Genomic DNA, 65,001 nt, shown 5'->3' on the forward strand with positions numbered 1-65,001 from the left:
AAGCTGAACCACCCACTCACATGCAGCCATAATATTCAGGAATCAGTGCCATGAATACAGCTGGACTACACAGACCCACAGTGGGAGATCTTTGTGCAAGTTCTTAAAAATCAGAAAGCTAGCACATATCTCAGTGCTGACACAGTCAGGCAGAAGAAAGCTAAATATTGTCCTATACACATCAAAGTTTGAGCTTGCTTTTCATTTTAGTATATATTCCTTAAGCAACTCTCCACCTGATTTTAATTATTTTTTTACCTTAATTATTTTTTTAGTTAGTAATATTCAAAAAATTGAAGCTGACAGTGCAAATCTAATAAATGTAGAAATAGGTTCTGGTTTCCTAAATATTAAAACAAGCTCATTGTAAACACAACTATTATTTTCCTACTTGCTATTTTTACACGTACACAAATATGACAAATTTTGTTAAAATTAAAAAACAAACAAATGTACCCATTGTACTTTTTATGAATCCAGCCAATTGTTCAAGGAAAAGAAATCATTCTTTACACAAAGATTTGCTCTGAAATTGCTGCCAAAGCAAATAACCTTGAGTTATTTGCTGCATAACTGCCACATGAGCACATTAAAGGTTTCTGGAGAGAGTTTTGTCTTGAGCACGTGATTTTTAAGAAAAAACTTTTAAGTTCAATAGTTAAAAATTGCTGCTACATCCCTTTTCTTTTCCTGATTTTTAAATGAACTCCAATTATCACATATAGGAAGAAATCAGATGTTTGTTCCTATGCTTTCAGTCATCTAAAAATGAAGGCGCATATTACTTGGCTGCAGTGAATTCACAGTATTACTGGGATGTTAAGGAAATGGCATATATATATCAAAAGTGCTGTTTCCCACAAATGAGTAATGCAGCACTGGTATGAAACCTTATGAAGTTTCCAGACCGTTGGGACTAGCTAATCAAGACTGCCTAAATATGAAAGCCTAAAAGCTTCAGGATCTGGACCTGGGATCTGCTCTTCAGGAGAGTTATATTTTTCACATAACAAAGCAGATCCTTAGATGTGAAGTCCATCTAAAGAGGCTTGTGTCTTCCTAACAGAGACTTGGTTTCACAACTGTCAAACTTCTGGGTGTTTGGTTTTTGTTTTTGTTTTTTTGGTAAAAAATTAATGTATTTTCAGTGAGACAAAATGATTGTTCTGTCACTCCAGGTTTGGGTTGACCTATTGAAAAGAAATGCAATGAACACAAATAGAGCTCTCTGGCAGGGTTTGTGGATCCAAAATACATCTCTGAAAATGAATATTTTCCCCAGATTGTACCATAAGCATCCCCAGCCCCAAAGATATGATCCTTATATCAGGATCTTGACAGAAAAAGCCCTCTGAATAATTACAGGACGAGTCCAAAGTCCATTAGAGCTAATTGAGAGACTTGACACTATATCCCAGAACAACAATAGCAGGATTATGGGAAAAAATAACTGTTAATCAATCCAAGTCAAATATTCATCAGGCTCTGGCTTGAATCAGAAACAGCTGCAGAGTCCAAAAGCAGGAATAAGTTCAAGAGACCACACTTCAATACGAAGAAAAGTGGCAGCAGAACTTGGTCCAGGGAACAATATTATTTTCTTTTTCTTTTAGATCTATGCAGAAAGAAGTATTTGAAGTGGATTCTATGATCATTTCATTCAACACTAGAAAATTGAAGGACAGGAGCGTCCCAGGCCCTATCACATCAGATGCATTTTCTCTAAAAACCATATTCACAGGCCTATGTTATGAAAACTGTATTGTCCAGAGAAACAAGATCAACAAATATATGGAATAAACATGGGGCAGCAGCTAGTTGAAAATACAGAACCCTAAAGTATTAGTGGAACCACAGTTTTGAAGCAGGGTCCTTTAGATTTACTGAAACAACAGTGGGAGCCTCTAAAATAGAAATTTTTTTTTTTCTGATTAAATCAATTTTTTAGGCTATTGGCTTTAATATATGGCATTCTGCTTGTCTGAGGGAGAGAGTAGGAAGAAGAGGGCACAGATACATCTAAGCAAACTAGAAAGACTGTTAGCATTTATTTCACCTACCAGCTTATCTGCCTCCTGTGTACTAAAAATTAAAGAGAATCAGAGACCCTCAGGTGTTTTTGCTACAGGGAATTTCCTGGATGGTGATTTGGAGAATCCAGGTATTCCATTGGTGACCCAGAAATCTGGTTTACTGTTTGCTTTGGGTTTCTGCCATTTCTCAGCTATTATCACCACTGTCAACAGTGCACATCTATGGAGTGGTCAAATGAAACAGTGAGGTTCCCAGTATGAGGAAAGAAAGTATTGTTCTTGCTCAGTTGATCAGGATATACTCAAAGGAGAGCTGAGTACATTTAGATTCAAATTTCTTGGGCTGCCTGTGCCTTCCTAACCAAATAGGATACACACTAAACAAACAGAGTCAGCCTGATCTAAGTTGCTCTCTTGGACAATATTCTTTTAAGGCATAATGATTACAGGAAATACTACTTTCTTATGTTAATAAATGTGCAGACAGAAGGGTAGATTTGCTGGTACTTATACCTGCTTTATGTTTTCCTTGAGGTTTAACTGTATCAGTGCAAAACTACCAGCACAGAAATGAATTTGACTTACGATTTTAACTACACTTTCAAAAGAAAATCATTTTATTCCTTCCTTAAATGTATTATTAAAATTAATGAACTTGAACTTCAGGAAAAAAACCACACTTTCAGTTGTTTTAAGATTTACCCATAGTAAGAAATCCGGAGATATTTATTTACTCTCAATTTCCATTGGCTTCTTCAACAGAATGTTTCAGTTAGTTTGTGTTAGAGGTGTGATAAATGTTACAATTCAACTGTGTTATTTCTGATATTCTGTTGTTTCCTATACAGGTGACTCGGTAGCATTTGAGAAGCTTCAGAAGTTCTTCTGATAAAATTTCATCATTTTAGAGCTTTAAAACTCCCAAAATAAAAATTTGTGATCGCTTTTATTATTCAGTACTTACGAAATGTAGTAACACTTTTATAGATTTATTACCTTTCAGATTGCAATGCCAAATACAAGGTTTATTGTCAAATAAAGCATCATTTTGGCTTTTTTGATTGCCTGCTTTAGAACAGTATTGCTTCTGTCCTGTAATTGCCTGTACCAAATTATTTAATTGGTTTTGTTGATTTCTAATTCTGGAAAGAATCTCAACCAGAAAATAAACAGAAAGCATGGCCAAGCGATATGAACTCACAGAAATTATTTTGGAATTTGCTCATAATGAAAAAAAAAAAAAAAGTCCAAATAAAAAAGCAACAAAGTACCATCCTAAATTGCTTAATTTTCTTTCAGATCCATTCTCAGTAAACGTTCCAACTGTATTTGATGATTGAATTTCATAGACACCACAGAAGGTCATTCAAAATTATAAGACACTAAACATTCTTTGAAAATAGAGTATGGAGATTCACTTTCTTGTTGGTTTAATGCAGCTTGTAGATGATATCCATGCATGTTATCAGCATCAATTCACAGGCATTGTCACCACTCAGTCTCTTTCAACGTTTCCATCATATTGGTTAAAAACCACAGTTTCACAAAGATGCTAGCAAAGATATGAAGGAAACACTCCACATGCTCCTTCCTCATCATGCCTGGGCTGGTTTTTTTCCTGCAAGCTCTATTACAGGCAAATCTTGGGCTCTATCCCTTTCTCACACCTCTGCTCTGAGAGAGCAAGCTCAGCTACAGCTCCTGCCTGTGCAAACTAGAAGAGGAATGTCTGAAGTATCCTTCATGTCTGAAGTATCATATACACTCTCAAGATTAATACCTGTCCATTGCTCTGACACCAGGATCTTCTTGGGAGATCATCTCTTGGGACTTGTCTTGGGAGTCCATATGATTGAAGATGACAGAGTGATCCTGTTTCCCAATGCTTAAAAACGTTAATTAAGGTTCACATTCTTCTGAGGTAAGCAAGTAATATTCTCTCATGCAGCTGTGCAAACTACAATCCTAAAAGTTTAAGTGTGTTTTTTCTGAAGTTCCCAGTGAATCAAGTGCAGCACTGAATCAAGCCTCTCCTGGCTTTCTGGCTTCCATTCCAAGTTTCCATTTCACTATATCATTTTACATCAAAACCATGCTAAGGGGAGAGGAAGCAAATCAAAGTACCCCTGATAAAATGTTTCCCTGTTTACTGCCTCAAGTCGCACAGGATGTGGAGATGTGCCATGGTAGCATCCTATTTTAAACAACTGCATTCTTCTACTCTGTGGTAAAAAAAAAAACCAACAAAACAGTCTTATTCACAAATACCTGCTGGAATTGAGCAAAAGCATGAAACAGGGTGAGAACTGTTTCATCCAAATGCAGGAGTTCACTAGTCACCTGGTTATCAGAAGGTTTTTTTTCCGGAGAAAGGAAAGGATTCACAGCTTCCAGCAGTCTGATCTCAGCAGGAGTGGGACTCTACTTTTTAGTTCAGAAGCCAACAATTTCAAGTCACCTGTAAAAGGGAGGAGGCCTGGCCCCAGCAGGTTATATTTACATAAACATTTCATCCTCTTCATCTGGTAAGCTGAATCTTTCCAAAAGGTTTTATGTATATCCTACATCAGCCAAAGAAGATGAAATGGTCAAACGACAGACTGTCCTAACACCTCTTATAAGCAGAGTAAGGAAATCCTCTCCTCTGTTTACCATACCTTCCTCTGAAAACAGCCAGTGTGATTCTCACTATCTATTCAGTTCAGCTTTCAGAATGGAATGAAGAGGCACCAGCATCTCCATTCAAACTCCTCAGCCCTGCCATGATTCTGAGGCCAAGAAAGTCCACCCCAAATGTGACTGCAGGCAAGCTGATTTAATCTGGGACAAATTCTGAAGCTATTCTATTATATACGCATATAGAAAGGCTGAAGGATGCAACTTGCATAAAGATGATAAACGGGCAAATTAGCCTGCTGCATTCAGCCACTGTCACTCAGAACATCAAAAAAAGCCCATCATTTACTACTATTATAACTACTATCAAAGAAAAAAAAAAAAAGCTGTTATTTTAGGGTCCTTTGCCCTAAAACAGGTGATATCAAGAATTTTCCTTAGTGCAGGTATGCCCAACTCATGACTCATGGGCAAGATGCGTCGCTCCTCAGCCTGTCCTGTAACCACCTGGTACAATTGTTTTATAAAAACTTGTGATTCTATTTCCAACTGACATAAATAAATTACCTGCAAATTTTCAAATGGAATGTACAGAGTTGCAATCAGATATTCAACTCAAAATTCTGATCATGTCTCCTTACCAGACTTTCATAAGACCTCCCTTACCGGAGAAAAAATATCACTTGTTTTTCCATCAGGCCTTATTGAATGTCATTGCTCTCTAGCACTATGTACGTTTGTGAATAACTATTTTCAAGAATGAAGCACAGAAAGAATAAAATTTCTTAAAAATTCTCATACGAGCACCTTGAGGACTCACTAAGAATTGCAACCAATGCTATCGAACCAGACTGATGCAATAGTTTCACAAAAGCAAGGCCACATGTCACACCAGTTTGACAGTTTTGTTGCCCTCTTTTTTGGGTTTTAATAAAAAGTACTAAAAAATAAAATAATTTTTCTTACATATACACATAAACTATACTGTACATTTCAAAAAAGCTGCTGCAGAATGCCTCCTATTTTATGATGTTGGTCCAGGACATCACAGACAAATGTTGGTTGTATGGCAGTAGAGGTTGAACCTTCCTGCCCTTACATTTTGTTGCCATGAGACAGATGGCAGCAGAGAGGCAGTCTGACAAAATGGTGTCTGACATGGAAGTGTCGATGAAGCAAAGATGTGTCATTAAATTCTTCCATGCAGAAAAAAAGACACATGCTGTCATTCAACAATGCCTGCTGAATGTTTATGGAGACCAACAGTGACTGTGAGCACAGTGAGGCAGTGAGTGATAATAGATCATCTCCACTGATGCAGATTTTGACGAGTGGCATGCACTCTTATTCATCAGTGGTGAAAATACATAGCTAATGATGATGATTATGTTGAAAAATACCGTTTTGTAGTTGAGAATGTGCTCTATCAAATAGTGTTATTGTGCTGTTTGTATCTGTTGTAATTTCCATGGAAATAAATAGAAGGCATTGATTTTGGAGCAACGTAATATGTATATGTGGAACAAGGCAATTCCTCTTCACTCAGTGCAGCCCAGGCAAACCAAAAGGTTGGACATCCAGACCTTAGTGCATGTCTATGAATCTGTCCTGCACAGCTACAGTCAAAAAGTCTGCAGCACTAGATAATGTTTTTCACACTCATTGCCATCTACAAAGTACATTCGATTTCAATAAACAAGAAGCTAACACTGACACACCTGACACAAATGCAAGCACTGGAAAACTGCTAACATATAATACAAAATGCTGTTTTATAGCTATTTTGATCACACAGTATTACCTTTCCTGGTACAGCAGGAAATGTTACGATAACACTCCTTAAGAAATGAATATTTTGCATTTAGTGTTGTTCTAAGGCAATTTCCTCCTCACATGGCACTAGTAAGCTTCAAAACTCTTTTAGGCAAGGCAATGAATTTCAGATACAATTCATATTTTTTAAACAGTATGCTGAGGATGATCTCCCTTCAATGACTAAGCCTAGAGATGATACAATACAAAGATGAAGGTAGGTATACACTTCATAAGTATCAATGCATTTCATAATACAAATGAATTCTTTGTGATTACATATATTGAGGCTTTACTTTTTTTTCCTTTTCACTTCAAAAATTGCGAGAAATCAAGATTTAGGGCATTGGAAGAAAGAGTTTACATGGGAAAAACTAATAACTAAAACTTTAAGCAACTGCAACTCTCTTTACCAAGTCTGTTAAAAATTTTAGCAAGCTGGACTTCAGAGTAAGTGTAAACACTGAAAACTGACAATAAAAATAATATCAAAGGGCTCAGTGCTTACTTTGTCCTATGTTGAATTTTCTCAGCCCACAACTATAAAGCCTTGTTTAAAAATATCACTCTTTGTAACTGCTGTTTCTGCAAATACAGCCAGGGAATGGAAAGTCAGGCTGTGGCTGTGTTCCTTCTGGCCCACATAATGGCAGCAATCATCAAGATTCTGCCACTGCTCCTTTCTCATTCATTCGAACACAGCTGCCTGAGACAGAATTAAAGCTAGCTCAGTTGCATTTGTTCTGCAGTGCTACCAGGAGTAAGGAGGAAGAAAGTCCTTGGAGGAAATCCTGATCATAGTGAAGTCAGGATTTCAACAGAGCCAAGATTTTATGCCTCAGTTTAATTGAAACAGTTGAGATTCTAAGTTCAGTACTCCCACTACTAAGCATCTAAACAGAGTGAATAGGCCTATTTGTGGCACTAGCTATCTGCTGATGTAAGCAAAGGCTGCCCAAAGGTGGGAAGCTATGAATAAGCCAGATGTTACTGCTCCTAGGCAACTCTGCCTGGTGAAAAAGGATGAAAGAGGAGAAAGCTTTTTATCTTTCTGAAGACACAAAGAATGAAAAAAGCAGCTTTTATTCATAAAAAAGTCATTTCCTTGCAGTGATAGATAGAAGACGAGGGAAAGTCAAATAAAAAAGGAGTAGACTTCCTCAGAGTAGGCTACAATATCTTGTCTTGCTGTGATTGGCAAAATATTTTCACCACAACTCCGAGTTTCTCATGGAGAAAAAGTACAGCAGTCTTGATTCATTTCTCCCTGTAAACAGACTTAATTAAAATGTTTTCTTTAATGGATGAAACAAAGGTTTGGACTCTGTGGTTCCTGGCATTGGTGGTGTATTCTTCTGCCAGTTTGACAGGAATGCTTGTCCTTACAGGTTAGATAAGCTAAGAACCAAGTAGTTTATGCAATCCATATCTTTCAGCAGAGAAAGGCAATGTTCCTGTTTGTTCTCCAGAGAATTAGTGATATCGCAGCACTTTTAGCAACCACAAGGCTTTGCCACAGTGTCTTTGGCATCATGTTCTCTGTTGTCACTGACACATGCCAGCTGGCTGCTGCTCCCCACCCCAGCAGTGACTGTATTTCAGTGGCGTTTATGCATATGAAGCACTCAGGGATCCCTTGGGAAGAAAGAATACAATTAATATTTAAAATATTTTCTTATACTTCAGGAGAAATATTTTCTTAGACTTCAGGAGCACAAAAGATATCCATTGAAAATCCATCCTCTGCAGACATTGTAGCAGAAAGAAGTTTAAAACATATCTTTATGCAGATTTTCTGTCACAAATTACAAAGTTCATTTTGCTTGTAATGCAAGTATTGCCAACCACTGTATATCAAAGCATTTTCCTCAGCAACCACATGTCCCATGGATCTGGGCTTAGAAGGCGTCACCTGCATCACATGCTGCGTCACTCACACAGCCTTAAGGAAACAATTTGGTGTCTTAGGGTATTTTTCAAGGGCAGGAAGGAGATCTGGAAAGGAGCTTTCCTGAATTCCCATTACCTCAAGATCTTGAATTCTGCCTACAGTAACACATACAAACATTCTTTTGGGTGCTGATGGGTCTGAGACAAGCAGGCCCCTAACATTAAAGTTAGGAGAAGAATTGCACTTTGCAGAGAAGGCAGAAGGCTGAATGGGAGGACAGAGAAGATCTGCACAGATGTGCTTCAATCCTTGTCTCTTTAGGGGGACATGCATGGAGGAGCCTGGGGCAGACCCAGCATTTCCTCTGCAGGAGACAAAAGCTGCTTGCCCTTAATACAAGGATCAAAATCAAAAATCTGTGTTCAAACTTGTGACTGCTGCTCCTCATAGGAGCTGCACAGTCACCCTAATAAACAACATATGGGAAATCTGGGGTTATTAGTTGCCAAAAAAGCAAAAATAGCAAAAATTTAATGGCAGCAATGGCATATTCTACAGAAACATGCTGCAAGGAATAATTTGGGGACAGAGCAGTAAAACATGCTGCTTTCTTCCTTTTTTTTTTTTTTTGTGAAAATGTGTCAAAAATGCATAAATTAGTAAAGTAAAACCCATAGTATAACACCTGGCGCTCTCTCTGGCAAAGGCACTAGAGCTCAGATGTGCTTTCAAGGCAAACCCTGCAATGTAAAACAGCTTGGAAGCTTACCACCCTTCCAACCACTCCTGAAGGGACTGTGCATGAGATCCAATCTCCAAAATGCCTTTTTAAAGACCAGAAGACGTGCAATCCTCTGTGTTAGGGAAAATGGACAGAGCAGGAAAAGGAAGGGCCTCAGTCATGCTGCTTGCAGCCTTCTACCTCAGGATAATCTGACAGTTGTTTGTAGCAGCCTTTGTCTGTCCCCTTCCATTCAGCCCACACAGAGATCTAAACTTGGATTTCTAGCCCTTCATGTCATCTTGCTGTAACAGGAACAAGAGGAAGAAAAGGGATGAGGGAGAAGCTTTTAGAGTTATGGTTGTGTGCCTTATTGCCAAATGAAAGATTTCAATGTGCAAAGATCTATCAATCTTACATATTATGCGCAGAGGGAGGCATCAGATTTTGTGTGTTTAAAAGAAAAAAAAAAGGAAAGAAAATAAATGCCTGAAAAATATTCTTCTCTTGCTACAAACACATCAGTGCTCATTTTCCCTATATTCTACTTTGGGCCATTTTGTGTAAAATCTTTAATTAAAGTTTTTCTTTGAAATTGTCATCATCAAACCAGAAGAAAGAAAGTGAAAAACGGAAGGACACAGCTGTGCATATATGAAGTGCTATTCAGTACCAAATGAATTGGAACAAAATAAGTATCGTGACTGTTATGCTCTTAGTTTTGGCTCTGTATTCTCAGTAGCACAGTCTAACTTGTCACTTTATATTGATTCCATCTGTTTACACTCTGCGGAGTATTGGCTTCCTACAGTGAACATTTCCTATTTACCAGCTGGTAAAGATAGGCCCAAACCAGATAGAAAAGAATTAGACTATTTTCAGACCCTCATAAACATAAAATCAAAAATTAGTGGGTGAGGGGAGAGAAGGGTAGAGGGAGTGAGGAAAATATATAGGCCTGATGCTTGTTCATATGGATAGCTTTTTATAAGCCATTGGCAATTTTTAGAGACCTTGAATTTGTGCAAAGAATATACAAAATAAATCAATTCCCAGCCCTCATTTACACTGCAATTTGCATGCAGTGCTCTGTTGTAAATGTGCATCAATCCCAATATTTTACTAATCTTTAAAGAGAAATACTCAGGGTCTGAACTTAGCTAACATAAGATTCCCATTCACTCAAGCCAACCATGGGCGAAAGATTTCAACATAAAATGGATACGCAAGTACAGCAGAGAGCCAACTTCACACTCTAACAATTTGAGTTTTCATATTTCTTCTTCCAACTTGCTGGATTCTTTCTTAAGGAAACACTATGATCTGGGGAGACTGACTCCCTTCAGGAGACCCCCTTTGCTGTCATTAAGCAAGCAAACAAGCAAACAAATAAACAAACAAAAAAAGAGAAAAAAACCCTAGAACAACAACAACAAACAACAGAACAAAACAACAACACAATGGGTGCCGGTTGCAAAGCCTTTCCTGAACAGCTTTATTTTTTAACATTCAGAAACACCATCTCCTTGAAGACCAGGCTTCTTTTTGTGCTGACATGTTCTTTTTCAAGTATTACTGGGAAAGAGTAATACTTGGCCCCTATATCTGATGTCCCAGCAGTCAAATCAGCACTCTATAAAGAAAAAGAAGGTAAACTTGGATGCTTAGAAGATAAGCTGTCCTTTATTGAAAAGGTTTCAGACAGGCCACCAGCCATCCAGAAGCATGGAAAATAAGGGTCTGGACTTCTGGTATTATATGTATATTCTGTTTCTTGTTATCCATAGCACATAAAGAAACACATAACTACCCAACTACAGTGCTGCCCTATCTTCTTGAACACTCACTGAGTCACTGGGAAAAGAGCTCATTCATGCATCATCATTTACTGTCTCAGGCTCATATCTGTTCAGCATTTGGCCCTCCTTTCCAGGCTTAGTTCTTAGCTTAGTAGGCAGCATGGGGGATCCTAAACATTGTGGTCATTTTTCTACAGTTTGCTATTACCTCTCTTTCCTGATCATTTTTTTCCACTCCTTTCTCTATTTAAATCTGCCCTTCCCAAGACTGTGATCTTCAGCAGCTGCGTGTGACTAGAGAACTCCTATAGTCAAAACTGAACTTAGAGCTTTGCTCTGGCATTTGAAATATTTGAAGTCTTCCTGGCTTATCATTGCTTTACTGAGCAGGTAAGAATAACTACAGAGGCAGTAAGGCTTGCTTCCCGCAGATACAATGAATAGCTTTGATGCCATAAAAACATGCAAGGACAGGCTTGGATCATTTGATTAAATGAACTGTCGTCATGGCTTGAATTTCTGAGTTTAGGACAGTGATGAGAAACCCAAGGTTGTCTGTCAGGTCTTGGCTCCCCCATCTCTTTTCACTAGCTAGAAGATGCTCTCTATCACTGCTGCTTTCTTGATCTCTTCATCATCATTAGTTACAATGTCTAAATACAAGTAACATACATGATAAGTGGCCCTAACGTAGCTTTCTGCCTGTACAAGGAGATCATTACTAATCCTTATTTTACTGAGGACATTAGTTACTTTAAAATTAAACAAATGAACAAACAAACAAACAAACCATGAATGCAGATACAAATTCAGAACCAACCACAATCACCGGTATGCACGTACCCTTGGCTAATGACAGGGATCAATAGAAGCAGAGAAAGGTTTAGCTTAGAAAGAAGATGTGTAATGTGTTAAGGACGAATATCTAAAGGATTGTATGAACTCTTAGTGTCTGAATAATTACATGTATGCAGTTCCTTTACACATCTTGCAGTACTTAGTTAACTGAATTGTTCCTAGAAAACAACAGTAGCAGTAACCTTGCCTTAAGTTAATGATGTTTTCTGTTAATGTAGTAAAATATACATAACTGCTGTATTTCACAAAGCTGTTAATATATATATATATAAACCCTGTAAATTTAATGTAGCAGACCTCTAATTAGGACTTTGGAGGATATTTTCAATACATAAATTCTGTAATAAGAATATATTTCAGCTGTTTCTTTTCTGATATGAAATACTTAACATGAAAACGTAAATGTTAATCTTCAGTTAGCTGCATATAGCCAAATGAATAAAAGCTATGACATTAATAACAACTATACCCAGTCATGATTGATAGGCCTTTCTACAGTGAGAAAAGATTGTCTTGGATACAATCTGTCCTAACAGCCTTGCGATATGTTAATATTTTATTCAGGCTAGAGTGAGGATATATTCAGATGTCCTACCCAGTGGAAGGGAAGCAAATGGGTTGCAAATACTACTGCAGCCCTGAGGTGCAATAACAGCTGTGAAATCAGAAAGATTTTATTTCCCCCTCCCAAATTACAGGCCAAGTCCATGCCAAGCTCAGCAGGAGGTTGAATTTTCCTTGAATTTTACATCAGGTTATGTTTAATGTATTTCTTCTTCTACAAAGTGTCTTACAGTAGAGGCAGTAAGACTGCCGCACAGTTCTCTAGAAGGAACAGAATACTTCTCGGTGTGTTTGCAAATAGCAACTCTTACCATGATATGTGACAGCAAGTTAATCTGTAAATGTCCAAATGCAGTAGGTTGTGACGCTAATGGACAGGTTTGCATGGCTCAGTTTCTTACATAAATTAGTAAATTTATGTTTCTCATAGCCATATCACCACCTCTTCTCCAATTCAAAACAGTGTTTTCATGCTGTTCAGCAGTGCATCTGAGATGTAAGAAGCCTGAGCTCTTAGGCAGCTGAATGCTTTAAAGAATACAAAATGGTTAAAATGCAATTCTTCCAATGCGACTGAATGCTTTACTTCAGTCTTGCACAGCACTAAACAATTACAGAAGTTGTACTGGTATGAAGAATCTCGTTTCATAGCTAAGTCAAGCATTGTAATTCAAGCCATAAGCATCTAGTAACTAAGAAATAAAATCACAGTGGGAATATGCTAGTCCTATGCCAGAGGTTCATTGCAAGACTTGAAGAGTGCTTCAGCCTTTGATGCTAAAAAGGGATTCATAGCATAGATTAGAAACAAGAAGCTTTTAAAAAAAACCCAGTATAACCAAACCTTAAGCATACCTATATGATAAGATCTTCATAATGCAACAAGTCAAAATCCTCTTAGGTACGTTGCTAAATTGATAGCAATACGTCGAGAACATTACCTACTTATTATCTGAAATGAACAACTATTGCAGTAGCATGAGGTTTCTGTTGTTACCCTGGTCAACATACTTTCTTGGTGAGCAGGAATTCCAGCTGACTTAATGTCATTCTTTGGTAACCTTGGTTTAATAAACCAAAAATGATAAACAAAAAAATGAACATGAACCACAAGTGCATCACAGCACTGTTGAAGACCAGTGATGCAGGGACATCACTGTGAGAGTTTTGTCTTACCATGCAAACACATAAAAAAGCAAGAAAGCAGCTTGATCCTGCCTTCGTTCTGGCTGCTCTTCACCATTCTGCGCCTCTTATGGACAAAATCACAAAATCTGTACCCCTGAGCAGGACAGATGTGGCAACTGTCTCTCATCCACAAACTTGATGACTGTTAGAGTGGAATTTTTTTTGTTCAGGGATGCTTATTTTTATTTTTAGCTGCTGTATAGGACACAAATGGCTGGATCTCACCCTTGGGATGATACAGGAATCACATGGACAAGAAGTAGCAGTGACAGTTCTCTCCTCTTTCTCTCATCAAGTGTTCCTTAGAAAACTTTAAGGAAGCCTCCTCCCCCCTCCCCTGCACAACTCTGAGATCTACCATCACCAGAAACATTTTAAATTAAAAATCTTTTTCAAAATAAAAGATGTATTGCCTTCCCTTTACCTTTCTTTCCATAATCCATTGACTTGCACCAAGCAACAGGCCAGGTCATTTTCTGAGTCAAATACTACCCAAGTGTACTTTTCTAGTTGTTTTAGCAGGTGCCAAATCCTTCTCTTTCCATGCTTGTCTCGTGTCTCAGCCTTAAGTAACTGCTTCTGAAAAGCTTTGCACAATTTTATTCATATTGGTATCTGTGCGATGAAGTCCTCAAAGCAAACTTCGGCCATAATTTTAGCCTGTGATTTCAGTGGAATTGGCAGATTTTTTAACAAGGGGACAGACTCCTTCTCATAATCCCTCTTAGAAAAACTTTCGGAAAACAGCACCTGTACTGCCCTCCAGTGGTGGATGTGCAGATATCTATTTCTAACAGCGCTCAATTTCCACCATCACCTTTACTTCCCCACGCTGCACTGTTTCAGAAAAGATCCCTAATCAACGAACTGGTCAAAAGACAAGAGCTTCAAAGGACGGTCCCTATTTTCCACGTTTTAGCGAGTTTAAAAGGAAATTGAGAGTAACATTCCCCTTGAACGTTGGAGGAAAATCCAACCCCGAGTGTATAAAAAGCTTTACCATTTTACTATATTCCATGTAATAAAGAAAAGATTAACCTTTTATTCCAGGAAAGATCCTTCATTTGTTATTTAATTAGTTTTCACTAATTAATTAGAATTTTTAAGCTCTCCTGTCTCTCTGGGAGAGAGTCCCTCTCTTTTTCTGCTTTTCTTTTGCTGCTCCTCTTCTTCCTCCTGCCTCCTTTCAAAGTCCTAATCCCATTTTTGTATCCCCAGTATTACACTCCTTCATTCTCTCTTTGTCTGAGAGTTTTCTTAGCTTTGCACTTGCTGGGAACAAAGTTGGACTGGAATGTACAGCATATTTTTTGAGGCCCAGATCATACAAACCCACAGTACAAAATGAAGGAAAAAGAACTTCCCAGCAGATCCCCTTTCAAAATTACAACCTTTATATTTCACTGGGAGGAACAGGGAGGGGTAGAAATTGTGGTGGTGAAAAAAATATTTAGTGCTTCACTAAGAATGCTGCTGTGAGAACACAACTTTGTTTTTTATAATTATTATTTCTATGTAAAGTGCAGATCTATTTTCCATTTTACTTCTCAAGCATCATCTTCCATTAAAAGGGAAGAACCCAGACTTAAGTCTGGTTCACAGAGAGTTGGCATCTTAATTTTACTGTTGAAAAATTAATTGCACTGAAAACAAAGAAAAACGTGAGCTATTTAATCCTAAAGAACTGAATTCTGAAACATTTCAACATTCTGACTCCCTTATCTTGGCTTCTGTGTTTCCCTTAAAGACATCAACTTTAGCAGCGTGCTTTTGAATCCTTATGAAACTGCATTGGTTGTAATTTCTTTCATATAGAGTAATCTGCAGCGTTAATTCAGTGAAGAGATAGTCTTAAAGATTCGTATTTTTTCCAATAGCAGATCTGTAGCTTAAGGGACTTGTCCCTTCCCTTTGGCAATTAGTATTCCTACAGCAATTACATCAATTAAATATATAGGAGAAGCATTTTTGGAAAAGAATTTATTGTATGACTATCTTACTAGAAGCTCCTATCAGCAGCTAGATTCTGCTTTGAGAGTTAGATTCACGACTACAATTTAGTAGTAATTTGGCTGCATAATATAGAAAGTTTAGTTTTTTTAGCATGCTGCTACCTCCAACAACTTCAGTGAACTCTGACAGGAAATCAAGATATTAGCTCTGCCTATATTTGAGATCTGTATTTCAATGTACGTAGATAAATGCATGCATAAGTACATAAATGTGTCCTTCATGTGCATAAACACGTACATAACATGCACATAACATGCATTTACATGAATATATCCTACAATGCTCAAGTATTGGAACAGGCTGCCCAGGGAAACAGTGGAATCCTCATCCTTGGAGGTGCTGAAGAATATGATAATAATACAGTATAATAATACTGGTACCAATTGTGCAATAGAATCCACCCTGTTTATGACCAATGTCTCAGTTACAATACCATATTAATGCCCAACATTCCTTCAAGTTCAGTCCAACTTTGGTTCACAAGTTAACAAATTGTAAAGTGCGCTGACAAACTCCCCATCCAGACAGAAAGCATCTGGTCTCCATCTCAGAGTTCACAACCTAATCCATGTACATTTGTAACATGGCATGTATATGAATTTAAGCTTTGAGTGGTGTCTCAAAGTCTGGTAGTAAATTGCAAATCTTTCAAAGGCCACAGTCAAATCTTTCACAAATCTTTCAACATGCCACAAACAAAATCTTCTTATACATAGGTCACTTTGAAAGCAATGTCTGCTATTTATTTCAGAGGAAAATACAACAGATACAAAAAGCACAATAGCTCTATTTGATAGAGCAAATTCTCAGCTACAAAACACTATTTTTCAACATAATCACCACTACTACCCAATTTGCATGGATTAGCTATTTATTCACAATGCTTTTGCAGGTTCTCTATTACTTTCACTTGAACTACTCATGTAAGTAGTTTCAACCATGTCTATTTGTCTTGAACCTGCTCCCCTTGGAACTTGGAAATTTTGCTTCTGACAGATAGGAATAGCCTTTAAATGGTTATAAACAGCAATGACTTAGCAAGCCTCTGCCAGTACAGCATCTGATTCAGATTCTGTTAGATGGATAACAAGGGTTTCAGTCACTCTCCTGAATTCATCCTTTATGTCTGAGCAACATCAAGCATCTGAAATGCTTTTTTTCAGTTCATCTTCTTTTTCAGCTGTCTTTTGAAGATCTGTCCAATGTCCTGGGAGAGGAACACAAGATCCAGGACAGAGCTCACAGATGTAGTTGTAAAATATATTAGAGTCATCAGATACTCATAGCTGAAGTCATATACTTTTTCTGAGAATTCAACAGAAACTAGTTAATTTGCAGACACTACTTGCTACTGCTTGTCCAATGATTCAGATAACTTACGGATCTTTCATTCCTGAAAAGAATAGTTACTATTTTCTCCATTTTATGCACAATTAAAAAAAAAAAAAAAAAAAGGCTTCTGCACATCATTACTATAAAATCATCATATTCTAATAAAATATTCCAATGCCTGCCTTTCTGAAACTACAGTCAAAACACTGAAGTTTTAGAACTTGAAAACAACGAAGTACAGTGCATAAGTGTGTTCTATGACAGTATCACATTACAAATCTCTTTGCCCTGTTTTATTTTAGTTACCGAGTTTTCTGTAGAGGCATCACATAGTAGAGGGTTCAGCATTCATTGTTTGTATGTTGAGCTTACAGGTAGCAGTATTTTAGTCCATGTCAGCCTCTTTCCCTGAAAAAACTTGCCCAGCAATGGAAAAAGAGCAGATGTCCCTGACAGTGCAGTGTAGTCTGCAGAGATGCCTTGTGTTACTTTAGACACTTCCAGCTCTCACTGGACCTGAAAAAGAACTAGAAAAGGACCAGAAATTTTTGACTGATGTTTCTTTTGGATTCATAGTGAGTGAAATTCAACCACAGCAAAAGCACTTAATTACCTGCAGAAATCTGGAAACAGAGATGAGCTCATCTGCATGTTTGCTCCAAATTTAATCTAGGATCTGCTCTCAAAGAAAAGATAACTGCCTTCAGAAGAAATTTCGTTTACAAAAAGGAAAACGGCAAAATACTTGTTATTTTGGTGCTTGTTATTGACATCCTTGCTGCAGTCATATGGGAATCCTCTAGTAGCATTCTTATGATCATCTCTTTCTTGCCCAGAAAAGATACAGTCATGGATGCCGTGTATATCTAATTTCAACTCCTACCCTTTCTGACAAAGGAAGGAATTCAGAAAGCATGGCTGGATACAGCTTCAGTGAAATCAGAAATGCTATCACTGCTTACTCCTACTTGTACTCCCTATATCTGAATCTACACGGCAGGAGAGCAGGACATGACATGTGCCATGATGGAGGAAGCCTTGCATGATAATAATTACAAATTACTTGCAAAAGGAATGTCCATGTGGGGACTAACAGCAAATTCATACTTGATTGGAACAAACTATTAATCTTACTGCTTCAGAAAATGAACTGTAAAGGGAGCAGTCATTTCAAGTGAGTACCAAGGGACAAGAGGTGTATCATATCTGGTAATGTGTTATGACTGGCAACAGTGATCTTGTAAGTGATTTAAGAATATAAATGAGACAGTAGTCCAAAGAAGAAATGGACTTCAGAGTAGGGAATAAAATACATTTTATATTGCTTACCTACAAATACAGAAGCAAATCTAACAAGAATTAGATCAGAAGGGCCATGGTTCCCTCTTCCTCCCTCTTTCCACCAGTAGATCTAGATTGATGTTGTTAGGTCTACAGCAGGAACGTACAACCTACAGCCTGGCCCAGACCGTCCTGAGACCTCCTCCGACCCCACACCATCATGGTGGTGGTTCTGTCTTGCCATGCAGCCCAGTCCAGCCCCAGACACACACCCATCGCTCAGCAACAACCAAACATCAGTGGGCTATTAACACCATCTTGGATGAATCCAGGACATCCAGTGTTCAGTGCAGTGCCAACTCAAGTCATGGCAAATAAGTGCACACGTTTTGATACACTGTTCTGTGGGCAGAGAAAAATACACAGCCGTGCTTTCCATTTTGATAAAGGAATTTGAGAACAGGTTCCAAGATTCCAGAAAAAAATCATCAATTTTTTTTCACATATTTGAAACTTCATTTTCATTCATCATAAATACAATTTTCAAACTTAATGTATAGAGAATATAGAGAAGCTGTGATATTCAACTCAAAATTTTGAACGTGCCTCTTTACCAGACTTTTGTAAGACCTCTCTTACCACATAATATCCCTTGCTTCACAATCACACCTTATTCATGTCAACACTTTTGGCAGTATTTGGCATTTGTGAACAACTATTGTCATGGATGGAGCACAGGAAGAGCAACATTTAATTAAAAAGACTCTCTGATGAGAGCCTTGAGAGCTCACTAAGAATTACAACCACTGCCATTGAACTGATGCATTTGTTTCACAAAAATCAAAGACAAATGTCAGACCAGTTCTTTGTTTTTGTTGTTCTTGTTTGTTTTTTTTACTGTTTTAATAGAAATATTAAAAAATAAAATGTGCTTTCTTATTTATGTACATTAATTATATTACATATTTCAAAAGGGGTGCTCCAAAAGTAGTGCCTCCTATTTTATTATTTTGGCTCACAATGTCAGAGGTTGATGTTGGTGGTATGGCAGCAGAAGCTGAACCTTCCCACCAATATTCCATTATGTTTTATTGCTGTGTGACAGATGGCAGCAGAGGGACAGTCTGACAAAACAGTGTCTGACATAGAAGTGTGGATGAAGCAAAGGCATTCATTGATGCTTGCTGAACATTTATGGAGATCACACAGTGGATGTCAGCATTGTGAGATGGTGGGTGGTGTGTTTCAGCAGTGGCAACTGTGGATCACCTTCACTGGTGCGGGTTTTGACAAGCACAGCACACAGGCTCTTGTTCATTACTAGCGAAAATGGTGGTGGCTATGCTGAAAAATAGTGCTTTATAGCTGAGAATTTGCTCCATCAAGAAGAGTTGCTGTGCTCTTTGTATCTGCTGTAGTTTCCATGGAAATAAAGAGAGGGCATTACTTTTGGAGCAACTTCAGTCTGGGCAAGTAAAAAGGTTGGAAACCCATGGTCTACAGGATCCTATAACCATAGTTTATCTACATGAGAGGACTTCTCTCAAGGTGCTGAAGGAAATGTGCCCCAAACTCCAAATGACAGAAGGGTTCTTTGTCCATCACAATTTGCTACACTGAAAGATAGCACTGAACAAATCGTGCAGAAAGGACTGAAAGGACAAGGCTATTTGAAAGTTACAATTTGTCCTCTAAATAAAAACTCTTCAATCACTCAGTGTCCCAGTGCTATGAAAGCTTAGATTTGAGTACAAACACGTGGCTGATTTGAGTGCTGCCTTTTGCATTGAGTGCTTAAAGTGAGGTCCTGGAGAAAATATGACTCCTTCAGACAACGAGTGTAAGGCACTTCAGTCTTCCATGTTTGTCACTCTGGCCATGGTCTCCTCTGTGTTTCTACCAGGATTATCAGAATATACAAGAATATAGGACATGAAAGGAAGTGGTGTGTCTGGAAACAGCAATGAGAGAAAAAAAACCATTTCTTGTAATGAGCAAATCTTGTAATTTGCTGATTTTGATGGTCGCAGCATCCAGTACAAGCACTGATACTTTGAACTCCATCTGGTTGCTTCTAGTCATCAAGAGCTATCTCCTACATGAGCACTTTTGTACAGTTTAGAGCAGGAAACTAGCAGTAAACTAACATCTTTACCAAACAACAAAGAATTATCAGTAAAAATGCTTTTAGCCACTACCTTTAAGGATATGCACATTAATGCACTCAAAATCATTAAAAAAGCAACATTTTTCATTAGAAAAAAAAAACCAAAACACCTGCTGTTTTATTGAACAGTGAAATTGCTTAAATGTTTAGACTTCTAAGATTTTGCAGGAGAAAAACACATGTACAAGACATCAGGTTATTACACTAATTTTGAGTTTTATAATGTGTTTTATGAAGAGCTGTTATTAATTTTTCTCACCAGGAAATCTAAAGCAAACTATATTGTAAGTATAAACAGAAAAGCCAGCTGGGAAAATAACAATCAGACAGGGACAGTATTGCACGGTATATACAACAGTTTCGTAACCATGGCTCACTGTTGACCTGTGGGGCAATGTTAAGCAATGTTAAAGGGTCTGCATCTGTTCCATGCAACCATACAGCTTCAACAGGCATTACAATTGCAAGCACTGTTATGTGAGCTTCTGGCAGAAATTCTGAGAGATGACAATGTTCTATAGCTCAGAGCTTTGGGAGCTGTTGCTCTTTGGCATATTCAGATACGATGAGGCATAGTTTACACACTACTGTGCCCAGTTCTGAGCTCCACCATATGAGAGAGGTAGGGGGTCACTGGAAAGAATACATCATAATGCAACCAAGTGATTAGGTGATTAGGCTGGAGGGCAACTTTGTGGAAAGGGATCTAGGGGCTCTGTGCCTTAGCAGACAAAAGAGTCATTCATACTCTGGGGAGCATCAGGCACATCACTGCTAGCCAATTTATGCTGGTAGTGGGACAGTTTCTGCACAGCGCTTCTCCAGAAGAGAAAAAAAGGGGCAGGCACTGATCTCTGCTCTCTGGTGACAGCAGTGGTGCTCGAGGGAATGGCATGGAGCTGTGTCGAGAGGGTCAGGCTGGGTGTTAGGAAAAAGTTCTTCACCATGAGGCGGTTGAGCACCAGAGCAGGCTCCCCAGGGTAGCGGGCACGGTTACAAGTACCAGAGTTCAAGGAGCATTTGGACAGTGCTCTCAGACACAGGATTTTATTTTGGAGTGGTTCTGTATGGAGACAGGCATTGGATTCAATTATCATTGCAGGTCATTTCCAACTCAGGATGTTCTGTGATTCTGAGGGACAGGAGCATATCTCCTGTGAGTAAAGGCTTAGACAGCCGAGCCTGTTTAGTCTAGAAAAAAGGAGGCAGTATGTACAGATACTTGAAGGGAGGGTACAAAGAGGACAGAGCCAGCTGCTTTACAGTGACTCACAGTAACAAGAGCTGAGGCAATCATAAAACAAATCATAGAAAGGCTGGGTTGGAAGGGACCTTCGAGACCTAGAAAGAATTCCCCTGATATGTGCATGGTTGCCATGCAGTAGATCAGGCTGCCCAGGGCCCCATCCAATCTGGCCTGGAAACCTGCAGGGATGGAGCTTCCCAGCTTCTTAGGCAGCCAGTGCCAGTCACTAAACACTGTCCAATAAAATTTTCCTCCCAACATCTAATCTAGATCTCCCCTCTTTCAGTTCAAAACCATTCTCCCTTGTCCTATCACTATTAGACCAGGTAAAAAGTCAGTCTTCATCTTGTCTAAAAACTTCCTTTAGTACTGAAACACTGCAGTGAGACCTCCCTGGAACCTTCTGTTTTTCAGGCTCAACAAGCCCAGTTCCCTCAGCCTTTCTTTGTAGGAGAGGTACTCCAGTCCTAAGAGCTTCTTCATGGTCCTCCTCTGGACCTGCTGCAACAACTCCATGTCTTTCTTGCGCTTGGAGCCTCAGGCCCCCTCAGGCCTCAGGCCATCTGCTGCAGACGGTGCTTCAGACAGAGCAGAGAGGGACAATCACATCCCTCATTCTGCTGGCCACCATTCTTTTGGTGCAGCCCACGACACAGTTGGCTTCCTAGGCTGCAGCTGCCTACTGCCAGCTCATATCAGGTTTTCATCCACAAGAATCCGTATGTACTTCTCTGCAGGCTGCTCTCAATATGTTGCGAGATACTCATGCCTGGGATTGCCCTGATGCAGGTGCAGCACCTTGCACCTGTTGAACCTCATTATATCTATGTGACTTCACTTCTCAAGCTTGTCCAGGTCCCTTTGGATGACATCCCTTCCTTCTGTTGTATCAACTCCACCACTCAGCTTAGTGTCATCTGCAAACTTGCTGAGACTTCGCTCAATCCCACTGTCTTGGTCATTGATAAAAGATGTTGATCACTGGTTTCAAGACAGATTTAAGGAAGAGACAACCTGTCACCACATCCTCTGTTTACAACCATCTAACCAATTCTTTATCCGCTGAGTAGTCCACCCTTCAAATCCAACTTAGAGATAAGGATGTGGTGTGGGACCATGTCACAGACTTTGCAGATGTCCAGGTAGGCAAGATTAATTGCTCTTCCTTCGCCCACTGATGATGTTACTCCATTGCTGAAGGCCTCCAGACCGGTCAGGCACAGTCTGCCTTTGGTGAAGTCATGCTGACTGTCTCGTCTTACCTAAGTCTTAACATAGCTCCCAAGAGGATCTGCTCCATGATCTTCCCAGGCACTGAGGTGAGACTCACCGATCTGTAATTCCCAGGTCTTCCTTTCTACCCTTCTTAAAAATGGGAGTGATGCTTCCTTTTTTCCAGTTACCAGTCAGCCATGACTTTTTAAATATGATGGAGAGTGACTTGGCAACTACATCATTCAGCTCCTTTAGGACCCTGAGATAGGTTATCAAGCCCCATAGCCTTGCACTTTTTCAGTTTTTTCAGGTGGTCTCAGACTTGCTCTTTGCTTACAGCGGGAGGAATTTTGCTCCCTAAACCTCTGCTTAGATGTTCAGGGATGTGAGAGACGTGGGAAGCCCAACTGCCCAGTGAAGACTGAAGAAAAGAACTCATTGAGTACCTCAGCCTTCTCCGTGTTTGTTGATACCACTTCTCCTTTTATCAGAGGGGATACACTCACCTTGGCCTTTCTCTCCTGACCAATGCACCTACAGAATCTCTTTTTGTTATTTTTCAAATCCCTTGCCAGGTTCAGTTCCATCTGCACCTCGGCCTTCTGATTACATCTCTACACCTCCAGAGGCCATCCCTGTACTCTTTCCAGGCCACGCAGCCTTGCTTACACCGCCTGTGCATTTAATTCTTAGCCGGTCACCTTCTAAGATAACCTTTTTATTCGCCTTCCCATCGGACGACACGGGGCCTTTCTGTCACTCCACTCCGAGCGGATCCTGCTGCTTCCAGACGAATCTCCTTGCCGGCTCTGGGTCCGGCACGTGCAGATGTTACATGCCGCCCAGCGGAGGCGGGAAGCAGAGTCACCGGTGATGGCAACACCCCGCTCTACTTCCGCCTTGTGCAGTTGCCGGGACGCTGTTGCCATAGTAACGACGCTCCTCGCTCCTGATTGGGCAGAGGGGCCCGCCGTTGGCATGGCTGCAGTAAGGCGGGCCCCTTTTGGATGCGGGGCTCAGCTTGGGCTCACATTGCTTTTGTAAAGTGAGGGATGGAGATTCGTAGTATCTTAGAAACATAGAACGGCTTGAGTTGAAAAGGACAGCAATGATCATTTAGTTTCAACCCCCTGCTATGTGCAGGGTCACCAACCACTAGACCAGACTGCCCAAAGCCACATCCAGCCTGGCCTTGAATGCCTCCAGGGATGGGGCATCCACAGCCTTTCTGTTTTCCACAAGCAGGTTCAGTATGTCCTGACAGATAACCTGCAGGATGAACACTTCAAGAATTTGAGTAATAGAATCATTGAATGATTCTTGATTTGGAAGAGACTTTAAAATTTTATCTAGATCCAATGGAGTGGCCAGAGGAGGGATGAGTGTGCCCTAGGGGGCCTGCCATGCACGGAAACCCCGATTTCTGGGCTCTGGAAGCCTACTATGGGCCCTCCTTTGTGGGTATGGGTCCTACCTCCTTGGCAGGGAGTAGTCAGCATCATCCTTCCTTTCTCTGATACATTTTTCTGTATTCACTAAGCCCTGTTCTTTTGATGAGGCATAAATAAAATACCATGGGGCTTGAAATCCAGATGTTTTCCTTGGTTCTGTTGTTGTTCTGACCAGAGTGCTCATGCCTAGTGCTTTGTGCTCATGTGTCTACAGCAGCCTTCTGTAGGAGACTACTACTGTGTGAGGTGCAGGACTGCAGGACATGCTCTGTCTCCTTGCAACTGCAGCCAACAGATCAGCCTACACTGAAACCACCGCCCTTATCAGTTTCAGTTAATATGTCAGACTGCATTACAGCAGCTGAGGAGGCAGCTCACATTTGCATCTGCTGTCTCCCCTCCACAGTGGCTATTTCTGACAGTGAGGCAGAGAGGACAGCTGCAAGTGATGGCTTTTAAAACTGTTCTAGCATGTATTCCCAGAGCTTGTCATCTGTGCACAGGGAGAACTCCAACAAAAGTTGTTTTGTGGCATTATGATTTACTAGCAGATGAAGTTGCAAAATCCAGAAAAATTATAGTAGTGATTTGTTGCAGGAACCTCAATTAGGTCCCTGCATTAACAGGAAGTACAAAGGCTTCTTCTTGTCTCTTGGTATTAACAGCTTCACTGTTTATAAAATTAGCTCATGGTAAGGAATCCTACCGGGCTAACAGAGAATGACTCTCACATAAAGTCATAAAGAACAGAAAATTACCCTGCATTTTTGTAAACTTTTCTTGTATTCGTGCATTCTTGCAAGTCCACGCAGCTCAGGTGTTTCCAAGATGCTGGGTGTTATATGCAGCTGTATATGAGTTAAACATGAGGTCTGAAAAGAGGTTTTGTTTGGTTTACTTGCAGAATCTGCTGTAGCTCTGCCATATTTGTGAGAGGTTATCTATATAGAGAGAACCCAAGATGGACTGGAATTGCTGCTGATTTCTTTGCTGCTCCCTGAAGACAGAACAGCAATTTCATTAAAGTGTGACTCAGCACTTGAGGTCTAAACCTCATTATGCTGAGATCTGTTTTATTTTTAAAAGAAGGTGTTTGTTTTGCAGACCCCCTTTCCATTTCATAATAAAGTAGATGGCTGGTTACAATTATTTCTGACTTCTCTTTGTGAAATACAGCATTACAAGCAGCAGAAAATACACATCTGCATACGTTTTGTGATTCAGACACTAGAGGACAGCAGTCTGCAGATCCTGTGGCTAAAGGAAATCAGTGAGTGAACACACTAATAGCTGAGAAGGATGCAGTGAGATTACACACAGTTGTTTTTGTACTATGTCCTTTCTGTGGGTCACTGAGTCTGTGGTAGTTTTGTTAATATTATTTGATTCAGCTGTTGAATCTATTTTGCCTCTGTATTTTGATGGGAGAGGCAAATGATGTGACTCCCTCTAAACCTTTAACTACTAAGTGGCATTACTTAGAATCCAAGCAAGTCTGAATGGCTTATGATAATGGTAATTTAGGCCTATGAATCTTTATTATTATTGTCAGAACTGTTTATGCGATGTTGTATATACGAATTTATATAAAAACACTGAGAATCTTTAATGATCACTAATATACTTTGTCTTTACTACCCAACTTCACTGCAAAGAATACTTAAATCTCTTATATTCCAAACTGCACAAACATTTTTTATCTAGATCAGTTCCAATTTGGGTTCTTCATGCCAGCACTTAGGCAAGCCACTTAATGCTGCCAATATTTTAGGCACCCCTGGCTGAAGCTTCAAGTGTAGATAGCCAGTGCTGACAAAGAACAGGTTAGAGGTTTTGGCCCTATTTCTCTGCTTCCATTTCTTTAAGAAGTAGCAGCTAGAGAATTTTGGCTAGCACTTTTGAGTGCTGCTTAATGTGCACCTGCTAAGGACTGAGCCTGGGAGGTGTTGTCTTGGGTGTGTCCATGAAGGCACATGACAAATGAAGGCCAATTTGTACCAATTAATAGTAAGAGTACTCAGTGCTTTACAGGTCAACTGCTGGCCATTTGAAGTACCACTGCAATGAAACCATCCAAACCTTCCCCCTGTATCTTGCTGATTTGTACCACTAAATGTGTTACCACCTACATAACAATGATAAATCGCACTAACAGTGACTTCTGATTTTGTAGCAGCTAGCAGAAGAGAATTAGCAAATTTGAATGTTGTGGGGGAAAAATAACGGTTAATTTTATGGTGTTTTTCATTTACACTCAGTTTATATCAGTAAGGCATTCTCTACAGGTAGATCTTGGGGCACTTGATCAAGGGACTTGTATAGGGAGTCATGCTGACATTGGTTGAGCCCTGAAGGTTCACATTGTCAAAACATGGAGTTTACCACCTATTGCTTTTAATAGATTGAAATGCTTGGAAAGACCTGATATCCAAAGGTAAAATTTCAGCATGGCTTCTATGGGAACGGGCTTTGGGCAGGCTTCTGGTTTGAATGAATTTCACCTAATGGATCAGGGCAATGAGGTCAAGGGACTGGAGAGATGAACTCTGGCGGAGGAGAGCCTTTCTGGAAAGCAGATTCTTAGCACACAGTAACTTTGTTGTCTAATACATGGAGTTCCAGAATAGTTGTAGATACACAGTGGATTATCATAGAAGCTCTTGCTGTCTGTAATATGTAGTTTTTTTGGAGCGAACTAGCCGTTCCTCCTCTAGCTTGTTAGCTGGTGACTGCATATACTAAATTTGGCATTAGCAGACATAGACATAAGTGTTAAAATGTGCGTTTAGAAGCCACCAGCTTTTGATTGAGGGCTGAGGGTGGTTGTCTTCTGCAGCAAAGGAGATGGGCTGTGCTTGAGAATGGGGATATGATCTACTAGTGTCTTCAGAAACACAAGAAGCCTTTTAAGTGACTGGTAAGGATAAATTACTTGTATGTCCTTACGTTAAAGCAACTTCAGTGGATTTTTTTGTGCTAACAAAATCTTTCTTCTGACTCAAACTCACATTAAGTGTGGGGAAATTTTGTCCTCTCAGTAGCAAGACACAGGAGACAACTATTCCTTCTGCTCCTGCCTTCTTGAAGACTTACCAGTTTGTGGGTTTTGGCCTTCTGTATGACAGACTAGGACTCCAGAATAGGGCTGCCTGGGAGATAGAAGTAAGATAAGATAGAAGTGTAAAATCCTGAGTGGATGGCACAGTGACTGTATCAGCCACCACAATTCAAGAACAAAGGAACATCAAATTATACTGCGTGATGGCAGCCCCTAAGCAAACAAAGGGAGTCCTTTTCCTGCACTATGTGTGGAGTCTATTACCACAGAATGCTGTCAATTCCAGCACAGAGGAAGAAAAACTCCACAAAGAGCTACTAAACACAAAGATGCTCAGAGAATGCTATGCTCTCTACTACATTCTTGCATAAGCATTTGTTACTAGCAGTGTCAGAAACAGCTCACAGGGTCAGGCAGTGGTCTGATTTGATACTGTGTTTCTGCAGTTGTTCTGTCTTAAGTCTGGAGGTGTTGGTAGTGAAGAGGATCCATCTCCCAAGATGAATAGGAGGGCTACAAAATGAGCAAACCACAACGCATGGAACACATCTTTTATTCAATAAGCGAGCAAGCACAGAAGTATAATGTGTAGTGCTTAATATTCATACAGTACTAAAAATATAAAAATAGAAATAAAATTTCACAGAAAGCATTTTCACTCACAAATATACAAGGAAAAGTGCTGTCAAGCCACATCATGCTACACCACTTGCCAGCTGAACTGACAGTTTGTTTCCCAACAGAACTGAAACACTAAAAATCTGCTAGTCCTTCCTCACAGCTTTTGGTGAGATTGAATATTTGACTAGCAAAAATGGGCCTCCTGCAGCTGAGAACCTGAAAGGCATTGATGTCATTACCTAACAGAATAAAATCATTCTGGAGAGCTTTACAGCGATAGTAGCCTACTTCAGGCTGTTTGCATACCTGTCATAGAAAATAAAAAAGATAAAGTAATAAACTTGAATTCTGATTATAATCCAGACAAGTCATAGCTTACAATTACTGAAACTATCATGCATACACTACTCCCACCTGGTGATGTATTTTTAAACTCTCTTTCTTCAGTGCTGCTGTTTCCTCTCCCTACTTACTGTGTCACACACAACCAGCCTTACGTTAGGTGTGATGGAGTCCAGTAGCGCAAATAGTATTGCGTGCTTTTAACTTTTGAGGATATCCAGCACCTTATCTTCTCTTCCTTATCTAACAGGTGAAATTCAGATCTACACAGGAAACCAACATTAGTCAGCCTGATTCCTGGAGAAAAACCTCTGCATCAGAAGTTATGCTTTTTAGCCCAGTTTTGAGGGACCGAGTGAGAGCTGGGGACAGGAAAAGCTTCTGTTCTCTGACCTTCTGCATGGAGCTGAACTTCACAGAATCACAGAATTGTAGGGGTTGGAAGGGACCTCTAGAGATCATCGAGACCAACCCCCCTGCCAAAGCAGGTTCCCTAAGCCAGGTCACACAGGTTCATCCATCAGGAAGACATCCATCTGAAACGTGGGTGGGTTTTGTGATTAGAGTGACAATCACAGCTGTATTTCATAACAAGGCCTGTCTTGCAGAGTATGCCAGTACACAGAACCTACTCAGAAATTACACAGATATGGGTGCGCAGAACTTAGTGTGAACCCCACTTTAATCAGCTACTATTTTGGAATGGGATTTATTTATACTTGATTTACCAGCTATAAAAATAAATATGATGATTAACCCCTGAGATCATTCTAGCATACAGTTTTGGCCTGTTACTTGATTCCCTCTGAAATAATTTATTTGGTTTATGGACAGTTATTTAGGTTCTAGTGAAAAGCTTTTATAAAATATTAAATAATCAATGTGGGGCTGAAAAGGTGTACATTCTAGTTGCATATATGATACATACCTTATACTGATATAATACATTCCATAGCAGCTGAATATTCTAGTATTGTCTAGGAAGTTCTTGTGTGTGGATGAAGAATTAAAATACCAGAAAATAAACAGCTGTTTAGGATCAAAGATAACTGTATCTGTTATGGTTTACTTAGATTGATTTTCTTTCTTTAAATCTTGTTACACATAATAGCTACAGTAGTTTGTCCAGCAGGTAATAAATGAATGCATAAAGCACTTCTAGCTATATCTGGATATCATATGCATGCATTTTTTATAAATAAAAATCAAATGTGAGGTCACATTTTCCCATCTTCTGTTTATATACTAAATCAAATTTCTCATTCATTGAAACAGTGAAGATGTCTTTCCACAGCCCAACTCGACCTGAAACACAGAGAGGGAACGCAAGTCAGAGAGCAGACAGGATACCAAATTTCTACAGTCTTGTCATGCAGGGCACAAAGTATTATTTGTGAGAAGCTGATCAGTATTAGCTTTCGCTGAAACCTCAGAAAGACCTGAGGCTACTTTGTATCTTCCCCATTTGCCCAATGCTACAACTCTTGCAAAACCCTGAAGTGAGTACCCTACTGTGGTCTGGATTTGGAGAGTATTATCCGAGACAAAAATCAGATTACAAGATTTTGTTCTAGCCTTAATGAGCATTAAATACAGATTTTGTTTTGGATGTTAATTCAGAAGTTGATTTCTGGTGTCAGTGCAAAGTAAGGATGTTTAATAATCCCATCACCTAACAATGCATTTCAAAATGACTGTGCCTTTACCACACATGGGTTGGGAAACTATCCAAAAGGTGCATGGAATACAGAGCATTAAATAGATTATTGAATATCGATGAAATTTTAGCATAGCAAAATTCTATTATTTTACACTTAAAGATTAATTCTACAGATGACTTTTCAAAACTGAGGGTGACAGTTTGTTAAATACAAATACTTAAATAATATTGTATTATATATATTGAATATGTAATATTCAATATAACTATAATATATATAATATTCAATATAATATTATAATAACAATATAATATAATATATAATATTCAATATAACTACAATATTGAAAAGAATGTGTACTATACACCCAGTTTGTGCCATTTAATTTTGTACATAAGGAGCAGAAAGCTTTCAATGGATGTACTATGGACACAATATTTTTTCAGTGTATGGAGTATTGCCTACTGAGGCCAGCTAGTAACATAACTTAACTTGCTGACACTGCTGAAATCACCAGCCAAAAGCTAGAGCTCCCTTAGGCGCTGATTCTTTGCAACAGATTTTGTTTATGTCATAGTCAGTCAGGATTATTTGTTGGTGTCTCACTGATATTGGGTATAAATAAAGACAAAATCCAGGCTTGTTCAGCTGGAATAAATGAAAGGAAAACTGAGACTGTGGTACCACTGAGTTTAATCATAACAGCAAGAGCAAAACTACATGCAGGGAACTTAATTATGCATTTGATGCATACAAAGAACACCCATTTAATTTAATTACCATTGCTTTTATGCAGGAACTCTATAATTGAGCCGTAAGACAAAACTGTTTGAGAAACCTCAATAAATTACACATTTGCATGATGATGCAGTATGTGTGGCAAGGACCATTTCATGAAAAGTACTGCCCCAAAACGCCTACAGGTCTGACAGTGTTGCAGTTTGCTTTCAGGATCCAAAGGTCAAAAGAACATGAAAGTTACAGAAAATACATCACATATATTTCTTTGCAAAACGTCTCCTTTATCGAACAGACAGTTAAAACATTTCCTGCAACCATAAATATCTGATAATAAAAATTAGTTGTATTCTCGCAACTATAATTGCATAAAACCCCGTATTTCCATTTCAACAATGTTAATAAAACATTTTCTTCCTCTGCTTGGGAAAGATAAACTTTTAACTTCTGAATCTCCCTAACAACACATACAAACAAATCATAGGTATTATAAAGGGCATAGGCAGTAGATTATTTGTAACATGTTTTTTGTTACCATATGAATGGATAGGTTGTCAAAAAAAGTCACCCACCTGGTTTATGATTTGAATCATGCAACTGTGTAAACTATGACTCAAATATAAGTAATATATCTAATCATTTTTCTGCTTTCACAGAAGCTCAGGGTTATCTTCAGAGCAAAGATCAATGTGCTAAAAGAAAAAAAAATGAAGAACTAAAATAAAGCAAAATAAAGTAAATGTAACTAATGACAAATTAAAAATATTTGAAACAAATTACAATAAGCTGTCATGTTATTGCCAGAATTCTTTGTCACACAAATGAACAGAAGAACAAAGCTCCGTTAATGAAGCTACATTCTGAAGTAACAAAATGTTGTAAAAGCCAAAGACAGTGAACAAAAGAAATTCAAAATAAGAATATTTTTAATAAAAAGCACATAGAGAGCAAATGACAAAATATCAAATTTGCTGCAGTAGCTGCCTTTCTTGCATATTAAAAAACAGAGGGATCTTTTTGAAAGATTTGTAGAAGATAAGAATAAGAGGCTCAGAACTTTGGGGGTTTGCAGGCTCCACTACAAAACAGCGAACACTAACACTGCATATGGAAGTGTGCATGCAGCAAAAGCAGGCACTGCCCCATTTGTGTGGGTGAACTGGGCAGTGGGGACAAAAGCTGACCTTTCTGCCTGCTGAAGGCCTCAGCAGCAGCTCTATTCTCTTTTCTCTGGTTTTTCTGATATTACAGCCTCACCTTCCTTTCACAACTGCCTTTCTGGCTTTCACTAGACAAGGAGGAGGGATTTTAGCTGTGCACAGAAAGCCGCTGATGCTGCTCCACAGATCTCTAAGACAGCAGAGGCTAGGTACAAACCTAGGTTTCCGTGTAACTTCACACAATTGAACAGAGGAGAATATGGCTCTGTTGATTGCAAAATCTTGCCTGAAACTCCAAGGTGCTCAGGATGCCTTACCAGACTCATTTTTTGATCTTGTTTTCACAGCCAAGAAGTGGGTTGGTAATCAGTCAGGTAACCTGCTGTAAAATTCTACTGTAAATGAGATGGTTTGTGGTTTTCACACAAAATGCACGTTGTGTTATATGTTGAATTTTCAGTTTGAAGAAGTGGGGTGAGAGTAGGATGAGAGTGAAGATATCTAACAGCAGAAAAACACACTACACTGTGGATACTGGGCTGAAAACTAGAGGTCTTTCAGTAAAACTCCAGTCTTTCATCCTTACCAGAATTTTAATTCATGCTAGCAATCTTGAGATATTTATTTCAAGAACTCATCATTTACCAGAACATAACTGCACTGGAGCAAAAGAGGTGCCATATCGCAGTTACAGAACTGCTCATAGAAGTTCATCTTCCAGATCCTTCTGTAACAACTAGAGTGTACAGCTTCTATGTAATAATAACAACCTTTCAGTGCCAGGTTCACAAATTCACAGATAAAAGCAAGGATGTTTGAGCAACGCCTTTTTTAAAGTACGGCATTCTGAAAAGTACGTGGCAACATGCACAGAATACAAATTAGTGAGGGTCAGTTACTCTGACCATAGTCTGGGCAGGGGAATGAAAACTGGCATGAAGCTCTGCCAAAAAAAGACAAAGGCAGTACAGAATATCAGTAAACCTGCTTTCATGGGAAACAGATCCTCTCACACAAACCTGACCGAATGTTCATATGATTACAGTCTGACTGATTAAAGGTGATTGCAAAGATACAATGGACTTTTTTAAGGCATGTGATTTTAGTGTTTTTTTTAGTATATTATGTATTATTTAGCATATTATAAAACGTTCTTTGAGTTTAGACAGAAAGGTTTGAGGAAGCTGCAAAGGTGGCTTCTGTGAGAAGAGTGCAGGAGCTGCTCCACACACTAGACAGAATCAGTTCCAGATGGCTCCAAAGCAGACTCACTACTGGCTGACAGTGCCTCTATGATAATGAATTTAAGGAGTAAACAGCTGTAAGAGAGGAGGTAAAAAAAATATGAGAGAAACAACACAAAGTGAGGAAAAAAGGAGTGGGAGGAAGTGTTGTTCCAAATGCCAGAGTGGATATTTTCCTGCAAGTACGTGGACAAGACCGTGGTGGTGCAGGTTGTCCCCCTGCAGCCTAGAGGACCACGATGAAGCAGATTTCCATGCTGAAGCTTGTTATGGGTCACCCACGCTATAGCAGTTTTTTCCTCAAGTACTGTACCCCATGATGAGGCCCATGGTGGAATGATTCTTTGAGAATTGCAGCCTGTTGGAAACTCCTGTGGTATAACAATTCGTGAAAGGCTGTGTCCTGTGGGAGGGACTCTCACACTGGAGCAGGGGAAAAGTCTGAAGAGAAAACAGCAGCAGAAAGTAACTGTTGTTAACGGGTTCCCCATTCCTCCTGTGCCACTCAGCGTTGGAAAGATGTGGGAGAATGAGGACTGAAGTCAAGACTTGAAGGAAAAGGGCATGAGAAAAAGGTGTTTTTTGTTTTGTTTCACACTATCGTACTCAATTTTTAATTGGAAATCAATTAATCTTCCCCAAGTTTGCCCATGATGCAATCTCCCTTTCTTTATCTTGATCAATTAGCTTTTTCATTCTTTTTGCTCCACCAATATTGCTGAAGGGAACTGAGAAAGCAGCTTGGTGGATATCTGTCAGCCAGCCCCACACTAATAAATAAAATGTATGATAAATGTATGATAAACTACTTAAAATAAGTAGTCAAGAAGGACTGATGATATTTGATGTTTTTATCAGACATTTGAAAATACATGTAAAAATTACAGTTAAGAAAACTTGCAGATAACAACAAGGTTGGCTGAGAGAAGTCATGTGGAAAGGGCTCCTACACAGAAACCTAAGAACAAAGTATTCAGGTCACAGTGCCTGCGTAAGGGACAATAACCTTTAAACCACAACCACTGAAAAGACTCTGCAGCCATGATAAGCATGAGCTTTATGCATGATGCTGTAACAAAAAGTGGTAACATGGCTACAGACAGATAAATGAGGGGAACCAAAAGTTCCAGTTAAAGTCAAATTGTATGAGTGGCTAAAGTGATCTCTTTAGTTTGATTTCACTTTGGAAAAGGCACTTGTGAAGCTGACACAGGAACTCTCCATCGCTTTCTTAAGCCCTCATTTTCAGAAAGAGTTAAGTGCTATATTAAGTAAGTTGAAGGGCTTCTTGAGTTTATTCTTCTATGCTTATCAGAAAGAAGAATTAGAAAAGAATTGATTTTTTGACACTAACGAAGGACTAGACTAGATCAAAGAGCACTTTGGATTCCTGCAGAAAGGCCTCAAAAGAACAAACATCTATAAGCTACACACATTTTAGACAACCAAGGCAGACAATGAAAAAAGCACGAGAAGAACTAGATGTTCTTGCCATTTGATGACTTCAAATTAGAATTACCTGCTCTTCCAGAGAATCTCATAGAAGGAAACACAAAGGTTTTTAAGCCAGGACAAACTGCGAGTAATTGTACGTGCTTTGATATTCCAAATGTCAGAAGGAGCTAAGTGGTCTTCTCGACATCAATAGCATATTCAGTTGAATTAAGCCAAAGACATCTTGTCTGCTTAAACAGAGCAGTTTGGATAGTGTTGCATATAAGCTGTTGAGCTTGAATGTTTCTGGTTTTTTTTAGTCATTTCTATCATTGTTACAAAACAACTCCCAAAATTACACCAAAAATCAGTTTTCCTCTCATCATTTATGTATCAACATTTTACCAACACCTTAACGTATCTTGAAGGTTTCTAAGCTGTCAGTTGCTTTTTTCAACTTCCACTCTTAAGATTTTTACTGTGGGTTTTAAACATACCCCTGCCAACAGGAAGTGCTTCTGCATTACAGCACTGATCAATGAGTTGATGGCAGTGTTCCACCATGGATTCCAGCTGTGCTTTGTCATAAGAAACTCCTAAGAATCTCACCAATTGCTCAACCATTGTTGCCAAGTCCTGTAAGAGAGCATTTAAAGATGAGTTTATTTTGCAGTATTTCAAGCGAATTTATGAAATGATTTTCAATATTTCAAAACAATTTCATCATGACAAATGTGAAAAATACCAATGAAGAAGTTCCAGAAGCATCACTGTCTTAAAATGCTGCCACCTTCTGATTTGCTGAGAATAAGCCCTCACATTCCAAGTAATTAGAGGAGGACAAGCAGGAAGGTACACAGATGCTGTGATGCTACCAGCTTTCAGCAGCATCCCTCAATGCACAGATGAGAATGAAAACGTTATTCAAAATTGTAAATTAGCATCATTATTCTGTTTCACTACATCTTCTGTCAGAAAGTACAAGAAAAATATAAGCTGAAATTGTATATTTATTCAGCTTTATAGAGTTCTATCTTGCTCTTGCCTTTCTGGAGGCTTAGACATAGCAGCTGGGTTCATCCTATGTCTGCATTAATTTTCCAGTCAAATATCATAGAAATCATAGAATGCTTTAGGTTGGAAGGGAACTCAAGGATCATCAAGTTCCAACTTCCCTTGCCACAGGCAGATCAAGTACTAGATCAGATTGCCCAGGTACCCTTAAACACTTCTGGGCAGCCTGTGCCACCACCTCACCACTCCCTTAGTAAAAAACTTCCCCCTGACATAAAATCTAAACCTCTCTTCCTTTAGTTTAAAACCATCCCCCTTTGTCCTATTGCTATTTACCCTTGTAAAAAGTTGATTTTCCTCATGTTTATAAACTCCCTTTAAATATTAAAAGGCTGCAATGAAGTTTCCCTGCAGCCTTCTCTTTTCCAAGATGAATAAGCCCAGCTCCTTCAGCCAGTCTTCATAGGAAAGGTTCTCCAGCCCTATGATCATCTTTGTGGCCTTCATCTGTACGCTCTCCAAAAGCTCCACACCATTCCCATGTTAGGGGCCCCAGTCTTGGACACAGTACACCAGCTGGAACCTCACGAGGGCAGAGTAGAGAGGGACAATCACCTCCCTCACTCACCTTATTGGCCACTCCTCTTCTGACAGAATCCAGGACACCACAGGCCTTCTGGGCTACAAGAGCACGCTACTGGCTCATGTTAGTTTTTCATCAACCAGGATCCCCAAGTACTTCTCAGCAGGGCTGCTCTCAAGGTGTTCTTCTTCCAGGTTGTATACATATCTGGGATTACCTCGACCCAAGTGCAAAACCTTGCACTTTGCTTTGTTGAACCTCATTAGGTACATGTGGGCCCACCTTTTGAGTTTATCAAGCTCCCTCTGCATGGCATCCCTCCCTTCAGCTGTACCAACCACACCACTCAGCTTGGTGTCATCAGAAAACTTGCCAAGGGTGCACTCAATCACATCATCTATATGATTGATAAAGATGTTAAAGAGTACCAGTCCCAAGATGAACCCTTGGGAACAGTGCTCACTTTGAAAATTTTTATTAATCCTCAAAAATATATTACTGCTATATAGGAAATGGGAAATAATGTTCAATGTAGTACTTTCATTACATTTCTGATTAAAAATAAAGTGGATTTATCAGCCAGCATGCTGTAATAACCCTAGAAGTTCACCTCATGCTACATCATCACCTCAAATTGTTTTTAACACAGATTCACAGCAGACAGTAAGGACAACCAAATAATCAGAATAATTGTGAGATATGTAAGACAAACCCCTAATGAGAGAGACTTCAGTTCTCACTGATACAGAACACACAATAAGACACTTATTTTAAATGAAAGTCAAGGGATGTGTAGCAAGAGCACCTGCTCTGTGTGAACTGTTGACCACCTATGCAAGCAGGTAGATTCCTGAATAAATTACTAGGTTTACAACAGTGCTTATGGAAGCTATGAATGCCACTGCTTTAAAAATGGTATCAGAGATTAGAAAGCCCAAACACGGGCACAAGAAACAATTTTTAAACTTCATGTATTTTACATGTTATGACATTTAAAGTGTTTAAAATACCTCTTTGTTACATCTAACCTACCTTGTGCATATCTTCATACTTGAGGAAAAGTACATTGGCATCCATATGATGTTCCCAAAACTCTTGGACATGTTCAAACCACGAACCATATCCTACTATAGATACAGAAGATATTACGATTGGCATGAGGAAATATTAATACTGTTGTTATTAATTGCCCTTCAAAAATGTAAAAATGAAAACTAATTTAATTTGGGTGATTAACAGCCTTAAGAGAGTTGTCTGGTTTTGCTCCATTGCCATGCACAGTGACTTACTTAATTGGAAAAGAATATTTCTACCAGTTTGGAATATTCAAAAGAGCTAACCTAACCTAAAGAAAAAATACTCAACTGAAAGTGCAACCATATTTCACTATGGGCATCTCCAGAGCTCAGTATTAGTAATGCCTGACCACTGCACCAAAGTTGAGCCAATATAAAAATTACAGAGATATATTTGCAAAAAGTAAATTTTCAGTGGCTCTGACCTGTGCGAATTCCTGCAGTTGGCGTTATCAGACTGCACCTTCCATTACTCAAAGCACAGACAACACATGTAATGGAAATCTATATATAGTGGAAAATTCCATAAAGCATCTGCTGTGACGGACAAAGAATTGCTAACAGCCATTATCCTTTCTTTATTACACAAGTATTGAAGAAACACACATATTAATATGCTTCACTGTCATTCTCAGAATACTAAAGGTGTACCAATAGAATATTCTATTTATCTTTTGCTTCCTCTAAAATCTAAGACTTATTCTCTTCTGTTGTTACTTTCTTAGCATTTCCATGCAACCTAGGTAGGTATGCCAGAACATGGTCTCAGATATATTGTAGCTCAGTTGGTACACCAGGAGGGCCCATGTTCCCAGCACTGCTGAGGCAGTGGTTAATAGAAACTCCAATCCCCTCAATTTTTTTCCTGCTTTATTTTCCACTTCTCCGACAAAATTCACATTTGACTGATTTTTGTCTATCTTTGTGTGTACAGAGGTACAGACACTGGCATTTATTATCTAAAGACTATGTTTTGCTGCCAACAGTATCAGAAAGGAAAGCAAAGGAGAAATGCATTACAGAATCACAGAATTGCATAGGTTAGAAGGAACCTCAAGAGATCATCAAGTCCAACCCTCCTGCTGAAGCAGGTACCCTACAATAGGCTGTATAGGTAGATGTCCAGATGGGTCTTGAATTCATCTCCATAGCAGGCTCCACAACATCTCTGGATAACCCATTCCAGTGCTCCATCACTAAAGAAGATCTTCCAAATATTTGTATGGAACTTTCAACATTCGAGTTCTAGGCCCTACTCCTTGTGCTATTGCTACAGACCACCAAGAAGAGTCTGGCCTCATCCATTTGCCCCCCACCTCCCTTTAGCTATTTATAAAAATTTATCAGATCCGCCTCTCAGTCTTCTTTTCTCCAGGCTGAACAGACCCAGGTTACTCAGCCTTGCCTCATATGGGAGATGCTCCAGGAGTTTTATCATCTTTGTGGCTCTCCACTGAGCTCCTTCTATGAGATCCCTATCTGTTTGGAACTGGGGAGCCCAGAACTGGACACTTAGCACTCTAAATGTGGCCACAGCAGAACAGAGTAGAGGAAGTGGATCACCTGACCTTTTGGCCATGTTCTTTCTAACGTATCTCAGGATACCTTCTTGGCCACAATGGCACAATGGCACTTCCTCAAAGTATCTCAGATAATCAAGGTAGAAGCTAAGCAAATACAGTGAGCAGTTCCTCACATTTTCTCAGTATTGATATTTTTATCCTTACAACAAAACAACTTCAGAAAAGTATTAAACATCATTTCTATTCTTTATAATTTTAAAGAAATTCATGCATGGAGCTTACACATCAGTCAAGCAAAAAACCCTTTTGCTAGCTGCTCTTAACTGCACAGGGCAAGAATCCGTTAACATTATGATAATAGAGTTTGCCTGCATTTTATGTAAGAAATTCCCTTAAGCTCCAGAGGGTAGTGACAGAGAATTATCATATTTAAGATCAATCCCCCATTAGCATAAGAGCTAGCATGTACTAAATCTGTTTCCAGATGGACAGATATAAGATAAGGGGTAAAAAAAATGGGATTGTGTCATTTGGATTTAATGCTTCTCCTTCTTGCACTACTTTGAATGCTTACTTTTGCTTCTATATTGCTTCCATGAGATGGAATCACTTAAATAAGTGCCATATTTACTGTATTACAAAATACTCATTTTGCATAATTACGGACACAGAACACGCTGCAATGTTTTACTGACTCTAGAAGGTAATGACAAATCACACAGCTGCTATAAGATAAAGATCTAAATAGCTCCTGGGATATTTACATGAAAAAGAATGAAGAACCTTCCTCCCATCTTAGAAGAACCTATCTTTAATATGTCTCCAATGTAGAAGCTCCTGCTCATGGGCTGCAAACAAGATTCCCATTCTAGGGGAATGCAGAAAAAAAAGTTGAAGGTGGGTTGGGAATGGAAGGATATTTACCCTCCTGCACAAAAGAAAGTGGCAAGCCTTATAAAGCCTGTTAACTAACCTCCATTGGCAGGCTTTTACCTTTTTCCTTTCCTTTAGTATTATACAGCTTCTTTAGCATCAAGTCCCCCAAATTCCAGATGGAAATAACATTTTCTGGATCTAGAGGCGATCCTTGTCTCAGAGCAGACCAAAGTGCCTGTTGACTTCTTAACATCACATTAGGGTGCATAAAGAAGATTTTATAGAGAAAGAGAACGCAGTAAAAAAAACCTGCATTGTTCTGTTTTTTGATCTTGCTAGCTACAAAGCATGGCAATCCATTGGCAAAAAGCTCAGTGACAGCTACTTACATGAGAACAAGCCTTCACTCCCTGTAAGGTTACTAAGTTCGTGCAATGGAGCTACTTAAGGTAGTGCAGCCTGAAGGGAACACAGTGGGTTGGTATGTAATGAAACAGCCTTCACTCACAGGAGTTACTGAGCAAGCAGCTGATGAGCTGTTGTAACACAAGTTACATTACAGTAGTAAATTTTCAGCCTACAATTACCTTCTTACAGGTAACTTACTACTGTATTCCTACTGATGCGTGAGCTCAGTCTCATGCAAACTAGAATTTACCTGAGTGAAGTCAAACACAATTGATCCCACAGGGTCAAATATTGTAAGACAGTTATTTACAAGATATGGCCACAGTTTGCACAGACAAATCTAAGCTCATGCAGCACTGTATCTCTAGTACCTTCCTTGCAGTATAAACAAAATAAATGCATCTTTATCTACTTCATTTTTGTACTTGCAGAGATGAAAATAAATGTGTGACAACATGTGCACAGACAGTTGTATCTTACACTTGTCATTCATAAACCTTCTGCAGAACTCCTGAAATGTTCCTCTGTAGCTCATGGTCCTTAGGGAGCGGTGAAACTGGTAATAAGACACCACCAGGTCTTTGGGGTTGCGAGCCATGTATATTACCTACGACAAAGGAGGGAAATCATCTTAATGAAAGTTTGTTTTTTCCGTTTCCCTAAGCACATAAATAATTGTTGCTGGTTCAATAAGACAAGCATGAATTAATTCTTACCTTTGAATTGCCATTATGGAGGTCTGAAGGCAAAAAACGATATGGTAGGTGGCTTTTTATGAGGCGAGGAGATGTCAGTTCCTAAAATAAAGCAAAGAAACTATGTATCAGTTTTTGGCACATCCTGAGTTCTCCTGAACTGATGTCCTTTACTTTACTGAGCCACATGCAGAAATTCACTTCTTAAATTAACAGGGGTCTGGACTAGAAATTAGGTCAGAGAATTTCATCTGTTTTAAACCAAAAGGATGGATCTTGGAAACTACTCCAATTTGTAGGATCCTCTTAGGAAGACTAGAAGGGTTGAAGATTCTTAGCATAAAACTGACCTTGTTTTCACTGACACTCCCACTAAAATTCAGTGAAAAACATTAGAAGGACTGAATGAACAGCTTCAAAAAACCCTATCCTTAATTTTTCAACTTCAAAATTATAATCCAAAGCTTATTTTAGCCTCAGAATTGGACCCAGACAATTTAAAGGTTTACCTGAGCACATAAACACTTTTAAAGGTATTTTTCAATCATAATTTGGAAAAAATTAAAAAAAAACGTCTTATGACAAGATCATCTTCCAGTAGTTAAAAGCTGCATAAACTACTACTGGATTGAGTTGTTAGCAGAGTATCCACAATGCGTGATCTCAAACTAAACCTCTCACTATTGCTCCTGCTTATTTGCATTGACATATCACTGAGGTCTCACTAGACTAGGGTCACAAAGCAAAAAAGGAAAGTAATCTCTGGCCACTGAATAATCATCCTAAAGAGGGCCAAATGCTGCAGTAGTAAGTGACTGGAACCAGCTTTGATCTATCCATACTAGCCTTAGCTAGCTCAAATCAGCAAGCACTGCAGCAGTCTTCAGATGGAGCCTGGTATTTTGCATATCTTGGAATGATTAGACCTGTATCTAAAGTAGTTAGAGCAATAACAAGATCACACTTAACATGCCATGCCACTAATCTGAGTAACTCTTAACAATGCCAAAGTCATTTCATGCAAAATACTCCAAACTCCTCTAACTCCACTACAGAGTTCATAGATCCACAGACCCTGAGTCTCTTGGGAGCGGTACGTTCAAATTCAGAGTAGAGTGTCTACAGATTCACAGATCTCTGCATTTGTAGATCTTCTGCAAATTCAGGGAAAGGATCAGAGCAAATCAGTCTCATTTGGAGAGCTTCCACTTACATAACTCTTTTCTTCAAGAGATCTGTTGTCAATATGTTTAGGACATTGAGAAATATGTTTTAAAGCACTGGAATATAATCAAGATTAATAAAACCAACTTCAAAATAACGTAATAATACTCTGAATCATTCCAACAAACTGAACAAGGACAAGGGCACAGGATGAGATGAAGTGATAAACATGAAGCCTACAAAAAGATATCCAAATGCTGAGTGAGTTTCTTTGTAATAAATTGTACCTTGATGATGTCCAGACCAGGCTGAGGGTACTCTAGGACTGGAAGTTGTTCATCTATATTCATTAGTCCAATCTCATCTGGATCAGCTCCCTGACTCACTAGATAAACCACTTCCTGTAGCAAGCCTGTGCCTGCATAAACCAAACAATGAAAGAGAACAGATTGTATTACAGTCCTTATCTAAACAGAAGCATACGAAAGCAGACCCAGACAAAGAAATAATAGCTTTTTCCTCAACAGTTTGCTCTGATCTCAGTCTACAGCTACTGCTTTAACGTAGTATGTCTGCTCTCTTATTTTAAATACATGAAAATCTCCTACCACATCAAATATCTGAGATTTTTCTTTAGCAGTAACTTAAATATAAATGTTTCTGTATCCCAATCCTTTTAACCTGTGAATTGGAAAGCATTTTACATATACTGAGCCTTTCACTATGAATGTTAGTTAGGCAAATCCCACTATTTCAATTCTAGAAATGAAAAAACTGAAGCAGAGAGAGGTCATCCAAGTTCACAAAATGCATTAGAGGCTGTACAGGGGAACAACCAGTGTCTTCTATATAAATGGTAGGCAATTCTACTGTTACGTAATGATTTGAAAGTCTATTTATACTTCCATTTTATAGATTGGATAAACCAATGAACACATCAATGCACAGTGAATTAGAAACAATCTTTAGAGGCCTCCATTATGTACCACTCTCCAGTCTGAAGACACTTACAAAGCAACTGAGAGATAATATAGCCTTAATGACTGTTCTTTGGAAAGTTAAAAGGTATTCTAAATAGCATTTTGAGCAGGGAAACTATGAGAGTTGCTCCAAAAGTAATGCCTCCTATTTTGTTCTTTTAGTCCATGATACCGGAAGCATGTCATGATAGTGACATGGCTGTAGAGGTTGAACCTTCCCATCAATATTCCCTTACTTTATTTTTTTTTTGCTGTGTGACAGATGGCAGCAGAGGAGCAGTCTGATAAAACGATGTCTGACAAGGAAGTGCAAAGGTGTGTCACTGAAATCCTTCATGTGGAAACAACTGCACCCATTGACATTCATCAATGCTTGCTGAACACTTATGGATACCAAACAGCAGCTGTGAGCACAGCAAGGTGGTGGGTGGTGAATTTCAGCAGTGTACAGCAGCATGAAAGTCCAGCCATGTTCCAGATGGCTGTGCACTGCTGTCACACCACGAAATTAAGAGTCTCTATCAGCTTATCTGCTCAAATCAGCTAATGGTGGCAACTACATCAAAAAGCAGTGTTTTGTAGCCAAGAATTTGCTCTATCAAATAGTGTCATTGTGCTTTTTGTATCTGTTCTTTCCATGGAAATAAATAGAAGGCATTACTTTTGGAGCAGCCTATATATTTTAATTGATTTTACCTTCAGGCAGATAGATCTAGAGAGCAGGAAATTCTCTAAGCAGGCAAACAAAAATTTAGAGATATCTGATATTAAAAAGGGAAAGGCAAAGGCTTTTGGTAAGACGGAAGAACAGTAAGAGCCAAGATCAGTGAAGTAATAAGCAAGAGACACCATGGTTTAAAAGAAGTTGTGCAGACATGGAAAATCCTGGATGCTGCAACACACTGACCAATTATTTAAGAATTGTAAGTGGTAGGGAAAAAAAAAAAGGATTTTTTTTTTTTTTTTTCTATCTGAAGTACTGAATAATGCAATCATGCAAGCCTGTCTATTTCATATCCTTGGAAAGATAACCTAAAAATCCATAAATCATGCCTTTTGGTCCTATTTATGTTTGCAAAGAACTTGCAAGTTGCAGTTAACTTGTCACAGTCACCAGGTAACTCATGTTAGCCAGTATGATCATACACAGCAACACAGACACACTTTGCTCTAATTCCTACATGCTGTTCAAACAAAAGAAAAATTTGAGTATCACTATTCGGATTTTTTCTTTTTAATTTAAATTAGCAGGAAGGAAAAAAAAAAAAAAAAGAAAAAAATTCATGTACTGTAGGTACTGTTCAGAGGGAACAGGGTCTGGATGCAATATGAAAAAATATACCTCTCCAAGAACAGATTGGAAGAACACTTCTGCGTTTCCTGACTGATTGTTGGGTGAATTAAAATGGCTTGGAAAAAAAGAAGCTTTCACATTATCATCACCTTCAGAGAGGGCTGTCAGAGACTTAATACACACTTGCCCTTGAGGCTGTTCACTCTGCATTTTTAAGTTCAAGCATGTATTTTATATATTAAAATTAGCATACACACAGTACATCAGTATCAGTCCTTGTGACTCCGAATGAGCACAACCTTGTTCTCATTAAACATTTATCCTGACAGAAGACATCCTGGTTCTCTGTAATTTATTTCTGTATTTCCAATTCTGCTTGTGAAGAAAAATGCTATCACAGCAACCCTCTTGCATGAAAGGAAAAAGACTAACTGTAAGGATAAACACCAACACCAGTGCTTTCTCAGTCTCAGTCTTTGCCTGCTCAGCTGAACCTTGACAAAATCTCTGTGGTGCCTCTGAATACAGGATGGATGCTGAGGCAGGACTGCTGAAATTTCAGGAGAGCAGCATGTTCCCTACCAGCTCTACAGCAGGTCAACGAGAGAACTAAGAGGTGAAGTCTGGGGAGCAAAGCTTCTGGGGTCTTACCTAGTTCTCCTCAGATCTGTGGACATGAACTAGGTCCATGGACGTGAATTAGGTCCATGACAGTGAAAACTTGGAAAACTTTAACTTTTGAGGTGTAATCCCATATGTTAAGCATGATGTAGTGATGTAGAATAAGGGGTGGAATGTCATGGTTTTATGATTTTTGGTCATCAGTATTCCACACCATAACATCATGTAATGCATTGGGGGTGGGATTTGATATCTGCCGAATGTTCGTCCGTCGGAGAAGAACTACTTTTCCCCAGGAGACTTTGCGGTCAGCAAGGGGATATGACTCCAAGCAAGGTCACCTGATCCTTCTTCTTCGCCTGCATTCTTTGGCCAAAGGAATGGAGAAAAAGGCGTTAGCAATGTCAATGGTGGCATACCACTTAGCTGCTTTTGACTCCAGTTCGTATTGGAGTTCTAACATGTCTGGCACAGCAGCACTCAATGAGGGTGTGACTTCATTCAGGCCACGGTAGTCCACTGTCAGCCTCCATTCTCCACTGGCTTTACGCACTGGCCATATGGGGCTGTTAAAGGGCGAGTGAGTTTAGCCAGTGGAGAATAGTATCTGAAAGAGATGGGACGGGAAATGGTAGTGATAAACCACAGTCAGAACTGGGAGGTTTTTAGAGAGCCTTCTACATTATCTGTGAACCTGCACTTCTACTCTTTGTGAGAGCATCTACAAAAGAAGCCCAGGCACAGCAGTTTGAAACTGTGCTAACTGGGCTGCACTGTCCTTTGCAGTGCTGCCTAATGGTACACAGAAATAAGGACTTAGGAGTCCTTCCAAACTATTATCTTCTCTATGGGAATCCCTGCAATAAATAGGAACTCATCATTTCTACCGTTTTTCATGGTCGATGCCTCAGCAACACTAGTCAAGTTAGCTCATAGACATAATGCCTCTGCTTATCAGTAAGGCTAACTGCTCCAGCAGCAACTAGACAGCATAGCAAGGCAGACAAAACTGTGAAATATCTCACAGTTATTTCTTTATTTCTACGGAAGGAGAAATACTCTGTAGTGCAGCTGTTCTCTGCCTCCTCTCACTGCTTTCTGGCCACTGACACATTCACATGCAGTTACTAAGCTTCACAAATGTGATCAAAATGAATGTGGTCAAATGTGGTCTGAGATGTCTTTCGAACGTGTATCACCAGAGGCTGTAAACAGCAAGTTATGAAAATGGCATTCTATTTAGAACTAAAATGTACTTTCTGTTTGGTAAAACTAACAAAATAAATAAATGCACTGTCTCTGATACACATATATTAGAAATATTGCTACTATATATAACAGTATCCTAAAGGAATACCTTAATAAACTGGTTACAAAATAGTGTTATTTTCAGTTCATGCATTAGTACTGTTTTTAAAAAATGGTCTGAATCCCAATTCTGCCTTACATTAGCACAATAACTACTCAACAGAATATAGGATGAGAAGTGCAGAAAAAAATGTAATGCAACTCTGTCCAGACAATGACTGTAAAGACCTCATCACTGTTGTAGTGGAAGGCAGGTAATATGGTGTGCTTCATTCTCAACACTAGCAGAAGCAGCTCCAAAGAAGGACTACTGACACCTTTTAGGAGGATGGATCCTAAAGCAACAGCAGTAAATAAAACACATCAGGCCCTGTTTTTTGGAAGGACAAGAGGGGCAGGCTGGACCCATATCCATGGAGATTCATGTGCTAGACTTGATAAAACCAGAAAAAAAAAATAGCTTGAGTCACACATGCTCCCTAAACAATACATCCTAACCATGCCTAGGCCAATCTGTGCCAGTAAGCACAAGACCAGGCCTCCTGTTGAGGACAGCTGGCACAAAAAGCAGTTCTCTTCCATCCCTCTCAATCAGCCACAACATACTCACAGTCAAGGGAACTGCAGCAAGGAGTAGGTACAGGCTAGCAGCACTAAGAACTATGGGTCAGGTCCACAGACTGCTTTCAATCCCTAGATTTTGAACAAGATAATACTGCTTTGTCTATTTGCTTTCTGACTGATGAGTCATGATTTGAGTTTTCAAGCTTGTCCCCACATCCATGATTCCACCATAACTAGGTCTTACAGATTTTGTTACAGGTCTTTCACTGATACTAGTTGGTAGCCGATATCCAAAGGGGAGAAGTGTTTTAATTGTGGACATTCTCTTTAAGCTTTAGCTATGTTGGTAAAATATTTCCATGTCTGTAGATGCTCCTCACATCTGTACTATATGTCACCACCAATGGAACAGTTTCTGTGAAGTTGCCCCAGTTCACTTGAAACTGTGTCAGACAAATTAGCTTAAGGAGTTTATCTCTTAGGCATAAACTCACCTACCTAATTTTGCTGAAGACAAACTAGAATGCATTCACACATAATGCTCTGCAGGCAGTGCTTTAAGAAGTGACAGCAAGCTAAGGACACTAAAATTTTGTGCTACTGCAGATGGTTATAAAAGAGGACATCTATCTGCATCCTTAGATTAATTCTCTCTCTTTTTGCTCACCAAATTAAACACACTGCCATGGTACAAAGCAGCACAAAGAAGAAGTGTGCAGTATAACCTCTCTGAAAGGAACGTGAAAATAAAAGATAAATGAGTTAAAGCTCCATTCTTGCTTCCTACCTTACCACACTGTAGCAGATGGAATTACATCCCTCTTTTTACCCTTTTCCAACTTACTCAAGGTTGATCAGGTCAAAAGTCAACCCAGTACATTCAGTTGTTACCCTCTTTCCCTGGGCTTCACTCTTTGAAATTCCCCACGATCCAGAGACACATCTCCTTTCATAGCAGCATAGGAGCACATCGGCTCATACAGGCATACCAAAGGGCAGGTTCACTATGACAGTAATTCACGGAGAAAAGAATGCTTTCAATTGGCTAACATATGCTACAGGGCAGATCCTACCTCAAACATGAGGAAATAATCTAGTAAATGGTGGCCATGTAAACTTGTAAACTGGCGGTGGCATTTCCTCAGGGTATTCCTAGATTTTTCAAATCCTACCTTTTCTCTGGATAGTCAAGAAGGTGCAGGTCCTTACCCCAATCTTACCTCAGCTGTATCCTGCTTCTTCCTCTAGTAGTCTCATTCCATATAACAAAAACATGCCCAAACTACTTAACACATTACCCCAGCAGGAGCTCCAGTAATGCGTCCCCCACACTGGGTCTCATTTCCCTCCATTTTCACACAGGTGACAACACTGTTCCAAAGCATAGAGCAGAAGAGAACACTGCTGTAATGACAAGGCATTGTTTTTAAAATTCACCCTCAAGGACTTCATTAAGTTACAGGGAAGTGCTTAGTTATCCTTAGAGTCACTGATTTCTTAGGACAACTATAGCACTATGTCCTGGTCTACACTATTGGAATATGGTCCATGACTAAATGCAGAGCAGCACAGTGAGCTCTGCTGATTGAAAGAGGATCCAAAGGCAGGAGGCAATGGGCCATCCATAATAGAAACTTGTATTGAGGTTGTCCTTGTAACCTTTTGTTGTGAACCCGTTTCCTTCCCCTACGATAAGCATATTCTGGAGGATGTCTGTCACCTCCTGAAGTGCCTTGGTCCATATTCAGAGTTGCATAGTGAACCAAAATGCAATTCCATGCCTTGGTTTCAATCTCACAGTTTCCCGGGAAAATTGTTAGACAAAACATGCCTACACATTTATCTGTGTTTGCATATATTAGGCAGTTAAATTACAAGAAGGCAGTGCACCAGTAGTATCATGTGAAAGCATTGCAGATATGAGATTTGGAAAAAAAAAAAAAAAAAAAAAAAAAAAAAAAGGAAAAGAAGCTGTTTTGGAATTTCAATAAACATTTTTAATCTACGCATGAGACTACATAGCCTCTTCAGTCAGCTAGCGTAACACCAAGGAGGAAGCCATTTGATATCTGACAGCATCCCCCTCATTGCCCATCATAAAAGCTGCCCTGAGCAAAACCATTGCTTGCATGGTAGCCACGCCCCCAATCATATTTAACACACTGTTATTCCTTCTGTATGCTGAATTACAGAATTGCAGCTCTAGACAAGCTACAGTCATCTCTGTTCTATTTCTGTTATTGCTCTTCATAGAATCACAGAATTGCTCAGGTTGGAAAAGACTTAAAGATCATTGAGTCCAGAATCAGAAACGGAAATAAAAAGATCTAATTGAGAGTACAAATGGGCATCTGCCAATCTGTGTCATCATGGTTAACTCAGTGCTGCTGCAAAATCCATGAAAAGAGCACGCTATGTCTCATAAATACTCACATTAATCATTATTAACGTGCACTTCAACTATATATGCATAAAGAAATCCAATTTCAACAATGCCTGTAGCTGCTCTGTGCTACTCTGGCAGTAGCAGTAAACAGGCTTTTAACTGAATGGTTAACCTTAGTTTATGATTGCCTTACATCAACAAGACACTGCAAAGCAGCCAATGTACTGATCAATCTTGACTGCTGCATATACATCCAGTGTTTATCTTCTGAATGTGTCTTATCTCAATTGCTTCACACTTGTCTCATTTTGTTGGCTTGGATGAATTTATTACTCGTGCACTTGGACACAGTAAAGGGCTAATTACACACCATTGTCTATACCCCATATGGTGACCTAATGTAATTACACATCACCCAGAACTTGCAGCCTTCCATTGGATGACAGCCTTCACATCCTGCACCATAAATGGTGCTGGGTAACAGCACATGAAATCAGCTTGCATTTTTTAAATTACAAATGTGTTTTGATATCTAGCAACAAAAATCTCTGCTTAGCTGGTTCTCCAGTGGTGTTCCTTTTCCTTTTTATCTTTTACCATTCCAGGCCCTGCCTCCACTAGCTAAACTTCCCTTCCACCCTTTCAGTCCCCAATACGCCTCCTTTCCTGACATTCCTCAGTACACCCCATCCTCCTCACAGTAGGTCTCATGAGAGTGCACTTTCATTTGAAATGGTATTAACACAGTGCTTCTACTGTGCTGTCTTGTCTTTTTTCTTGCTGCTGAATGTGCAATATGTTCCAGGATTAACATATGACATAAATGGTCTATTTATTCTGTAGTAGTTTGTAAAAGACTTAGATGTACAGAACCACGATTCTTTCAGCTCTTAAGCTCCATCTCTCTGGATTCCCTTAAGTGTTGCAGAAAATCTGAATGGGGTAAAAGTGATGACACCTGGGTGCTTCACTAATGTTTTGCTTGTTACCCCATCCCATCAAAAAACAAACAAACAAAAAACACAAAAAACCCCACCACCACCAAAAAAGAACACACAATAAAACATTCCAACATAGTGGCATTCTTATGTGTTCAGCTTTACTAGCTAGATGCTTACTGCTAGATTATCTATAAAAATACTGATAGTAGATGACATTTTTTGTCCAAGATAGTTTTTTCTTGCTATGTGTGAATTTGGGCAGAAACTAAATTCATCCATACACCTCAAATGAAAAATGCAAATGAAAAGATTAAATGACTTCTGCAAAGTCACAGAATCTCTGGAGAAGTCGTAACAAATGTCCAATATACCAAACTCTGCATCACTTCTGATGGGACAAAACAGGAGGTAGTTTCTTCACTTCAGTATAAGGTGTTCATTTTAGCGGAATTAGTAGGAATAAAAGAAAAGTCATTAAATAAAAGTCTGAATAACAAGAAGGAAGAGTCTCGTGTGCTTAATCCAATTAAGTCCTACATTCAAGCATTTTGCTTCCTTTCATTAACATCTTCACTATGGAAGATGAATATTAACACAAAACAAGAATAACCATTTGTTTGGTTTCACTGATTTACGTAGTTTCCTAATTCTTCAGTTTTTGAGGTCATTTTCATCTAATCCACTCAACACTGATTTCACTTATGTCCAGAATACATACTTTACACAGGATAAAATCTTTTTTCCGTTTTCTTTTCCTGAGACAGCTTTCACAAAGCAAATTGGTTGAGTTTTGCACTACTTCACAGCAGGAAGGCAATTATGCTACATTTGCAGGAGACCTGCAATACCTATTAGGTAACAAGAGAATTCTTCCTCTTCTGAACCATTTGTTCCGTCTCCAGCAACACATCTTCACTGTCTTGATATATGGCTCATGAGAGAAACACTTATAGCTAGATAACCAAAACAACTTTTCCATAATGACACATTTTTCCTCTCAACCTTTATTTCCTGCTGTAGGCACTTAAGAAGCTATTCAATTCCACTCCCACTGAAATCAAGTCAAACACGTCAGTGACAAACTTTCAGTTGTCCTCAATTACTTGTTATATGAAGTTTTTATTTATCATTTCTTTGCCTAGTGACATTTGGGACTGAGTCAAAAAGCAGCTGCTATTTTGAGCTACACATACAAACAAAAGATAATCCCATTTCAAAAGAGCTTTCAATCAAAGCCCAAGAATCCAAAGGCCCTGACCCCTACAAACACTGGTGTACAAATCTAACTTTCTGCACCTGGGTGGTCCTCAATGGAGTGCATTTGAGAAGCAGAATATTTACTCTTCCAGTAGTTGAAAAGAATGAGATTTGCGTCACCAAAACCAAGAGCATGAAATCAAATTCAAATATGAACCCTATATATCAGCCTTGAACAAGACATCTCACAGGAGATATCTCTATCACCCAACACAGTTTGCTGATCCTTTTCAGTTTGCACAATTTCATTCTTTTCTGTCAATTGGCATGAGAAATGAAGCACCTTCACATTGTATTAAAGAGGTACATGATACCTGAGCTTTACATATTACTCAAGAGGAGAAACTGAATAACCCCGATTTCCTGTTACTGGAAAAGAGAAGTACCAACATTCTGATTTCCAAGACATGGAATTGTTCATTCACATTCACAAAACTAACAGAGGCCAGGCATCTCTTCAAGTTCTTCCCCGTGACCTGTAAGCACATATAATGTTGCCTCAGAAACCAGAGGGCAAAGATAAAGAATCTGAAGTGCATTCTGTTTAAAAATCTCTTGATTTTTAAGTCAATTTTGTGACTTTTTAAGGCACGCCTCCAGGCCAGTAACATTTGAATTCATTCTTTAGATGAAAACTGATAAAACTCAAGGCACCAAAATCCTGCATAGAGACTGTTCTATAACTATAAAAACAGAATTGCATAGTCTGGCTATTCTGCAAGAGAAAAAACTTGTTAAAAAATATGTACGCTGCTCCAAAAGTGATGCCTCCTATTTATTTCCACAGATATTACAACAGGTACAAAGACTACAATAATACTATTTGATAGAGCAAATTCTCAGCTACAAAACACTATTCTTCAACATAGTCACCACTATTAGCTATGCATTTTTGCCAGCAAACAAGAATCTGCATGTTGTGCTTGTCAAAATCTGCACCAGTGGAGGTGACCCACTGTTGCCGTCACCACTGCTGAAATGCACCACCCACCATCTCACTGTGCTCATATTGACTGTTCGGCCTCCATAAACGTTCAGCAAGCAGTCACAAGTGCCAGTGGGTGCCATTTTTTCTGCATGGAGGAATTCAGTGACAAACCTTTGCTTTGTTGGCACTTCCATATCCATTTTGTCAGACTGCTCTCCTGCTGCCATCTGTCAAATGACAATAAAATGTAACAGAATACTGGCAGGAAGGTTCAACATTTACTGCTATACCACCATCATGTACCTCTGATATCATGGGCCAACGTAAAACAGGAGGCATTTCTTTTGGAGTAGTCCTCATATAACAACAAAATTCTTGGGAAGAATTCATTGTAAGAAGACTGGAAACAAAGGCAAATCAACTAATTTAGCACAAACATTCACGTGGAGGATCCCTGCTCCCTGAGAATCTTCAGCTACACGGCACAAGGCCTTCTCAGCCCTGCCATTAACCAGGGTAAGAAAACTCTGCAACCCACTGCAGCTAACTCACTTCCCTGTGTCTGACAGCTCTCAGTCCATAAACTCCTATAGACAGGGCATAACCACAGGGAACCTTTCACTCTATTTCCTCTCCTTTATGTCTGCACAAATCAGGACTGACTGTCAGCACTGTTGGGCCTGCACATGTCTGGCTAGGTGGGAAGAATCGTGCTCCTCATGTTCATGTTTGTCAGTCTGCCACATTCTGGGGTAGCAACTGGAATAGGTTTGCCAGTTAGGCAGTAAGCCAGGACTCTGCAGAAGTACAGCATACTGTGCCACAGCTGGGTGAGCTCATGGGTAGGCAGGACAGGCGCTGTGAGTCCCTGAAATAGCATGTAATCATTGCAGCTCTGCACAGATCTGTCACCTACTCACTGTCTGCTATGGTAGGTAACTGCAGATACATTAGCGAGTGAGTTTGATGAACACAAAGTATAGGATGCACCTGCAAGCATAGTTTATGTGGAACCATGTAATCCTAGTTAAGAAATAATACTCTCCATGTTGAATAAGGGTGTTTTTGTGCAGTACAATAACACTCAACCAGCAGGACTGGTTTCTGCTTCAGGTATGTGCCTAACAATCCTGTCAATAAATTATATCATCTGAGGACAACAAGCAGGGTGGGACTGCACAAGACAAAGATTTCCACACAAAGTATAGTCACTTGGTACACTTTCTTTATAGTATATTAAATTGAGACATTTTTCTAATCTGTTTTTGTAACACAGTCTCACAGATAGTTAAACAGAAAGCGAAGGGGAAGAAACAAGCGACCAGAGATAAGAAATCCCTGAACAAATTTCATAGCTGGAGGAAAAGTATATGCAGACACATCCCTCCTTTTGCCTCAAGTATAATAGCTTGAGCACTGAGTCCGACAAAGACAATATTCTAGATGCTTATGAGCATAAATCTGCTAATTTTACACGGAGAATCAGACAGGTGAGAAAAATGGGGCTTACATTGAACGCTCTATATCTAGTTCACAGTCTAGAGGTTTCCTCTACTGCTGTAACTGCCAATGGATCAAAGAGCTTCCCCCTATAAATGAAAAAAAAAACAAAAACATGGGATGCATAGCAACCCTAGCATGGAATGAATAATAGAGATTATGGTAATAGAGATTATGGTATGAGGAAAATAGGCTCTTGAAAAAAGTACTCAGAGCACCAATATTTGACAAGGGAAAGGGAACGGACAGTATGATAAACCTGAGTTCCTCCTGGTCAGAGATGGCAATGTCCCAGCAAGAGAAGGTGCTGCATTCAGGAGCACTGGAAATAGAAGAGGTTAAGCAAGTGAGTGGTATGCATGCAGTGGGAGAGGCACGGGCAATTGGAGCAGGCAGAAAATCAGTGATGTGTGCAACACAGTTATCAACAGATACCTAGATAGAGAAGCTACCTTCTTCTGTACATACAGATTTAATTTAAGAAAATAAAATAGTGAACTTTTGAACAAATGAACTTTTCCTGGTTGACTTCATACAAGACTGAAGGTAAATGCTAAGCAAGAATTTGAAAGATAAGAACATACGCATAGGAAGGTCATTCTTGAACTGATCTGCAAATTCACTGTTGGCACTTTATAAAGCCTAAGGCTTACAGTGAGCCATCATATGCCCTCAAGTCAGTGGGTAGTGACAGAAACACAGCTTGGCAAGGAAAATTCAAAATGCTATCTACAAAAAGACAGACCTCCAGACAGACGAAGACAATACCCACCGCCTGCATTCCGTAACAGACAATGAGTCAGAAGAGAAAGAGTCCTCATGAACTGGCTGGACTTAAAGATGATGTCTGCCACAAGATTCCAGAAAATTATTTGGCAAAATAATCAACACTGGAGAGACAGCTTTGTTAATAATGTAAATAGTTCACTTTAACAAATTGCCAATTTTGCAAAAGGCATTAATCTCTGGGCTTTGACCCAAGAACACACAATGCACATTCCCTCAGAACAAATGCAATATTAAGGAAGCTAGCCACTGCATACCACTTAGGAGTGAAGCAAGCGGACAGATCACGTACAGTCAGAATTTGGCATCATAAGGCATGGCAAAAAAAAACCTAAGTGAACATGGAGTCAATACTCTATTTTAGGCATGGATATTCCACTGAAATCACTGACTTTAGCCAGTAGACAGACTAACTCTCAGCCATAGGTCACTGAGGAAATACCATGAAAGAACTTGCTTCATCATTAATTTTATACTTTATTAAGTTTACAGAGAAGAATTTTAATTCTCAAGCAAGGTACGAAAACCCCACAAGATGAGAGAGTTCAAGGAAAGCTATTACAGATGTAAAGTGTACTTCCTTTGGAACACTGTATCTCATCTGAGAAGCAGTCTGTTGTGTAAGCTCCAGTTATTTAGTGCTATATAGAACGATATTACTATACACTTATAAATCTCAATGAATACTGTTCAGCTCTGCCTATACTATACTACAAAAAGTGGCATGAAATATAAAGCTTGACTTAAGTTTTTCACTGATTTTAAACTGTTTACCATGACAAAAAAGTTTCTCTATAATTACTGTTCTAACAGATACATATGTAAAAGCATACATGCACACTGACATTTACATACATCTGTATGTAAACAAGCCTCGAGGTTTTATGTACAAGTTTCTCCTAGTCCAGCAGCTACCAAAAGTTGTTACCATCGATTGGGGGCAGGTGTTAGGATTAGTTAATGATACAAGGAGTATCATTATTCAGGCCTCCATCAGTGAAAATTACATTAAAGCAGAGTAATTTTCCATTAAGCTTATCACATTGCTCCCAGTAAGGCCACTGGAACATTCAATTTTCTGTCATTACTGGATCACCCAGCTTCTTCCTGGGTCACCCCCAATCTACCGGTGTAATTATTTCCAAGCACTATTTCCATCTCTCATTTAGGGCAGACTCATCCAGTCTTCCAGATTATGCCTGCAAAATGGTACGTGTGCTTCTTCATCAGTCAGATAAACCAGCATGCGGTCACAGCTACTGATGGAGCCTTTTGATTTTACACTGGAGTATTACACAGGGCTCAGTAAGAGGTAGGAATTCTGGCCTCCCACATTTAGCAGAAGGGCTTGTTAGCATATTCTTTCCACAACTTGAGCAGATGAAAAGCTGGTGGAACAATAAAGAAAATTCATTTTCATAACAAACGTTTTACATTCAATTGATTTGAAATAGGCGCATTTTTCTTTTCTTAACATCCTGTTGTTCTGCTTTACATTTAAAGATTCCCCAAGAATGCCAAAGTATCTCACGCCAAATTCATGGGATTATTATACTTTGTGCTCAAAGTATGTTTTGTAAAACTACTTTTTGATTACAAAAATTCTCATCACCTCCAGTTAACAGAAAAATCTTTCTCAGCGCTTCTGAGAGACAGGAGGATGGAGCTGCAGTTAAGGTAATAGAGAAGAATATGGAGTTCTGGATGTAATATCTGGCTTTGCTGTAATTTTTTTGCATGACCTTGGGTAAATCAATGAGAAATGACATCAGGACTGTCTAACTTCCAGTGATAGTCCTGTCCATAGTCATCAGATCCTCTCACAGTTGACTCAGAAAGCCGAAATAAGGCACTGAGCTGTATGCCATGTAGGATCAGCAGACAACGCAAGCTCCAAGAGTTCCAAAAGCACTCAGGCCACTTGAAGGTGAACTGTTTCCTCCCAGAGACTGCAGACATTATGGCTGTGTTTGAGAGCCTATTTCCATGACAAGAACGCCAGACTCCTCAAGACCCACTCTAAATACTCTCCTTCCTGACAAGAAAAATACTCTGGCATCCATTTTCACTCTGAGGCCGCCCTCTATCTCCTCCCCACACCACTGTAGCTTCAGCTTGGGTATCCAGCCCTTAGTCTTCTATCTCCTTTGCTTTGAGGCTGCCTATTAGTTACTCTCTTGTCATCCTCTAGCTCTGTAAGTAAGCAGGTGCCTGTCACGGACCTCAGGGCTGCCCTGAGAAACCTGCTATATTCATAAAGTAACAGTACATCACATCTGACTCTGCAAGCTGGCTTCCCATGGCCAATTGCACAGCCATCAGAGCTAATCTATTGCCAGGTGCTGTATCAGAGCTATTTTGTGCCTGAAAACCGAGGTTAGCTGAGGATATGTAGCAATGTGCCAAGCTGGGTGCTATACTAGCACAGGAATCCAGCTTCCCAAAACAGAAATTTTAAAAGTAAAAGAACTGTGTTCTTTCTGCACTCTGCATGCTAAATATGTCTTTAAAAGAACAGTATGTCTGTGGCTCTCTCTTCCTAATCACAGCATTTCGGGGACCACCCACCAGCCCATAACTTGTCCCTGTGCTGTACTGATGGATGCTTGATGCATCCATCAAGCTTCAGACAGTTTTTAAGAACATCATTAGTAATGAATTACAAAAAATAAAAGTGAAGACAAACATTTCAAACTCCTTGAGAAATGGTAATGTAGTAGATGCTGCATTTTTGCAAATGTGCATCTTTCTGAAGCGGCACACCAAGGGGAAACAGAAAAGAACCATTTTTACAATGAACAGCAAAATGATCACACCCGGTCAGTAACCTGCGATACAAGGGTGTTTACAGAGCTAAAATCAGTCACCTCCAGCAGACTTTGAATTTTTTTAGGAAGAGATCGTCCTACTGCCGGGCAGTCACTCAGGAGCAGGCTTTGTAAAGAACCTGCTCGCTGCTGCTGGCGTTACCAGGTGCTTACAGAGCTACCATATTGCTGCCTCTCTGCAGACAGCACCGTACCCACGTTAACTCTACTTCAGCATCTCTGCGCGTTAATGGGGAGGATAAGAAGAGAAGAAACACGACACGCGAAGCAGGAAGCGCTCAGAGGAGGAACGCACACTGGTGGATCCGGCGGAGCTATGTGCGGCCAGCCGGCGCAGCCACAATGCGCTCGGGGCACATGTTCGCAGCCGCCTCCGGGAGGCGGCACGGCGGGGCTGCGGAACAGACGACAGGTACAGCCGCTCGCGTCAGGAATAACGCGTGCCGTATCTGTCCCCGCCGGGCGGCCCTCTTCGCCTCCAGCGGCGCCTTTACCCGGCGGCGGACGCCCTTCCCTCGGCCCCGGCCCCACCCGGGGGCCGCCGTGGGCGCGGCGTTCCTTCCCGGCCCTCAGCGGATGGCCCCCGCCCAGAGGGCTCCCGCTCGCCGCCCGCCCGCCTACCTGACTTGGGGTAGGTGACGATCCAGACGTCGCTGTCCCTCACCGGGAAATTAGCGATCTCCTCCATCTTCCCCCTGCAGAAGGGCGGCAGCCGCACCCCATTGTACTCGAAGTACTTGCTCTCGAACTCCCCGGGAGTGCTGGGGGTCTCGGCCTCGCTTTCCGCCATCCTCTTCCCTGCCGGCCGCGGCGGGGCGAGATGCGGCGGCCCCGGGCGCTCCGGCGGGAGGGCGGGCTGGCGGCAGCGGGCGCGGCAGCCGCGGCCCCGGCACGCCTCCACGCCCAGCGGCGCATGGGCTCCGCGTGCGGTGACGTCATGCGCGGCAGCCGCAGCGGCGCCAGTGAGGGCCTCGGGGGCGCTGCCGTGTGTACACCCGGCAGGGGCACGACGGCGGCCGGCGGTAGGGCGCGGAGCGGGGACTCGCTCACAGCCCCTCACAAGGCGGGTGAGGTCTGCCCATAGCTGCAGTGGCAACCCTAGCGAGGCCTGTGGGCTGGCGGCTCGGGTGCTGCTGCGCAGCGTGTGTAAGGCCTCCTGATGCCTAACCGGAGAGCAGACGAGGTTCTGTCTCTGCTCGGCTGTTTTTATACTAAAGAAATCGCAAGCGTTGTAGCTTTTTGGTCTGCTATGGATAAAAGCCAGCAGTTCAGCAAGCGCCTCTGCTGGACCTCTCTTAATTCCAGAGGGGTCAGTAAGGAGTTTAGGTTTTATTTGCTTTTTATTAGCTTCTAATGGCTGCTTTATTTTGTTTAATGGTGTATGTTTAGCTAGTGATGTTAAACTGTGATATTCTTCGAAAGCTTTAGATGTGAAGTGTCTATAATAAGCATACAGCTTTAAAAAAAAAAGAGTAAAAACAACAAAGTAGTACACAGAGATACAGTGAAATTGAAAATATTTTCAAGTACTAAGAGAGCAAGCAATAGCTAACTTCAGTTTAGCGTACTGAGTTGTGACGAGCAGCCAGCCTTGTCAAGCTGTCCCTAATGTAGAAGCTCCTGCAAGGAAAACAACTGTGCTGATGGCTGAGAGCAGGAACTGATTAGATTAGGCAGAATTTACTTAATAATGTTTTCTGATGATTAAAGGAATTGTCATATTGCTAATGATTTCAAAGCCCAACAAAATAGGAAAAAGACTTGGATTTTAGTCTCTGTTGCTATTTATTTAATTTTGTTTCTGGAACTCCTAACTTGAGCCTCAAGTGTACATGTTTTGCTCTATATATCACATCAAAAATGCTTCATTGACAATGGAAAAACTTCTTCTGTTTTCTCCTCAACAGTATTTGTTCCAACGTATCTCAGAGTAGAATCTCTTTTGGCAGAGCAAAAAGCCAGGCAGGTATTGCCAAAATGGATACAGCAATAACTGGAGCATCTTTTTAGCAGTGGATGTTTCCAAATGAAAGGGCAATTGAAGCTCAAAGTGACTGAGGAACCACGTGCCCTGTATTAACTGCACCTGGCGAGATCAGGTACAGTGATTCCTAATGTAGGCATTTTGGACCTACAGTGTGCTACTTGCACAGCTGATGTATGCATGTGGATTTATATGTGGATTTATACATGCTGGAATTACTGCAAGTGTATGGCTCATCTGCCCAGTGCTTACCCAGATCTGACATATGAGATGCATGAGACTTGCTGAAAATTCAGACTACTGAGCTACAAAATGCATGAAAGCATGCCAGTGGATCACCTTCTGTATAACTTGGACTTGGAAAAGGAGATTTTAGAATAATAATGAAATGTTTCATTATTATTTTGTCAGGGAAAAGATTTCATTTTAAGATCAGAAAGAAGTATTTAACCCTGGAAACAGACTGGCTGTTCCCGTGCTGTTTAGATACATCTGTGTTTTTCTGGTCTGTACCTACAGAAAGTACTCCTTTAGACTCCTGAAGAGTCAGGAGATATGTCCTTGTCTTTGCTATCAAATTTGTCTTTTTATCACATGAAGCTGTTGTGGAGAACATCCTTATCCTGAGGGGTGTATGTGTACTGTTACAAACAAAAATAGTCTTGGTTTTCAAAGTCTATCTGATGAAAAGATAAATTTGGCAGTATTCTGTCCTCCCTTTTTATTAAACCCTCATAACAGCAACCTGCATCAAATTTGGAGATATGAGGATATTCAGAATGGAAAAGTTCAGAGGAACCTAGACTGTTGGTGCCTGTTAGAGTGCCAACTGTAGTTTAGATTTTGACATCAAACCTATAAACGCTATCACAGGTATTAGAAGAGGCAGATTTAGTGAAATATTCATGGTGGTACATAATACTGTATTAATGCAGCAAAAAGCTGTGCAGCAGATAGATGTTTATATGTTTGTAAAACATTGCTTTCTGCTAGATACTTATTAATGTTCAGTGTAGAGGTGAGTGAGAGTCACGTGGGATTTGTGCACATGATCTTAGTACAGCATCTTAATTATTCCAGGGAATGTGGCTGATCATCAGTCTTGGTTTTTGTCTCTGGTATCCATCATGATATGAGGAGCGAGTGTGCTGGCTGCATAGCCAGAACAATAAGAAATTGAATCGCTTCTTAGATCCCTGTGCAATGGTAACTCAGTCTCCCTGTCCTTAATTTCCCACCTCTAAAACGGTGGAAGTACTTACAAGACTATGTGAAGAGAAATCTCTCATTATTTAAGTGCAAGATTCAAGGTCTTTCTAGGAGGCAAAGATTGATGCAAAGCATATATTTCTGATGCGATCCTGATCAATACAGCCAGAATGCAAAGGTTTCTACTTCTCCAGTGTGTTCATAAGTAATACTTGACAGAGCCAGTTGCTCAGTGTCCCAGGTTGCAGAAGACCAGTCAGTGTTACATTTAGAAGCAATGTAAGTCACCTGGTGTTCCACCGAGGGCAGGTTCTTACAGTATACCATATTTCACAAATATAAAGTGCTTGTGAGATGATAATGTGCAGAGTTTCAAATTTAGCAGACTTAGATCACGAATACACATAGACTTCATGCACAGTCTTCATTCTTAGTACTATGCTTCACAGCAGGCCACGCAGGAAGATGTGTAGATAAGATGAGCCTGTCAGTCTAATCAATGTGAGGAAGCATGTGATCACTTTGCTGATGAGTCATATGCATGAAGCTTGAAATGAGGGCAGGGACGTAAAAGGCATGTGAGTAAAAACAATCAGCATGCTGTGGTATCACCTCAAAAGTACAAATGCAAGAGGCGCACAAATAGTAATTTTAAGTGAGTCAAAGCAAATCGTCTTCACATGAGATGATCAGGAAACAAGTTAACACTGCAGATTAATGGCTTTGCTTTTCTAAAAGATCAGGATTGCAGTTTTGTAAATTACATCCCAACCTCTCCCCAGATTATGTAATGATAACTCCACCAGGTAAGAGAATGGGAATATCATGCATATGTGAACTAGCCACACTTTCAGTACTTCCCCAGAGGGCTATAGATTGCTTTTGTGATCAGCATATTTCCAGCTCTGTTTCATCCGCCTAGAATTTTGAACTTGGTGCTATTTTTAACACAGTTTTTATTCAAAAGAGTGCTATTGGTGGATAACTGAAGGCACAACTTTGCTTGGGACTGAGCCATAAGAAAAAAAGCAGTTTTTTACTTAATCTGTTTTGTGCTCCAGTGAAAACCTTCATAGAAGCCATGTGGCCTGGTATGCACAGTGCTGGGACTTAAGCTATCTAAACTCTGTTGCAAACTCTTGATCGGGCATGTCTGGCCCATAGGCCGCATGCAGCCCAGAACACCTCAGAATGCAGCCTACCCCCTGCCCTGCACCATCCCAGCAGCGCTGCCCCGGGTGTGCACCCATTGCTCTGCAGCAGTCAAACCATCAGTGAGTGGACTGGAACTAGGAGAAGGGGTGAGCACAGAGTAGTGCTGTCTTTTCCTTGGATGCTGTTTGCACACAGTCCCAGTGAACCCCGTGCAAGCTACACGTGGCATGTGCTTGTGCTGCTTGTTGAGAACAATGCAATGATTGCTAGTGCTAATATTTAAACCTACCTCGTGGCATCTCAGAAGTCAGAACCCAGAAAAATTCTGGATGAAGGAAGAGTGTTTAACAAAAAATGGGCAGATGAGTACTTTCTTTTCTTTTTTTGGTCAAGGCAAATAATATGGCACTATGCTTAATTTGTAGGGAAACACTGTCAGTTTTCAAAGATTACAATTTGAAAAGACATTGTCTGCAAAAATATGCTGCCAAATTTGCCGCATATTGAGGAATGCTTTGTAAAGACAAAAAAGTAGAACTGACAAGTCTGTCATCTTAGCAAAATTGTTTTTAAAAAGTTTAAACTCAGACAGACTCTGTTATTAAAGCCAGTAAAGTGGTAGCAAAACTGACTGCAAAAAAAAAATCAAAACCATTTACTGTGGTGAGTTTAGAAAGCAATGTTTGGAAAGTGTGGCAGATGCAGTGTGTCCTAATATCTGATATAGCTAATGATAGTGCTCCAGCGATGGTCAGTAAAATAGAGGAACTTATGAAATTGATAGAAGGAGATGCAGTTGCCACTGGCAACTCATGTTTGATGAAATATCACTGCATCATACATCCAAGAAAATGTATGCAAAGTGGACGTTGTCATGAAAATCATTATAAATCATTGGAACAGGTTGCCCAAGGAGGCTGTGGATGTCCCATCCCTGGAGGCATTCAAGGCCAGGCTGGATGTGGCTCTGGGCAGCCTGGTCTGCTGGTTGGTGACCCTGCACATAGCAGGGGGATTGAAACTGCATGATGATTGTGGTCCTTTTCAACCCAGGCCATTCTATGATTCTAAGACTACCTGAGAATTGCATAAACTCCAATGGTTTGAATCATCATCTGTTCCAGGAGTTCCTTAAGAGTATGGATTATAAGGACATCATTTACTTTTCTGAAGGAAGGTGGATAAGTCAAATTCTAAAAAGATCTTATTTATGAAAACAAGTCTTTTATGGAATCAAAAGGAAGATTTGTGGCAGAACTTGAACATGAAAAATGGCTCAGTTTTAGCATTTTTGGTGGATTTGAATGCTCATTTAAATGAATTAAACATGTGTTTTCAAGGTGAAAATGAACCTACCTATTCTATGTTTCAAACCATAACAGCGTTTGAAGTGAAATTTAAATTATAGCGAGCTCAAGTTGTTGCAAATAATTCCATGCATTTTGATGTGTTGGCTAAGCACAGGCTTGTGAACAGTGAAAAATATGCAGCGTTGCTTTCAGTATTGATAAAGGGATTTGAGAATAGGTTTCAAAATTTTCAAAAAACTCATCCATTTTTTGGTATATTTGTGACTCCATATTCAATTAATATAAATATATTACCTGCACATTTTTTAATGGAATGTATAGAGTTGCAATCAGACATTAAATTCAAAGAAAATTTTGATCATGTCTCTTTACCAGAGTTTTATAAGATCTACCTTAACAGGGAAAAATATCGCGCACTTCAGAATCACACCTCATTCATGTCATTGCTTTTTGGCAGTATGCACATTTGTGAACAAGTGCTTTCAAGGATGAACCACAGGAAGAGTAAAATTTCATCAAAAATCTTTGAGGAACACCTTGAGAACTCGCTAAGAATTGCAGCCACTTCCATTGAATCAGACATAGATGCATTAGTTTCACAAAAACAAGGTCAAATATCCCACTAGTTTCATGTTTTTTGCTTCTCTTTTTTTTTTTTTAATGTTTTTTTTTAAATACATATATATACATAAGTTTTATTCCTTACACACATTAACTCTATTGTATATGTTATATGGAGCTCAAGACAATTCCTCTTCACTTGGTTTGGTCCATGCAAGCCAAGGGTTGCACACTCATGCTCTTGATACTTCCATAGGTGAACTTGGATGACTTAGTTCAGCACCTCTAGCTTCATTCAGCCTCCTTTGTACAGGAGAACAGATACAGTTTGTCATCAAGTATAATTTGATGTCAGTATATAACAATGCTATCGATTATGATTATTATTTGTGTTAAAGTTGAAGGCAAATGGGTTGGGGACAACTTAAATGGTCTCTCAAGCAAGATCAGGGCTCTGGATATGGATGGCCTTTTCGGGGCAGCAATTAATGTGGCATTCACTGCATTTGTATGGTAACTAATTTCAATTCTCACTGTATTAGGAGAGGCAGATTACTGAGTAGTTTTTGGGTGTACAGGTTTCACTGTCCCTGCATAAGAGTTGTATAATTTCTGTTTACTTCAGAGGAACCTGGTTTGAGCATCTCTAGTGGTTAAGTATCACAAAACCAAACCAGTTCTACAGGAATTTTAGTAATTACAATTGTAACACCATAGCAGCTGAGCAAATAGAAGGTGAACTGGTAATGGCTGTTTTTTGAGTTAGGGGCTCAGTTTCCCAATGCTTCTGAATTTAGCTGAAGATGTTGTTTCTCAAAGCAAACTGCTCTAGAAATGGGACAGATGCTGTTGTCTCTGAGAATTAGTGAGAAAATTATCAAGTATTTTATGTTTCTGAAAGTCTATTAGAATTGGTTCCTATGTAAAAAAAAATTGGCTTACTGGTGTGATGATGGATTTTCTTCAAATCACAGGACTTAAACCATGTGAAACCCTACCTGTTCCTGAATAGACTTTATAGTGCTTTTGTATCAGTTCTCTGCTGTTGAAACAATTGCAGAATATCATGTCCAGTTAGCTGGGTGCATGTATACCTGACAAGGCAATGTAGCTGACTCCCCACAAGCCAGGCTGTGGCATAGCCAGGTTTGTGTTATGATACAGGGAAGATTGACTGCTTCCAGACAGCAGCTCAGCCTTCCATTTACAACTAATTAACTGTGTGGATTTAAAAGCTTGAGATGGTATTGGACAAGGAACTCTGCATTGTATCTACCCTTTAGGCATTTCTGTAAAGCCACTCAGAGACCTGATGAGTGACTTAGCAACTAGAGCTTTATAAATCTGGCCTCTAGACTTGAAAGCTGAAAAGATGTGTTAAAGGGAATTAGCTGCTCCTGCTGTGCAGTCATTTTCACAATGAGGACATAGATATCAACAAGAGGCCGTAGAAAAGAAGGGAGCTGCTCAGCTGGGCTTCTCAGGAGTGTCCAGAGATGCTTTAATTATCAAAACAGGTGTTGATCATGGTTTAGACTTCTTATCCCAGAAAAAAGTAAATATGTCATCTTCCACAATCTCTTATGTGAATGCAGAGATGCACAG

At 39.8% G+C, this 65,001-nt stretch overlaps 1 protein-coding gene across 2 annotated transcripts; it reads right to left on the reverse strand.

Annotated features, from left to right (window-relative positions):
• Nucleotides 1–27,782: 27,782 nt before the first annotated feature.
• Nucleotides 27,783–58,051, reverse strand: SULT4A1 (sulfotransferase family 4A member 1). 2 transcript variants are annotated; one of them, XR_007380365.1, is made up of 8 exons: nt 57,799–58,051; nt 42,072–42,202; nt 40,642–40,722; nt 40,406–40,532; nt 37,075–37,169; nt 34,943–35,081; nt 31,180–31,299; nt 29,402–29,513 (listed from the first exon to the last, which is right to left on the reverse strand). XR_007380365.1 is itself a non-coding variant. In XM_048964323.1 (7 exons), the coding sequence occupies exons 1-7, from the start codon at nt 57,965–57,967 to the stop codon at nt 29,401–29,403; spliced, it is 855 nt and encodes a 284-aa protein (XP_048820280.1). In that variant the 5' UTR covers nt 57,968–58,051; the 3' UTR covers nt 27,783–29,400. The 2 variants fall into 2 exon arrangements, 1 of the variants encoding a protein (XP_048820280.1); XM_048964323.1 differs by lacking the exon at nt 31,180–31,299 and having other exon boundaries at nt 27,783–29,513.
• Nucleotides 58,052–65,001: the final 6,950 nt, after the last annotated feature.

Source organism: Lagopus muta, chromosome 1 (assembly GCF_023343835.1).
Source record: "Lagopus muta isolate bLagMut1 chromosome 1, bLagMut1 primary, whole genome shotgun sequence".
Taxonomy (NCBI): Eukaryota; Metazoa; Chordata; class Aves; order Galliformes; family Phasianidae; genus Lagopus; species Lagopus muta.

Excerpts from the sequence above, each read along its gene's own strand:
- SULT4A1 (XM_048964323.1), bottom strand. The coding sequence starts at position 57,967 with ATGGCGGAAAGCGAGGCCGAGACCCCCAGCACTCCCGGGGAGTTCGAG. Across the intron at positions 42,203-57,798 it reads CGTCACCTACCCCAAGTCAG|GCACAGGCTTGCTACAGGAA; the intron begins GTAGGCGGGCGG and ends TGGTTTATGCAG. Across the intron at positions 37,170-40,405 it reads AAGGTTTATGAATGACAAGT|TAGGATATGGTTCGTGGTTT; the intron begins GTAAGATACAAC and ends CTGTATCTATAG.